Source organism: Ranitomeya imitator, chromosome 2 (genome assembly GCF_032444005.1).
Source record: "Ranitomeya imitator isolate aRanImi1 chromosome 2, aRanImi1.pri, whole genome shotgun sequence".
Lineage (NCBI taxonomy): Eukaryota > Metazoa > Chordata > Amphibia > Anura > Dendrobatidae > Ranitomeya > Ranitomeya imitator.
This window is the reverse complement of record NC_091283.1, coordinates 75,597,775-75,669,863: the sequence shown is the minus strand read 5'-3', so window position 1 is coordinate 75,669,863 and position 72,089 is coordinate 75,597,775.

The window sequence follows — 72,089 nt, the reverse complement described above, 5'->3', positions numbered from 1 at the left end:
TACCAACTTAGACTATTTAGTGCTGATGATGCATCACACACAAATCAGATTACAAAAATATTTACACACAGGTTGTAATGTAATAAAATAGGTAAAAAGACTAGGGGGTGAATACTGTCGCAATCCACTTTACATCAGGAAATTCTCCTATAGTTCTAACATAAACACAAAGTGGAAAAGACTTTAACATGCTGATTTCAAAGTTCTTAACAGAATCCATTATGGTATCTACAGTATATCTAACTGCATACAGTATTTTTTATCATTGACGACAAAGGTTACCAGAATAAAAAAAGCAAACTACATCACTATATATATTCGAACTGCTAGGTAGTACCCCACAATCTGCCAGAGCTGGCATTCAATCCAATGTATACATAAACACCAGCTACAACCTATTTTAATTGTTGGTTCTGTTGTTCTGTTACATTTATGCATGGCCATGCTGTATTGCACAATGTTGGCACGCTGATGTCACCTGATGGCACATTGATGGCACCCTGATAGCACACAGATGGCAGAATGCTAGCACACTGCTGACACCCTGATGGCACACTGATGGCACTCTGACGGCACACTTATGGCACGCTGATGACACCCTGATGGCACATTGATGGCCCACTGACGGCACACTGTTGGCGCACTGATGACACACTGATGGCACTAAGATGACACCCTGATGGCACACTAATGGCACCCTGATGGCACTCTGACGACACCCTGACGGCACATTGATGGCACACTGAGGGCACACTGATAACACACTAATCTAAAACACAGATGACATCGATACTGTTTTCTCCCGTACAAGTTTTATACAGACATGTGAAGGGGGCCTTAGTGATACAGATTGAAGAGCGGCAACTACTGAAAAATGTAGGATGCATTCAATTTCCACCCAAGCAATCACTGATCACAATAGGACATTACGGTGAGATTCTTAATCAACAGTCACCAATTTGCCAACCAGACTTCTGGAGAAAGTCATTTACAAGTTTAAGATTTGTTTGCAAACAGGTGCTACAGACTGAATAAACGTTGGCATGTCTGCATGTGCCGACATAGGAGGATGATCTCAAACTACTTCTGCCAAACAGCCGCAACAACAGGTTTTATTGCTGTCAGGAATCATTTTGGCACATGTGTGCGCTTTTCAGTACAAGCTATGAAATCTGAAACACCCCGCACCTGTCTGCACAGAGTATCCTTTCTCTTTTATTTGCTTTGGCTAACCTCTGTCCTTGCTCTTATTTAGGGTAAAGCACTGAGGGGATTTTACGTCACGCAGATGGGCGGCTGTTGACAGACGGCATCAGGAAATTCCTTCAGGAAGCACCATGAATCTCCACGCTACAATAATGCTTGTTAAAAAACAAAAACAACTGTAAATGCAATAGTGTCAGAGCATTAATGGGGTCAGCAGAGCATGCAATGTTCACGGCTATGACGGATAGTTATTAAGGCTTAGATAATGTATATCATGTATTTATTGGTATATTCAGGGGAAATTTACCATAAAAGGGTATAACCTCCCACATTAAGAAATGAGGATTGTTGTATAAGGATATAAGCACACGTCTTTTTCAGGAAGATTCGACCTGAAACCCACCCGAAAAAATGAACTTTAGGCAATACACTGCATCTTCTCCCTGGAAAACGCTGCGGGTGGAGTGTAAAATACCCTAAAGGAGTATTTCTCGGTACATGAAGAGATAAGGTCCTCAGGTAGCATGTGGAAGAAGGTGCTCTGGTCAGATGAGACAAAAGTAGATATTTTTGGGTTAAATGCAAAACACTGTGTGTGGCATAAAATTAAACACTGCACATCACCCTGAAAACACCATCCCCACTGTCAAATGTGGTGGTGGCAACATCATGCTATGGAGATGCTTGTCTTCAGCAAAAGCAGGGAAACTGGCCAGAGTTGATGGAAAGATGGATGATGCTAAATACAGGGCAATTCTAGAGGAAAACCTTCCAGCAGGACAATGACCTTAAACATACTGCCAGAGCTACAATGGATGTTTAGATCAAAGAATATTCAAGTGTGTGAATGGCCCAGTCACAGTTCTAACCTAAATCCAAGGGGAATCTGTGGCAAGACTTGAAAACTGCTGCTCACAGACGCCCCCATCCAATCTCACTGAGTTAGAGCTACAATAGTTTGCAAAGAAGAATGGGCAGATATTTCAGCATCTAGATGTGCAGTCTGCAGAACTGGTAGAGCCATAACCCAAAAGACATTATTATATATTATTATTATACATTTTTATAGCACCATTTATTCCATGGCGCTTTACATGTGAAAAGGGGACAAATATAGACAAATACAATAAACATGAGTAAAAAACAAGGCACTTACAGGTACAGAAGGAGGGCGGACCCTGCCCGCGAGGGCTCACAGTCTGTAGGGGATGGGTGAGGATAACCTAGGAGAGGGTAGAGCTGGTCGTGTGGCGGTTCAGTAGGTTGAGGATCACTGCAGGCTGTAGGCTTGTCAGAAGAGGTGAGTCTTCACGTTCTTTTTGAAGGTTTCAATGGTAGGCAAGAGTCTGGTGTGTTGGGGTAGAGAGTTCCAGAGTATGTGGGAAGCACGGAAGAAGTCTTGTTTTTGGTTGTGGGAAGAAGAGATAAGAGGGGATAGAGAAGGAGATCTTGTGAGGATCGAAGGTTGTGTGTAGGTAGGTACCGGGAGACCATGTTGCAGATGTATGGAGGAGACTGGTTATGGATGGCTTTGTATGTCATAGTAAGGGTTTTGAACTGTAGCCTCTGGACGATAGGAAGCCAGTGAAGGGCTTGGCATAGGGGAGAGGCTGGGGAATAGCGGGGAGACAGGTAGATTAGTCAGGCAGCAGAGTGTAGGATGGTTTGGAGTGGTTCCAGAGTGCTAGAAGGGAGGCCAGAGAGTAGGAGGTTGCAGTAGTCAAGGCGGGAGATGATAAGGGAGTGCACTAGTGTTTTTGTGGTTTCGTTGTCAAGGAATGCACGGATCCGGGAAATATTTTTGAGTTTGAGTTGGCAGGAGGAGGTAAGGGCTTGGATGTGTGGCTTGAAAGAGAGGGCAGAGTCGAGGATCACCCCGAGGCACCGAGCATGCGGGACTGGGGAAAATGAGCAGCCATTGACATTGATGGATAGGTCTGGTTGAGGGGTAGAGTGAGATGGGGGAAAGATGATGAATTCTGTTTTGTCCATGTTCAGTTTTAGAAAGACAGTGTGGGATTTTGGTGAGTAAGGAGGTGAGGTCAGGTCCGGATAGGTAGATCTGCGTGTCATCGGCGTAGAGATGATACTACAAACCGTGGGATTCTATGAGCTGTCCCAGGCTGAAGATGTAGATCAGTGTTTCCCAAACTCCAGTCCTCATGGACCCCACGGGTCATGTTTTCAGGATTTCTCTAGTATTGCGCAAGTAGTGAAAGTATCATCAAGGCATCAGGAATTGTCTCACCTGTGCAACACAATGGAAATCCTGAAAACATGACCCGTGGGGTCCGTGAGGACTGGAGTTTGGGAAGCACTGGTGTAGATGGAGAAGAGTAGGGTTCCCAGAACTGAGCCTTGAGGGACACCGACAGACAAGGGGCGAGGTGAGGAGGTGGTGTGGGAGAGGGAGACACCGAAAGTTCGGTCTGTTAGATATCACGAGATCCAGGATAGGGCCAAGTCTGTGATGCCAAGAGACGATAGAATGCAGCAGCAATTGCAAATGCACGTCACAATTTTCCGTTTTATATTTTTTTAAATATTTAGAAAACCATTAATCATTTCCTTTACACTTCAGAAATACTTGGTACTTTGTGTTGGTGTATCAAATAAAATCCCAGTACCTTACATTTAAGTTTGTGGGTGTAACGTGAAAAATGTTGAAAAGGGTGTGAATACTTTTTCAAGGTGCCATAACAGGTGTCATTGTCACAATATAATCAATATTTCATCTGCCAATCTTTTTAACTTTAATGATGATTAATGCTGCCGCCTTAGAATATTAGATTCCTAAACAATGCCACCTTACAATGCTAAATATTACTGTGTGATTTAAGTTTGCTGCTGGAGTTCTAGTGGATCGCCCCCAAGGGCAGCGGGGTACTCGGTACCGGGTCCTTCGGTTCACAGGGGGATGTCACGGTGGCTGACCCGGTCTGTGGCCCAGGGATGTCCGTATTAAATGGAAAGGTCTTTAAAGGGTTAAAGAGTTAATGTTTGTGATGCCACCTGTGGTATTCGGTCAGGGTGACCGACGCTGCTTTAAGGGGTCCACTGGGGTGATGTTATGGCAGCTAGATGGTATACCATCCCACAGGTGAAGTGTATCCCCAGGGCTATCCGGAGTGTAGATGATGGATGATGAGAGGCGCAGTGAAGAACAAGGACACAAGGTTGCAGTCCCTTTACCTTTACTGAAGGCTTCAGCATCCACAGTCCAGAGCACCAGAGCACAGGTCAGGCAGAGTCTGGCCGGTTTGGAGGCAAATACAGAGTCCCCTTGTCCAGGTAGAAATCGGTAGCCTTCCTCTAGGGCCGTGGTGTTGTAGTCCCTTACTGCTAAGCTTCTCATAAGGTCCTCACAGATGTTGTAGATGTTATGTCTCTCTCTCTCTGTCCCCCCGATGGATAGGACAAACCCATATGACCGGTGGCTTGAGGCATTTTACAGGGACTCTATCATGCCCCAGCCTCTAAGGGGTGCCACCTTGCCTCCTGGGTGAAGGGGTGGACAGGTAACGTGAAATTAGTTGTCCTGCCGGTCTCTGGAGCAAGGCATAAAGGATCGTTGCTCCCTCGGTGTTCTGGCTACTGGATCCTGCGCCTCAGGAGGCAGCCTGTCTAGAAGTCCTCTGATATCCACTCCTTTGCTACGACTTCTTCACCCTCCCTGCAATACAGTTCTCCTTCAGTGTCTCTTTGTAGAAGCTGCCGCACTCAGGGCAGGCACAGCTCCGTGTCCTTCTGTCTCGACCTCTGACAGGATCCCACCCCTGTCAGGGACCAACTACCTGAGCGAAGCTCAGCCAGCAACTAACTTCCTCCCCAGGCAACCAGTTTTACCTAAGTGTGAAGAGTGCCCTAATACATAGGAGCAGAGTTCCCCCTGGTGGCCTGGAGTGTGAAATGCGTTGCATGTTTGTGATACTTGGATTCAGTTGTCCTTCTTTGCCTCCAAACGTAACATCACTCCCCCTAGAGGAAAATAACATTACTGCAATGACCATGACCCTGGGGCGCTGCACTCCCCCCTTAGCCCAACCCCCTCCCCCCCTTCCCCGTTAAATCCAGTACTCCCAGACTGGGAAAAGAAAACAACAATACATTAGCAAAAAGACATACAAACTTTTAAATGCTGTAAAACAACTGTGTTTCCCTTTATGGGAGGCGAGGACTCTTGAACGTTGCATAACAATAACATATATGCATTGTAGGCCTACTTTTGGAAATAGAACACCTTAGCAACAATATATTAGCTAACTATGAAGTGCAGGTACCCTCTATGGGTATACTAACTCTTAAGTGCAAAGTTAAACATTTCTCTTTATTCAGGTGCAGAACAATCTATCAACCCCAACGGGCTCACTGCATTTTCTTTAATTTATTCAAAAGTGCATCATTAAACATCTTCTTTCATCTAACTCCACCTCAATTTTATTAGCATTCTCTAGGTTTCTGGCTACATACTATCAACTATGTAGACATCATTCTATCTATTATATTAACTCTGTACTATGTTAACTTTCTAGCAAAGTGCAACAGTTAAACATTGAACCCTTTATGGGTTCAGACAATTCAATGAGGTAGTGCAAATGATCAATCACATCAAGATTCAAGTCAGTTTGGCAACAAAAGTGACGTGAAGCGAGGGACCCGTTACGAACCTCCAACGTTGGGCTTGGGTGGGCTACATGTCGTGTATCCTGACCCGGAATTCTGCCACACCAATGGGTTTTTCTTCAGGTCTCTATAAAACAAAACACTTTCTAACAATATTAGAAACAGTCTCTGTTAGAGGCAGTCTCTGTAAAAGCCTCCGTTGTAAAACCAGTAGGAAGCACCTTTTAGAAGGTGCAAACTATATACAAGACAGTTTGTGAATCATTCACTGTCCATGATTCTGCAGTTTTTTAGAATAAGGCAACGGACAATGATTATCTTATGCAAAGACACAGGATCCCTTTAACATGTGGCCCCTTTAAGAAATAACCCTGGACGGTTTTAAAGCAGCAAAAGAGTTAAAGAACTATGTACAATCAGTGCTCCTGTTTGGTGGTTTATGTAGACGGTTTCCATGGTGGCACTTGGCACTGGATTCTTCCTGGTCTGGCAAGAGTTGGATCCAATATCACACCTGGTGCCAGGTAAATGCCAGGAGTTCGTCGATCATGGATGGTCAAGTCATGCGCCGCGACAGAAATAAGAACGAGGATGTGAACGTGAGAAAAGAGGACACAAGGTTGCAGTCTCTTTACCTCTACTGAAGACTTCAGCATCCACAGTCCAGAGCACCGGACCACAGGGAAGGCAGAGTCCGGCCGGTTTGAGACAAATACAGAGTCCCCTTGTCCACGTAGAAATCAGTAGCCTTCCTCTAGCGCCGTGGTGTTGTAGTCCCTTACTGCTAAGCTTCTCATAAGGTCCTCACAGATGTTATAGATGTTATGTCTCTCTCTCTCTCTCTGTCCCCCAGATGGATAGGACAAACCCGTATGACTGGTGACTTCAGTGGCGTATCTAGGGAGGGCAGCCGGGGCATGTGCCCCGGGCACAGCCGGCAGGGGGGTGCAGTCGGCGGTCCGCAGTGTCTCCCCCGGCGGCTGCATTCTGCCGCCCCCAGTCTGGGAGTCAGCTGTTCTCTGTGCCGACTGTCAAGCTGACAGCCGGCACAGAGAAGCTGCAGAGCGCCGGCTCCCAACGTGTGCAGAGGTACCTGGAGGGGAGCCCCTGCAGAGTGGCTGCGGCGGGCAGGGAGAAATCCCTGCAGCTCCGCTGCCCAGCGATCGGTCTTCCTGCTTCCTCTCACACAGACGTGCCGCTGGATGATGTCATCATTCAGCGGCCGGCTGTGTCAGAGGAAGGTGATGAGATGCTGCGGCAGAGCGCGAGGAGAGGTGAGAGGGGTGTGTGAATGTGTTTATGTGAATAAATTCTTAAAAGGAGAAAATGAAGGCACTCTCCAGTCTTCCACAAGATTCCTTTATTAACACCAACTCCAGATAAAATTCATGGCCGGGGGAGAGGGAGCCGAAGCTCGTGTGAGCAGAGGGGGACGACGGCCGTGGGCACAGCGCGAAACGGCCGTCGTCCCCCTCTGCTCACACTAGCTTCGGCTCCCTCTCCCCCGGCCATGAATTTTATCTGGAGTTGGTGTTAATAAAGGAATCTTTTGGAAGACTGGTGAGTGCCTTCATTTTCTCCTTTTAAGAATTTGTGGACTATAGACTGTCATTTCTGAAGAGCACTCGAAGTTCCATGCTATCTCGGTTTGTGGAGAGTGACATTGAGCAATATATTGTGTTACCACCTGAAGTTGGTCCAGTGTGGACCCGAGTTGTGGGGGCAGTGCCGCTCATTTCTTTTCTTTCTGGACCATGTTTATGTGAATGTGTGTGTATGTGAATGTGTGTGTGTATGTGAATGTGTGTGTAAATGTGTGTGTGTGAATGTGTGTATGTGAATGTGTGTATCTGTGTGTGAATGTGTGTATGTGAATGTGTGTATGTGTGAATGTGTGTGTGTATGTGAATGTGTGTGTGTATGTGAATGTGTGTGTATGTGAATGTGTGTATGTGTGTGAATGTGTGTGTGTGTGAATGTGTGTGTGTATGTGAATATGTGTGTGTGTGTGCGTGTGTGTGTGTGTGTATGTGAATGTGTGTATGTGTGTGTGTGGCTCAGTATTGGGTGTGTGTGTATCTCGCTGCAGGGGAATGTGCAGAGAAGTGAATGGTGTGTGTGTGTGGGGGGAGGAGAGGGCAATGATGGGGCTGACGGGTAGAGAGCAATGATGGGGATGGTGGAGGAGGAGAGGGCAATGATGTGGCTGACAGGGAGAGAGCAATGATGGGGATGGTGGAGGAGGAGAGGGTAATGATGGGGCTGACGGGGAGAGAGCAATGATGCGGATGGTGGAGGAGAGGGCAATGATGGGGCTGACGGGGAAAGAGCAATGATGGGGATGGTGGAGGAGAGGGCAATGATGGGGCTGATGGGGGGCATATGTCCTTGGGGGGGGGCGCCGAAATGAATTCTTGCCCCGGGTGCCAGAAACCCTAGATACACCTCTGGGTGGCTTGAGGCATTTTACAGGGACTCTATCATGCCCCAGCCTCTAAGGGGTGCCACCTTGCCTCCTGGGTGTAGAGGCAGACAGGTAACGTGAAATTAGTTGTCCTGCCTGTCTCTGGAGCAAGGCATAAAGGATCGTTGCTCCCTCGGTGTTCTGGCTACTGGATCCTGCGCCTCAGAAGGAGGCAGCCTGTCTAGGGCAGAACTCCTCTGATATCCACTCCTTTGCTACAACTTCTTCACCCTCTCTGCAATACAGTTCTCCTTCAGTGTCTCTTTCTAGAAGCTGCCGCACTCAGGGCAGGCACAGCTCCGTGTCCTTCTGTCTCGACCTCTGACAGGATCCCACCCCTGTCAGGGACCAACTACCTGAGCGAAGCTCAGCCAGCAACTAACTATCTTCCTCCCCAGGCAACCAGTTTTACCTAAGTGTGAGGAGTGCCCTAATAAATAGGAGCAGAGCTCCTTCTGGTGGCCTGGAGTACGAAATGTGTTGCATGTTTGTGATACCTGGATTCAGTTGTCCTTCTTTGCCTCCAAACGTAACATCACTCCCCCCTAGAGGAAAATGACATTACTGCAACGACCAGGACCCTGGGGCTCTGCACTAGCGCCTGAGTATTGGGCTAATATATAGGTGCCTTGGGCAATCGCTCAGTTTTCAACATGCTAAGGCCTCATTCAGATGTCAGTTTTTCATGTTCTATTTGTTTTTATCATGGATCGAGCATGTACCTATTATAATCTATGGGGCTACTCTCGTCTGTGTTTTTTGATGACTGCATGTTTGTCAAAAAAATCAGGAAGACAAGTCCAATTTTGATACGAATCATGATGATGGTAATTGGATCAAAAGTACTGATGAAACTTGGAATGTTTTTTTTCCGTGCCAGAAAAATAACTGATGTCTGAATGAGTCCTAATGTAAGAGTGTGGACAGTAATTCTCATGTTTCTGCCCCTGAAGGCAACAATTGCATAAAATGAATAGCGTCATGCACTTTTGTATATGTATTGTGATATATGAAGTGTGAACTATGTCATGCAGTTTTAGGAATGTAATGTTTTAGACAATGGTACTGCTGCGTAGGTACTGTAAAGGTAATGCCTAGTGTAAGGTACACTCCAGCGCCAGTATAGGGTAAGCATAGGATAACACAATTTATTGCTTAGGTTAAACATACATAGTGACTGTAGGTACATTCGGGCAAGATACAGTTAATGTGTGGGACTAGCCCAGATTGGGAGGGGGCTAGGGCAAGTAAAAATGGAACCACTTCCTGTTTTAGTAAGTGAGAGAGTTCATTAGCATCAGTAATAATGTCAAGTTCAAGGAGCAATAGGCTGACAACTAGAGAACTACATTCGTAGTTGTTTGGTGTTAGACCTTACAAGACTCCCTGTGGACATTCCTGCAACGTTCGGAGCCTACGGTTCTATACAGGTGCTATGGAGAGCACCTTAACTCCTTCCGTACAGAGAAAGATGTACATAGAACCACATGTGGGAGATGGAGTGGATCTCAACAATACTGCGGGCCGGATGGGAAATCCCTGGGGCTGAAGGAAGCAGTAAACGTAAGGGATAGTTCAGGTGGAACTAAAAGTGAAGTGGAAAGTCTACTGTATTAGTGATACAAGAATCGGAGTATGCTGTGCCCAATACTGTGTGATACAATCTCTTGTACTTGAACTGTCCAGCAAACTTTTGAATGTTGTTGTTGATCTATGTGCGGCTTTCCAGAATATGGAGAATTGAAGACAGCGGAGACCTGCAGCCGGCAAGGGAGTGTAACGCACCCTACATTAGACAGTACACTGAGACTAGGACACAATTTTCCTGTAGAGTGCCAGGGCATTATGGAGGAGCAGCTCGACCACGGCTACCGCCCTCCAGCACCTTACACTAAAACTAGCACTTATCTCAAAAATTGCTCATATATGAGAAGAAAATAATAAAGAAAGAACACTTTAAAAAAAAGAATGTCTGAGGGCTGCTTCATCCAGAACTCTGTCCCACAGACCAGAAATCAGATTTTGATATTTATAACTTGCTGGCAGGTTACTTGGCACGCGTTGGACCATCCTTGGGTTGGGAATTACGGAGCATCACAGCTGATGTCTTTTAGGAAAGCACAATGGCTGTAAGTGTTTCACTTATTTAATGCAGTTTCTCGGTCCATACCTTTGGCAAGGACCCACTGAGCTCATATAGTTATATCAGGAGAAGAAAAGGCTTTTCATCCATGCTAGAATAAGTTATTCATTCTTAGATTTAATAACCAGCGGAGAATCCCATGAGAGCAAGATACTTGTACCTAATAAACGGTCACCAAAAAAACTGCAGCTTGCTCCAATCCTAAAGTATAACTGATCTTCGGACTCCGACATGATTTCACAGTCAGCCGGTGTTTACAGCCCTTCTATTGTATCGTTTGCTAACAGTCCATTTAGGACTTTATTAAAAGTCCGGCTTCAATAATCACACTGACAACTTTATACATGCTGATCCGTAGACACCACCTGTGCAAACACGCCATAACTCAGTGCAGAAAGACCTGCCGAAACCATAAGACACAACATGTATCTGAGCAGTCAGCAGCGGCTTAGATTCTTTACATAGGGTTTTTAATCACACTGGGAAGATTGTCAAGTAAACAGGGCTGCCAATGAATTCATCTGCAACATAAGGGTTAGTAACAGCATCTTCTGACTTGTAGTTTGTGATTTGGATGAAGAGAAAAAAAAAGAAAATTTATTTTTTAAAATGCTGCTAGTTGGCATTTTGCATACACAGTGTATGCAGAATTATTAGACGAGTATTGACCATATCATCATTTTTATGCAGATTTCCCATCTCCAAGCTGTATAAACCCGACCACCACTGAACAAGAGACAGAAGTACAAGGTGTTCAGTGCTCAGAGACATGGCCAAGGTAAGGAAGGCCGATACCCGAGCACCACTGAACAAGAGACAGAAGAACAGGCTGCTAAGTGCTCAGAGACATGGCCAAGGTAAGGAAGGCCGATACCCGAGCACCACTGAACAAGAGACAGAAGAACAGGCTGCTAAGTGCTCAGAGACATGGCCAAGGTAAGGAAGGCCGAAACCCGACCACCACTGAACAAGAGACAGAAGTACAAGGTGTTCAGTGCTCAGAGACATGGCCAAGGTAAGGAAGGCCGAAACCCGACCACCACTGAACAAGAGACAGAAGTACAAGGTGTTCAGTGCTCAGAGACATGGCCAAGGTAAGGAAGGCCGATACCCGAGCACCACTGAACAAGAGACAGAAGAACAGGCTGCTAAGTGCTCAGAGACATGGCCAAGGTAAGGAAGGCCGAAACCCAACCACCACTGAACAAGAGACAGAAGTACAAGGTGTTCAGTGCTCAGAGACATGGCCAAGGTAAGGAAGGCCGATACCCGAGCACCACTGAACAAGAGACAGAAGAACAGGCTGCTAAGTGCTCAGAGACATGGCCAAGGTAAGGAAGGCCGATACCCGAGCACCACTGAACAAGAGACAGAAGAACAGGCTGCTAAGTGCTCAGAGACATGGCCAAGGTAAGGAAGGCCGAAACCCGACCACCACTGAACAAGAGACAGAAGTACAAGGTGTTCAGTGCTCAGAGACATGGCCAAGGTAAGGAAGGCCGAAACCCGACCACCACTGAACAAGAGACAGAAGTACAAGGTGTTCAGTGCTCAGAGACATGGCCAAGGTAAGGAAGGCCGATACCCGAGCACCACTGAACAAGAGACAGAAGAACAGGCTGCTAAGTGCTCAGAGACATGGCCAAGGTAAGGAAGGCCGATACCCGAGCACCACTGAACAAGAGACAGAAGAACAGGCTGCTAAGTGCTCAGAGACATGGCCAAGGTAAGGAAGGCCGAAACCCGACCACCACTGAACAAGAGACAGAAGTACAAGGTGTTCAGTGCTCAGAGACATGGCCAAGGTAAGGAAGGCCGAAACCCGACCACCACTGAACAAGAGACAGAAGTACAAGGTGTTCAGTGCTCAGAGACATGGCCAAGGTAAGGAAGGCCGAAACCCGATAACCATTGAACAAGTAGAATGTGAAACGTCAAGACTGGGCCAGGAAATATCTAAATTTGAACAGATTTTCAAATTTTGTATTGACTGATGAGGTGAGAGTGACTCTTAACGAACAAGATGGAAGGGCCCGTAGCTGGATCAGTAACAATCACAGACCTCCAGTTCCACTCAGACGCCAGCAAGGTGGGATAGGGTGCTGGTATTAAAAGAGGTAGTAGGACCTTTTTTAAGGCTGAAGATGGACTCAAAATTAACTTCCAAACCTACTGCCAGTTTTTATAACACACTTTCTTCAAGCTATCGGTACAGGAATTTGTCTGAATCTTTAAAAAAAATGATTTTAATGCAAAACAATGCTCCATCGCAGCATCAAGGTCTTTAAAGATTAAAGATAATGACAAGTCCCCTTCCTCTCGGGATCTAATGCCTATTGAAAACTGTTGGTTCTTCTGACATGGGAGATTTACCATAAAGGAAAGCAGTTACCTCAATGATCAGTGTCTGGGAGGCTGTGGTTGGGCCTGCCCAAAAATGTGATAGTTTATTGGTTATTATGACTGTTCTTCAATAGACGGAAGACTATATTGGTAGCTGAAATATTTTTTTTAAATATCAGAAATGATTATTTTGTACATTTTAGCCCCAAATCATTAATGCTTTCACTCTAGAATTCTGGCTTAAACGCTTTAAAAAGTCACAAAATTTAGGCAAAATTCAGAGAAACGCTTACATTTTGCAACTTCTGGTGTCTTACCGCCAGTTTCTCAAAGCTCCACCGATAATAGGCAAAACTGGGGCTGGATAGAGGCGTGGTGACTTCCGCTTGTCAAATTCATGTTTGCTACTTGATGAATCAGGTCCTTTGAGTTATTTGGTTATTATTCTCACTTTAACAGATGAAAATAATGTTTGAGATGTCAAAATTTACATTTTTAATTTTGTTCTTCACAATAATATTTGCATAATAATTCTGCAAACATAGATATTCTACTAGGGCTGTATTCACACAGCATTTTCTCCGATGATGAGTGGGTCTATAGGGGTGTACGTCCAAACCTCCTGCAAAACGGGATTCTGGTGTAAGCGAATATGAAGCCATTGACTATAAAGATGCAGATGGAGTCACCGTCTGCTCTGTCATGCATCATTTTCACCGTATACATCTATTGGAGGCAAACACAAAGATGTCTTGCTGTCCGCCTCCATTAGTCACATATAGTCAAAAATTATGAACGACAGAGCACGCGGTGACTTCATCCGCATCATTATGGTCAATGGCCCTGTTGGCACTTTCACCAGAATGCCGTTTTGAGGGGGGATCAGATGTAAACCCCTACAGACTTACTGAACATAGGAGAAAACACTTTGTGAACCCAGTCTAAGAAACACAAAACCTAACTTTTACTTTGTTAAATATTCAAGCTAATTAAAAAAATCTGTTAAAATTGTTACAGAAAATGAAATATTTCTTCCAGAAAATTATTGCAGTAAGGCTGGTTTCACATTTACGTTTTTTGTTGTTGCGTTTTTGCGGTAAAAAACGCAAAAAAACGCATGCGGTTTTCCCCCCTATATTTATCATTAAAAACGCATGCTTTTTTTGCATGCGTTTTGATGCGTTTTTGCAACGCATGCGTTTTTTCTCTGCATGCGTTGTGTTGCAGAAATGCAACATGTAGTAATTTTTGCAGCGTTTTTTTTTGCCACAAAAAAACGCATGCGTTTTTTCGCGGCAAAAAAACCTATTGATGTCTATGCGTTTTTAAAAAAAAAAAAACAGAAAACACACTGATATGCCACCCCCCACCATAAAGGTGATAAAGGGATCCTAACCCTAACCCTAACCCTAAAGGGATCCTAACCCTAACCCTAACCCTAAAGGGATCCTAACCCTATCCCTAACCCTACCCCTAACCCTACCCCTAACCCTAAAGGGATCCTAACCCTAACCCTAAAGGGATCCTAACCCTAACCCTACCCCTAACCCTAACGGGATCCTAACCCTATCCCTAACCCTATCCCTAACCCTACCCCTAACCCTACCCCTAACCCTAAAGGGATCCTAACCCTAACCCTAATCCTACCCCTAACCCTAACTCCAAAGGGATCCTAACCCTAACCCTAATCCCTTTAGGGTTAGGGTTAGGATCCCTTTAGGGTTAGGGTTAGGGTTATGATCCCTACCCCTACCCCTAACCCTAATCCCTTTAGGGTTAGGGTTAGGGTTAGGATCCCTTTAGGCTTAGGGTTAGGGGTAGGGTTAGGGTTAGGAACCCTTTAGGGTTAGGGTTATGATCCCTACCCCTAACCCTACCCCTAACCCTAACCCTAACTATTTCTGTTTATAGTGGGTTTTTCACTTTATTTTGATGATTGGCAGCTGTCACACATTTCTCAGCATGCGTTTAAAAAACGCAAACGCATGAAAAAAACATGTAAACGCGTCAAAACGCCGTGTTTTTTTCACCACATGCAAAAACGCTTTTGTCAAAAAAACGCAGCGTTTGCACGCGTTTACATGCGTTTTTTCACCATGCATTTTTTTAAAAAACGCATGCGTTTTGAAACGCAAGTGTGAAACCAGCCTAAGGCACGTTTTGTTATACACAGGTTTATTTCCTTTGTGTGTATTAGAACAACATAAATAAACAGAGAAAGAAATGCAAATTGGACACAAAACCCCCAAAATGGTCCAGGCAAAATCGTTAGTGCGCTCAACTGAATATTTAGTTGCACACTCTTTGAAATAAATAACTGCAATCAATCACTTCCTATAACCACCAACAAGCTTCTTACACCTCTAAAATTAAATTTTGGACCACTCTTCTTTTGCAAACTGCTCCTGGTCTCTCATATTTGAAGGGTGCCTTCTCCCAACAGAAATGTTAAGATCTCTCCACAGTTATTCAATATGATTGTCACACTCACATCCTGACTGATGGGCGTGAGCCAAGGGGTTTGTGGCCCCACTGTGCCACAAACCAGACTACCCTGGAAGGGGCGTGACTATGACAGCTGCCTTAGTCTTCACTGGAGCCTCTGATGGTGAGGTCAGACTTGTGCGGCAGGCAGCTGCCAGGTGCTACTCCAGGGTGGTGTCTGGCTGTGGCTGCTGATCCCAGTTGGAGAACAGGAACACTAGGACAGGTGCGGGCATCAGACTGGCAGATGAGCACGGCTGAAACTCAGATGAGTAGGCTGGCACAGCTGAGACACAGGGCTGGCAGGCATGGCTGAGACACAGGTCAGGCAGGCTCGGCTGAGACCCAGGGCAAGCAGGCTCGGCTGAGACACAGGGCAGGCAGGCACGGATGAGACACAAGGCAGGCAGTCACGCCTGAGACACAGAGCAGGCAGGTATGGCTGAGACACAGGGCAGGCAGGAATGGCTGAGACACAGGGCAGGCAGGCACGGCTGAGACACAGGGCAGGTTGGTGTGGTGTATGAAGGAACAGGTAGGGACCTGTTCACACAGGAGGTGCAGGTACAAATACAAGCAGGAAGGAAAGAAGTATGAAGGAACAGGTTGGGTCCTGTTCACACAGGAGATGCAGGTACGGAAACAAGCAGTAAGGAAAGAAGTATGAAGGAACAGGTTGGGACCTGTTCACACAGGAGGTGCAGGTACAGATACCAGCATGAAGGAATGAAGTGTGAAGGAACAGGTTGGGACCTGTTCACACAGGAAGAGAATCGGCATGACTGCAGATAGAAGCGGTAGAGCAGCAAGAGATAGTGCAGCAACAGAAGCGCAAGGAACCGCAAGGAATGCAGAGAGGAGCTGCAGAAAGAGATTTCTGCAGAGGCTAAGCAGAGCGGAACTACAAGGAATGCAGAGAGGAGCTGCAGAAAGAGATTTCTGAAGTAGCAGGAGCAAAGCAGAGCTGTACAGTGCAGAACCGCAGGAGTGCGGAGCAGAGAAAAGCTGCAAGAGAGCAGAGCACAGGCAAAGTCACAAGGGTACAGAGCAAGCAGAGCTGCAAGAGTGCAGAGCATAAGCAAACAGAGGACACAAGGAAAGCCACAGACATAGAGACAGAGATAGGACAAAGTTCAGACAAGGTAATGTAACAAGACAAGGCACAAGAACAAAGAGACAGGGACCAGGATATTCTGCCTCCTGGAGGGCGGACAGACCAAAACATGGCAAAGCAAGGACACAGACATTGAGACCAGGATATACAACCTCCGGGAGGGCGCAATCAAACAAGATCAAGGCAAGGCTAAGAGTAGAGCCTCCAGAGAAGGAGGAACACAAAGCAAGGCCTGGCAGCTCAGAAGCAAAACACTAACTGAGTTAACACATTGCACAGGCCCAATCCACAGGGTGAAGCAGCCCTGAATACTGGAGGCCTCTTGGTAATTGGTCAGGAACACATTAGACAGGTGCACCCTGATTCCATAAGAACCAGAGAGTTCAGGCGCCGCACCCCTATGCAAACAGCCAGGAAGCATGCGGAGAGCAGGCAGAAAGCAAGAGACACAGAGCATGGAGCTGGCAGCAGACAGAGACCACAACATGACCTGGAGCAGTGGGTAAGATGGTGTGTGAGGGATAGGAGGCCATGCAATGATGCCGGCAGAGTTGTTGCAATGATTTAGATCTGGACTCATTTCATCAATTTTTCTCTGCTGTCCACGTCCAGGGAGATTAGCTACAGTGTCATGAGTTGTAAACGCCTTGATTATGTTGTGCTCCGTGGACTAAGGAACATCAAGATCTCTGGAGATGGACTTGTAACCTTGAGATTGTTGATATTTTCAACAATTTTGGTTGTGAAGTCCTCAGACAGTTCTCTTCTCCTCTTTCTGTTCTCCATGCTTAGTTTAGCATACACAGATACACCAAGATTGAGTTAACTTCTCCCCTTTTGATCTGGTTTCAGGTGTGATTTTCATATTACCCACACCTGTTACTTGCCACAGGTGAGTTTGAATGAGCATCACATGCTTGAAACAAAGTTATTTACCCACATTTTTGGAAAGGGGTGTCAACAATTTTGTTAGGCCTATTTTGGGGTTTTTGTGTGGAACTATGTGCAATTTGCCATTTTTTTTTGTGTTGTACCAATGCACACAAAGGAAATAAAGAGGTCCATCAGGAAATCCTCAGCCTAATCCTCCTGTAACATTAACATTTGTAAATACTGAGCCTCCACCAGAAGCTTCATGACATAGGTTTCAATGGCTGAGCAGCAGCATACAAGCCTTAAATCTCCAAACACAATGGCAAGTGCTGGATGGAGAGGTGTAAAGACACCAGCACTAGACTTTGGAGAAGCCTGTTCAGTGGTGTGATGGATCACACATTTCTATCTGATAGATAAATCTAGGTTTGGTGACTGACAGGAAAATGTTACATTGTCAGCAGTTTGGTGGAGGAGGGATAATACTATGGGAGCTGTTTTTCAGGGAATCCTTGGTTCCAGTGAAGGAAAATTTTAATGCTTCAGACTACCAAAGCATTTTGTAGAATTGTGCTTCAAATTTTGTGTAAACAGTTTGGAGAAGGTCCAATTCTGTGCCACTATAACGGTGCCTCACTCAACAAAACCAGGTCAACAAGTAAACCGGTTGGTCCTAACCCGTTTCATCATCTAAGGATTACAAGCCAGATCTTATTGTCCAACATCAGTGTCTGACCTCCCAGATGAATGGCCAAAACCTCCCACAGACACCGCCAAATACTTTTATCCATATTGTAAATTTCTTTTAACGCCCAGCTTGAGTTGACTGGTTATTGTGTAATTTCTGCACACATTTTACACTACTTTCATGGAATAAACCATTACTGTGCATAAATATCACACTTGTCCTATACATTTCTGCTTGTGTTTCTTCAGATCGGCTGCTTTGACAAGGTATTCTTAGTGTGTAATGATTGACCAGCTACATGTTAAAACGGCCAAAGATAACAGCTTTGTCAAGGCTTGAAAAGACATGTTAAGCAAGCCTGGTCTCTTCCTGTAGAGTTAGTCATCTGAGGCTAGCCATATTGATTAAAAGTGAACAATTCAGCCGACTGATGTGGTTAGGAGAAGAGAAAAAAAGACGTGCTGTCACTTGCCAAGAGAAACAGACTCCTCTATTTTCGTACTGAGATATTTCTGATTAAGGAGGTCAACCTGATGCAGCATTTCAATATTATGACAGTAGCGTGGGTGAAGACCATTAGCTGCCTATGCTTTCTTGGAAGATTACAGTAAAGCTTAGAGCTACAGGCAGTTATTGTTTGTCAGTGGTGCTAAGTGTGCCCAGCAGAGATCTAATCTCTGCGGAAGCTTCTGATGGATGCTCACCCAATAGCCCATGGAGAACGTAGCTTTCCATTCATGGTACCTCCACCTTCTCCCACCTCTTTCTGTACTTCCGATAGTATCAGTCTATCAATATATATGTCTGAGGTCCTAGACCAAATTACAGTTTTACTCTACATCTACACATGTTAAAGGGAACCTGTCAGGCGACTCATCCTGCCCAAACCGCAGGCATCATGAATCAGAGCCTGGCTGCAAGATTTCAGCTAGGTATACTATTTTCTCAATCGCTTCGGCATTTCAGAGAAAACATACTTTACAGATTTACCCTTGGCCGGCTATTCCCAGCGCTGTTGCAGCTGATTGACAGGTTTCTCCATTGGATGTAGATAGGGAGAGACCTGTCTGTGGAAATACGGAGGTCATTGGGTGATCTCGTCCACTGGCCCGGCTGTCTTTAGCAAGACTGCATAGACCAGAGCTCATACCACTGAACGCTCGCTCTCTCTCCCCATGGGCAGAAAACTACTCAGACAACACAGGGTGAGGGTAAAACAGTGTGGCAATACTTTACTGAACCACAACACAAAATAGCAAACAGAACAATCCCAGCACAGTACCCAAGATGGTGCAAATTACAGAGTATCACCCTTCTGCTGACTCGCCGGGATAATGGCAGATGTTACGTCAGATCTTCCAGGGTCACTACCTCTCCTGTGGCACACACACAGAGGAGGTAAAGACAAGCGTAGGAAGATGACAGTCCATTGAGTCCCCACAAGGTACAAGGCCAGTTGATCCGAGAATCACATCCTGAACTCTCTAAATGTCTCCATGGAACCAGGTGACCAGCGGGTCCCAATCCCTGCTTTCTCCAAACGTATCCATGGTTCAGCGATGGTCAAATGTGGCAGCTCTATATTTCTTCAGTTGGACTGATGATGCCATGACTTCTGTAATGTATAGACTCTGAACAAAGGCAGATCTTCCTTTTTATAGGTCACAACTTCTCATTCAGTCATTCCATCACAGTCTTGGAGGAATTAGGTAGGAGGCCATCTCTCACTGCAGGAGTGTACAAACAACATGCATAGATTGTCCTTCATATTGCAGAGCACCAATGGGTCATCAACATATTAACAAACATTCAAACATTGTGCCTTTGTTTCCCAAAGATTGTAGAACAATACTAGGACTGCAATACAAGGACACATACAATAGCTAATCAGCAGTCAGTCAAGAAATGGCAGCCAGTAAATTAATTACAATAAGGGCCAATAGTCATTCTCACATGAACTCTAGCTCATGTCCCTGGGCCTACTGAAATCATATATCTGGGTAACTCAGATTAAATGCAATGTCGCCACACTGTCGATCACCTGAAGCAGTGCTGGGAAGAGCTGGTCAGGGGCGGCTCCGGACTAGTCACGTCTTTGACTACAGTTCCTGACCGAATCTTTAAATATTTTGTCCAAAATCTCAAAATGTTTCAGAAAATAATATACCTGGCTACAATCATGCAGCCATAGTGCAATTCATGCTGCCTGCAGTTTGTGCAGCATGAATCGCCTGACAGGTTGTCTTTAAGGTGGTTGAAAATGTGTTTGTCCCACAGCAATTCCTCCCCACACACTCCCTATATGAAGGCACGCTCAGCTTGGCTTAAGGTACCGTTACACTAAACGACTTACCAACGATCACGACCAGCGATACGACCTGGCCGTGATCGTTGGTAAGTCATTGTGTGGTCGCTGGGGAGCTGTCACACAGACAGCTCTCTCCAGCGACCAACGATCCGGGGAACGACTTCGGCATCATTGAAACTGTCTTCAACGATGCCGAAGTCCCCGGGTAACCAGGGTAAACATCGGGTTACTAAGTGCAGGGCCGCGCTTAGTAACCCGATATTTACCCTGATTACCATTGTAAAAGTAAAAAACAAAACACTACATACTCACATTCCGGTGTCTGTCACGTCCCCCGCCGTCAGCTTCCCGCACTGACTGTGTCAGCGCCGGCCGTTAAGCAGAGCACAGCGGTGACGTCACCACTGTGCTCTGCTTTACGGCCGGCGGCGCTGACAGTCAGTGCAGGGAAGCTGACGGCGGGGGACGTGACAGACATCGGAATGTGAGTATGTAGTGTTTTGTTTTTAACTTTTGCAATGGTAACCAGGGTAAATATCGGGTTACTAAGCGCGGCCCTGCGCTTAGTAACCCGATATTTACCCTGGTTACAAGTGAACACATCGCTGGATCGGCGTCACACACGCCGATCTAGCGATGACAGCGGGTGATCAGTGACCAGAAAAAGGTCCTGATCATTCCCCAACGACCAACGATCTCCCAGCAGGGGCCTGATCGTTGGTCGCTGTCACACACAACGAGATCGTTAGCGGGATCGTTGCTACGTCACAAAAAGCGTGACGTTGCAACGATATCGTTAACGATATCGTTATGTGTGAGGGTACCTTTAGAGTTCATATGTTCAGAATAAGAAGAGGGGGGCTTGAGGCTTGACCGACACTAGTCTACTGTGTATGACCACCATAAACTTATACACCACCATTTTTTTTACCTCCATTGTAATTGAATTTAAAATCACTTGCTAAAAATGTGTTAGCCAGGCAGTCCTGCTGTGGTTGCAGTATGTAAGGTAGCAAAATTCATTCAAGGTTGGAAGCACAGTGTCAGTGAATGAGGCGCCTGTCAGCTTTCGGGATCCCAGATGTGCCACTCATAGAGAAGGTATCAAATCTCTTTTCTCTATGAAAAGAGCTTCACATTCTTTAGAGATTTCTCAAATATATTACAAAGCAAACAGAGGAATCAGGGATTCCTGCTTTCATGTATCTAAACAGTAAATGATCAGAAGAAGCAGCACTGATGACATTATGCAGAAGTGCTGAGCAGTGTAGCTGTGATTCCAGGTGAACTGGAGTGAAATAACTACTTACAAGAAAACAGCAGCACAACTAGGTGTCTCTCAGTCACTCTGCTTCCTCGCTAGTGTCTCTCCACATAAACTTCAGATGGCTACTGTAATCTAATCCATTAGTGAGGTGGCAGGTCATCTTGAGAAGAAGTGGCTCTTAAAGGGAACCTGTCACCTGAATTTGGCGGGACTGGTTTTGGGTCATATGGGCGGAGTTTTTGGGTGTTTGATTCACCCTTTCCTTACCCGCTGGCTGCATGCTGGCTGCAATATTGGATTGAAGTTCATTCTCTATCCTCCATAGTACACGTCTGCACAAGGCAATCTTGCCTTGCACAGGTGTGTACTATGGAGGACAGAGAATGAACTTCAATCCAATATTGCAGCCAGCATGCAGCCAGCGGGTAAGGAAAGGGTGAATCAAACACCCGAAAACTCCGCCCATATGACCCAAAACCAGTCCCGCCAAATTCAGGTGACAGAGTCCCTTTAAGTGGAGATAGAAGCTTGTTTCTCATGATACGATATGCTACAAATGTTCTTATATTAGCTTGTACGATTGTTGACATATTTTATATATGATTGATGTACTACATCAACCTGTAGCATTTTTTCAACTTTTATCCCAAAATGGCCATCCCACACTCACAAAATTCAAAGTTGCAGAATTTACAATTCCTTCTCATCAGCATTACTCCACTTACAAGATAGTAATTACAGTGATAGAGAAGAATGCCACAGGCAGTGGATTTCTGTTCTGGGTGATCACGGGGTGCCAATCAGTTTGCCTTTGCCAGACTATTCAGAAAGAGAGGAACGCCAAGCCATGACTCCGCGCACAATCAGCGTATGTTATGGGACTGCCGTTCCTGGGTTGTGTGGTCGCGTCCATTGCCACTTGATTGTACAGTGCGGCAGTATTTGTTGGAGCTTTACGAGTAATAAATAAGACTCATTCTTGTTCTCATTGAACAAGTGTATAATTCAGACATAGAAAGCCCTTTCTGCCTCTATTCATATTAGGTCAGGCGCATATACAACAAGTCACTGTTGCGGTCCCATGTGGCCAGTCTAGACTAACTCCTAGAGTTTGCAAGCGCATTGCTAAAAAAAGAAAAAAGAAAAAAAAAAAGACGCGTACAAGTTGGAACAGTTGTTTTCTAGATTTGATGCATGAAGATATTCTCCTTATTATGAGCAGTTTTCACAAAGCAGTATTATACTGGGAGGGTCTCTGCTCTCAGACACATTGCAGCCTATTCAGCCTAATGGGATATTTATTGTGATATGGTAATGCTTTGTACATAAGGGTGTAAGTCGCCCCGAAGCGCTGCAATGGATCACACGCTGCTTGTTACTGAAAATACACCATAGGGATTCCTGTTATGGAAATTATCCCTCTGTGGACAGCCGTGCTTCAAACCACAATTTCAGATGATTTGTGTTCAAGTACAAAGGTTTTAATGTCATTCAAAGACGCTTTGCTATTTAAGGTGTGTATTAAGTTAAGTCTACAGTAACAGTGGTTATAAGCTAGGGGCTTGTTCACACACAGCATTCTTGCTGCTTTGTTTTCCGTGCTGAAAAAATGCAGCATTATACAGTAACAGCAAAACAAATTATATTTCTAAAATCTCAATCACAAGAGACATTTTTTCTTGCTCTTTTTTGAGCTGAGATGCATTTTTTTTTCTTACCCATTCAATTCAGTAAATAAAAAATGTAACAAAGTGCATTAAAAAACACATAAAAAATGCACCTAACATCAAACTCCGGCCCGCCATGTGATTCTATGCTGCCAGTGAGGTCAGGACACATTTCAACTCTGCTCTGACCTGCTCTCCTCCGCCATGGCTTAGCACAGGGGCAGAGCCGACACAGGACGCTGATACCGTCTTTGAATCTGAGCAGATGCAGCGAGCGGTAGAAAGAAGGGGCGGCACCAGCACAAGGAGCAGGTACCATCTTTGTCAGAGTGAACAGTGCATGCCATGAAAGCAGTTAGCCTGAATAAACGGTGAATGCAGTGATCAAAGTCAGCCAGCACAAACAATAGATGCAGTTACTAAACAAACAGTGCACGCCGAGAACACGGTCAGCCGGCACTAAAGGTGAACGCAGTGATCGCAGTCACCCTGTGCAAACAGTGAACGCAGTCAATCCGGACAAATGATGAACGCAGTGATCACAGTCAGCCAGCTCAAGCCATTAGCATAGTTATCACAGTCAGCCAGCACAAACAGTGAATGCCGTTACTGCAGTCAGCACAAACGTTGAATGCAGTGATCGCAGTAAGCCAGCACAAAAAATAAACGCAGTCAGCCAGCAGAAAAAGTGAATATAGTCAGCCAGTGCAAACTGTGAACACAGTCATCCAGAACAAAAAGTGAGTGCAGTTATCCAGCACAAAAGTTGAATGCAGTCATACAGCACAAAAACGGAATGCAGTTATCCAGCACAAAAGGTGAACGCAGTCAGCCAGCAGAAAAAGTGAATATAGTCAGCCAGCACAAACAGTGAAAACAGTCATCCAGCACAAAAAGTGAATGCAGTTATCCAGCACAAAAGGTAAACGTAGTCATGCGGCACAAAAAGTGATTATAGTCAGCCAGTGCAAACAGTGAACACAGTCATCCAGCACAAAAAGTGAATGCAGTTATCCAGCACAAAAGGTGAATGCAGTGATCACAGTCAGCCAGCACAAAACTGAATGCAGTTATCCAGCACAAAAGGTGAATGCAGTCATCCAGCACAAAAAAAGGAACGCAGTCATCCAGCACAAAAACTAAATGCAGTTATCCAGCACAAAAAGGTAAACGTAGTCATGTGGCACAAAAAGTAAATATAGTCAGCCAGTGCAAACAGTGAACACAGTCATCCAGCACAAAAAGCGAATGCAGTTATCCAGCACAAAAGGTGAACGCAGTCATCCAGCACAAAAAGTGAACGCAGTGATCACAGTCAGCCAGCACAAAAACTGAATGCAGTTATCCAGCACAAAAGGTGAACGCAGTCATCCAGCACAAAAGGTGAACACAGTGATCCCAGTCAGCCAGCACAAAAAGGAACGGAGTCATCCAGCACAAAAAGTAAATGCAGTTATCCAGCACAAAAGGTAAACGTAGTCATGCGGCACAAAAAGTGAATATAGTCAGCCAGTGCAAACTGTGAACACAGTCATCCAGCAGAAAAAGTGAATGCAGTTATCCAGCACAAAAGTTGAATGCAGTCATCCAGCACAAAAACGGAATGCAGTTATCCAGCACAAAAGGTGAACACAGTCAGCCAGCAGAAAAAGTGAATAAAGTCAGCCAGTGCAAACAGTGGACACAGTCATCCAGCACAAAAGTGAATGCAGTTATCCAGCACAAAAGGTGAACGCAGTCATCCAGCACAAAAAGTGAACGCAGTGATCACAGTCAGCCAGCACAAAACTGAATGCAGTTATCCAGCACAAAAGGTGAACGCAGTCATCCAGCACAAAAAAAGGAACGCAGTCATCCAGCACAAAAAGTAAATGCAGTTATCCAGCACAAAAAGGTAAACGTAGTCATGCGGCACAAAAAGTAAACATAGTCAGCCAGTGCAAACAGTGAACACAGTCATCCAGCACAAAAAGCGAATGCAGTTATCCAGCACAAAAGGTGAACGCAGTCATCCAGCACAAAAAGTCAACGCAGTGATCACAGTCAGCCAGCACAAAACTGAATGCAGTTATCCAGCACAAAAGGTGAACGCAGTCATCCAGCACAAAAGGTGAACACAGTGATCCCAGTCAGCCAGCACAAAAAAGGAACGCAGTCATCCAGCACAAAAAGTAAATGCAGTTATCCAGCACAAAAGGTAAACTTAGTCATGCGGCACAAAAAGTGAATATAGTCAGCCAGTGCAAACTGTGAACACAGTCATCCAGCAGAAAAAGTGAATACAGTTATCCAGCACAAAAGTTGAATGCAGTCATCCAGCACAAAAACTGAATGCAGTTATCCAGCACAAAAGGTGAACAAAGTCAGCCAGCAGAAAAAGTGAATAGAGTCAGCCAATGCAAACAGTGAACACAGTCATCCAGCACAAAAAGCGAATGCAGTTATCCAGCACAAAAGGTGAACGCAGTCATCCAGCACAAAAAGTGAGCGCAGTGATCACAGTCAGCCAGCACAAAACTGAATGCAGTTATCCAGCACAAAAGGTGAACGCAGTCATCCAGCACAAAAAAAGGAGCGCAGTCATCCAGCACAAAAAGTAAATGCAGTTATCCAGCACAAAAAGGTAAACGCAGTCATGCGGCACAAAAAGTAAACATAGTCAGCCAGTGCAAACAGTGAACACAGTCATTCAGCACAAAAAGCGAATGCAGTTATCCAGCACAAAAGGTGAACGCAGTCATCCAGCACAAAAAGTGAACGCAGTGATCACAGTCAGCCAGCACAAAAACTGAATGCAGTTATCCAGCACAAAAGGTGAACGCAGTCATCCAGCACAAAAGGTGAACACAGTGATCCCAGTCAGCCAGCACAAAAAAGGAACGCAGTCATCCAGCACAAAAAGTAAATGCAGTTATCCAGCACAAAAGGTAAACGTAGTCATGCAGCACAAAAAGTGAACGCAGTGATCACAGTCAGCCAGCACAAAAACTGAATGCAGTTATCCAGCACAAAAGGTGAACGCAGTCATCCAGCACAAAAAAGGAATGCAGTCATCCAGCACAAAAAGTAAATGCAGTTATCCAGCACAAAAGGTAAACGTAGTCATGCGGCACAAAAAGTGAATATAGTCAGCCAGTGCAAACAGTGAACACAGTCATCCAGCACAAAAAGTGAATGCAGTTATCCAGCACAAAAGGTGAACGCAGTGAACGCAGTCAACCAGCACAAAACGTGAACGTAGTCATGCAGCACAAAAAGTGAATGCAGTTATTCAGCACAAAAGGTGAACACAGTCAGCCAGCAGAAAAGGTGAGTGCAGTGATCAAAGTCAACCCGCACATACAGTGAAAACAGTCATCCAGCACAAAAAGTGAATGCAGTTATACAGCACAAAAGGTAAACGTAGTCATGCAGCACAAAAAGTGAATACAGTTATCCAGCGCAAAAGGTGAACGCAGTCATCCAGCACAAAAGGTGAACGCAGTGAACGCAGTCAACCAGCACAAAAAGTGAATGCAGTCAGCCAGCCACACAGCTGCAGCGCTATAAGATAACTATGCCTATGTTTATTATTTTTAACCCCTTAGCGACCGCCGATACGCCTTTTAACGGCGGCCGCTAAGGGTACTTAAACCACAGCGCCGTTAATTAACGGCGCTGTGGAAAAAGTCAATAGCGCCCCCCTGAGGCCGATTTTCTCCGGGGTCTCGGCTGCCGGGGGTAGCCGAGACCCCAGAGAACATGATTCGGGGGGTTTTAACCCACCCCGCATTTGCGATCGCCGGTAATTAACCGTTTACCGGCGATCGCAAAAAAAAAAAAAAAAAAACGCGATCTCTTTTTAATTTCTCTGTCCTCCGATGTGGTCGCACATCGGAGGACAGAGAAAAGGGGTCCCAGGTGGCCCCCCCAATACTCACCTAGCTCCCCCGATGCTCCTCGTGTCTCCCGGTGGGCGCCGCCATCTTCAAAATGGCGGGCGCATGCGCAGTGCGCCCGCCGGCCGGCATCGGGAGAATCTTTGGGGTCTCGGCTGCCGGGGGTAGCCGAGACCCCAAAGAGCATGATCGGGGTCGGTATTACCGACCCCTGTTTTGCGATCGCCGGTAATTAACTGTTTACCGGCGACCGCAAAAAAAAAAAAAAAGTAAAGTGTAATTCTCTGTCCTCTGATGTGATCGCACATCAGAGGACAGAGAAATAGGGGGATTCGGGGACCCTAGCATACTCACCTAGGTCCCTGGATCCTCTTGCTGCTCCTCCTGGCCGCCGGCAGAAGAAAATGGCGGGCGCATGCCCAGTGCTAAAATTAGGGTTAGGGGTAGGGTTAGGGTTAGGGTTAGGGGTAGGGTTAGGGGTAGGGTTAGGGTTAGGGGTAGGGGTAGGGTTAGGGTTAGGGGTAGGGTTAGGGGTAGGGTTAGGGGTAGGGGTAGGGTTGGGGGTAGGGTTGGGGGTAGGGTTAGGGTTAGGGGTAGGGTTAGGGGTAGGGTTAGGGGTAGGGGTAGGGTTGAGGGTAGGGTTAGGGTTAGGGGTAGAGGTAGGGTTAGGGGTAGGGTTAGGGCTAGGGTTAGGGCTAGGGTTGGGGCTAAATTTAGGGTTAGGGTTGGGACTAAATTTAGGGTTAGGGTTGGGGCTAAATTTAGGGTTAGGCTTCTTTCACACTTACGTCGGTACGGGGCCGTCGCAATGCGTCGGCCCGACATACTGACGCACGTTGTGAAAATTGTGCACAACGTGGGCAGCAGCTGTAGTTTTTCAACGTATCCGCTGCCCAATCTATGTCCTGGGGAGGAGGGGGCGGAGTTACGGCGCGGTCAGAAATGGCGGATGCGACGTACAAAAAAAGTTTCATTGAACGTTTTTTTGTGCCGACGCTCCGCCAAAACACAACTGATCCAGTGCACGACGGACGCGACGTGTGGCCATCCGTCACGATCCGTCGGCAATACAAGTCTATGGGCAAAAAACGCATCCTGCGGGCACATTTGCAGGATCCGTTTCTTGTCCAAAACGACGGATTGCGACGGATGCCAAACGACGCAAGTGTGAAAGTAGCCTTAGGGCTAGGGTTAGGGTTGGGGCTAAAGTTAGGGCTAGGGTTGGGGCTAAAGTTAGGGTTAGAGCTGGGATTAGGGTTAGGGTTTGGATTAGGGTTGGTATTAGGGTTAGGGTTGGCATTAGGGTTACGCTTGGGATTAGGGTTAGGTTTGGGATTAGGGTTAAGGTTAGGGTTGTGATTAGGGGTGTATTGGGATTAGGGTTAGGTTTGAGGTTAGGGTTGAGATTAGAATTAGGGGTGTGTTGGATTTAGGGTTTTGATTAGGGTTATGGTTAGGGTTGACATTAGGGTTGTTTTGGGGTAAGGGTTGTGATTATGGTTAGGGTTAGTGATTAGGATTATGGATCAGGTTGGGATTAGGGTTAGGGGTGTGTTGGGGTTAGGGTTGGAGCTAGAATTGGGGGGTTTCCACTGTTTAGGTACATCAGGGGGTCTCCAAACACGACAGCCAATTTTGCGCTCAAAAAGTCAAATGGTGCTCCCTCCCTTCTGAGCTCTGCCGTGCGCCCAAACAGTGGGTTACCCCCACATATGGGGCATCAGCGTACTCGGGATAAATTGGACAACAACTTCTGGGGTCCAATTTCTCTTGTTACCCTTGTGAAAATAAAAACTTGGGGGGGCTACAATATCTTTTTTGTGAAAAAAAAAATATTTTTTATTTTCACGACCCTGCATTCTAAACTTCTGTGAAGTACTTGGGCATTCAAAGTTCTCACCACACATCTAGATAAGTTCCTTGGGGGGTCTAGTTTCCAAAATGGGGTCACTTGTGGAAAGTTTCTACTGGTTAGGTACATCAGGGGCTCTGCAATCGCAACATAATGCCCACAGACCATTCTATCAAAGTCTGCATTCCAAAAAGGCGCTCCTTCCCTTCCGAGCTCTGCCGTGCGCCCAAACAGTGGTTTACCCCCATATATGGCGCATCAGCGTACTCAGGATAAATTGGACAACAACTATTGCAGTCCAATTTCTCCTGTTACCCTTGTGAAAATAAAAACTTGGGGGCTACAATATCTTTTTTGTGGAAAAAAAAAAATTTTTTATTTTCACGACTCTGCATTCTAAACTTCTGTGAAGCACTTGGGCATTCAAAGTTCTCACCACACATCTACATAAGTTCCTTGGGGGGTCTAGTTTCCAAAATGGGGTCACTTGTGGAGGGTTTCTACTGGTTAGGTACATCAGGGGCTCTGCAAACGCAACATAATACCCGCAGACCATTCTATCAAAGTCTGCATTCCAAAACGGCGCTCCTTCCTTCCGAGCTCTGCCGTGCGCCCAAACAGTGGTTTACCCCCACATATGGGGTACCAGCATACTCAGGACAAATTGGACAACAACTTTTGGGGTCCAATTTCTCTTGTTACCCTTGTGAAAATAAAAACTTGGGGGCTAAAAAATCTTTTTTGTGGAAAAAAAAATATTTTTTATTTTCACGGCTCTGCATTATAAACTTCTGTGAAGCACTTGGGCATTCAAGGTTCTCACCACACATCTAGATAAGTTCCATGGGGGGTCTAGTTTCCAAAATGGGGTCACTTGTGGGGGTTTTTCACTGTTTAGGCACATCAGAGGCTCTCCAAACGCGACATGGCGTCCAATCTCAATTCCAGCCAATTCTACATTGAAAAAGTAAAACGGCGCTCCTTCACTTCCAAGCTCTGCGGTGCGCCCAAACAGTGGTTTACCCTCACATATGGGGTATCGACGTATTCAGGAGAAATCGCACAACAACTTTTGTGGTCTAATTTCTCCTGTTACCCTTGTGAAAATAAGAATTTGTGGGCGAAAATATCATTTTTGTGTAAACAAAAGCGATTTTTTATTTTCACGGCTCTACGTTATAACTTTCTGTGAAGCACTTGGGGGTTCAAAGTGCTCACCACACATCTAGATAAGTTCCTTAAGGGGTCTAGTTTCCAAAATGGTGTCACTTGTGGGGAGTTTCCACTGTTTAGGCACATCAGGGGCTCTCTAAACGTGACATGGCGTCCGATCTCAATTCCAGCCAATTCTACATTGAAAAAGTTAAACGGCACTCCTTCTCTTCCAAGCTCTGCGGTGCGCCCTAACAGTGGTTTACCCCCACATATGGGGTATTGGCGTATTCAGGAGAAATTGCATAACAAAATTTATGGTTACATTTCTGTTTTTACACTTGTGAAAATAAAAAAAATGGTTCTGAATTAAGATGTTTGCAAAAAAAAGTTAAATGTTCATTTTTTCCTTCCACATTGTTTCAGTTCCTGTGAAGCACGTAAAGGGTTAATAAACTTCTTGAATGTGGTTTTGAGAACCTTGAGGGGTGTAGTTTTTAGAATGGTGTCACACTTCATTATTTTCTATCATATAGACCCCTCAAAATGACTTCAAATGTGATGTGGTCCCTAAAAAAAAATGGTGTTGTAAAAATGAGAAATTGCTGGTCAACTTTTAACCCTTATAACTCCCTAACAAAAAAAAAATTTGTTTCCAAAATTGTGCTGATGTAAAGTAGACATGTGGGAAATGTTATTTATTAACTATTTTTCGTGACATATCTCTCTGATTCAAGGGCATAAAAATACAAAGTTTGAAAATTGCAAAATTTTAAAAATTTTCGCCATATTTCCGTTTTTTTCATAAATAATCGCAAGTAATATCGAAGAAATGTTACCACTAACATGAAGTACAATATGTCACAAAAAAACAATCTCAGAATCAGCGGGATCCGTTGAAGCGTTCCAGAGTTATAACCTCATAAAGTGACAGTGGTCAGAATTGCAAAAATTGGCCTGGTCATTAAGTACCAAATTGGCTCTGTCACTAAGGGGTTAAATCATCAATACCTAAAAAATATATACAGATTGGTATCAGAGAATTCCTTCAAGTCTTCTCTTTATATTTATGGATGTTTCTCTGATGATGCGCTTTTTTAGCTACCTGATCACTGTAGCCAATCATAGACTTCTGCGGCCCTGTGTAGACCCAAGGGAGCAGGCATCATTTCCAAAGTCGACACCGCTATATTCCGGGAGGGCGGAAGTGCTGGAAAGTGGAGTGCATCTGTTTATCAATGTAAAACCATCAATGTCTGAAAAAAATGTATTTCGGTGTCTTTTAAGGAAACTATCCTTGGTACCCTTTCCTTCAAGTGAAACCTTAAAGTGAATCACCAGCCTCCCACATAGACTTATTTGCCTACTGTTTCATGATAATCATCTTTTTCTCACTTGTGGTTTCTCACGTGCAGTTTTATTCTCCATGCACTGACTTTCTGTCCCACCACTGATTAACATCTTTCTGCCTATGCACAGTGTAGACAGAGCGGCTGATCATCATTTTGTGCAATGTGGTTAATAATGTTTTGTACAGTTTATCTTTTTAGTGACTACAGACTCTGACTTTCTTGTGTGGACTCTAATTTACCAGTGCAGGAAACCATGTCATTTCTTGGCACATTTCTGCAGATTTGAGAGAAGACAGCTCCGATGCACGGGGGTAAGATGATCTACAGGAACCGGAAGTGGTTGGAGGACCTCTTTGACAATAGCAGATTGATGTTTTACTGAAACTGATATTACATATTAGATGAGAGTTTCTTGAACGAGAAAATGTAAAAAGAGAATTCTGCATCCAGTAGGACCTGTCATAAAATCCCTCCACGTCACCAATCCTGTAATATGGTGTACTTGTCACAACATATGATTGGAGATAATTAATAGTTTAGGATATACACTTTAAGTGGATCTGTCAACATATTTTAAAATGTAATCCGCATATACACAGAAGTTGCCCAAAATAACTTTTTTTTTTATTAAGTATAACCGAGTTTGTTATTTTCTACAGCAGCAACCCGTGGCAAAAATGTACATGTGCTTTTAACTGCTCTATTTTTTTTTCTTTTTTGGATAGTCAAATAATTTCTGCCTCTTTTTTTTCGTTATATATGGGGCTTCATTTTTATGTCATTTTCATATTCCTTTTTTGTGCTGATATTGGGAAACATAGAAAGAAAAATATGAAATATGGGTCAATGTTTTAGATTTTAAATTGTATTCTCCTTTCCGTAGAAATGATTCTGCATATACATATATACATGATAGATATAGATAGTGTTTGCGGCGGCTTTGGCAAACTTATTTTCATTTTGTATATAAAGTAGCTGAGAATAAAGTATAGAGCGTATAGAGTAGCTGGAGAATGGACAGGTCTGTTCTTTTAGCGCTTCAAGTCTTTCAAAGAAAAGAAACCCAAAACGATGGAACACAGCAAGTCGTTTCGACATCGCTGCGCATATGTTCATTCTATTTTACTAATTTTTTAAGTGCTTTTTTCAGGCGGCTTTCTAAGCGGACCCACCTGGAAAATATGCTGTTTGCACATAGTCTTATCATGGAGTTTCAGAACAATTTTCACCTATTCTGAAATGACTGCCTGTGCGTGAGACGATCTCCTGGATAGGTAAATATTGTATTTTTCATTGTTCTGAGTTGCATATTAATTTATGAGCAGTAGAGGAGATTTGCATTGTCTGGGTGTGCAACATTTAGAACATTGATGTTATCTCTTTTGGTGCCTATAAGAATATCTTGTGCACCGGCAGTTTTACCGCGCAGCCTGTGGATGTGATACCTGTTACCTGTTGCTCCGGTGTTCGTCGTTGTGCCGCCCCGTTGTATTACGAGGCCAGGTGCGTGTTTACCACGGTGTATTATTGAAGCGTCCGGACAATAGGTGTAAGGGTGGAGTAACCCTGCTCTATGCCAGGAATAAAAGGTGCAATATAAATAGCATTTTCCCTTCACAAATCTTTAAGCGATATTAGAAAAAAATGCATTGTACAGCTATAAAAAAAAAATATTTGGTTTGGAAAAGTATCTAAAGTTACTGCTCTCCACAAATGTTATCATGATGTCGATTGGTATATTATCACACAGGATACATTTCCACTGTAACACTACTAGCAAACCCTGTGTAATGTGACCCTATGGTCATACTCACTTCCTTCTGTGCCTACATTTTGCTAACATCTATTTGTTAACTCAACAAGAAGTATAAATCAGGTGGAATGGAACATGGCTCCCGGATCAGACAACACTGAGCTTGTTTGTAGTCTGGATCCATGAAGAAACAGGAGATTTGCATACAAGTTAGTAATGCATGCTGCGATCTTCACTAGTTCATTATTACTGCATTTATATCTTATGTACTGTAGTAATTAAATAAGAAGCATAAGGTTATTGGAATCCTTTGTCCAATAGTCAATATAGTCATAGTTCAGCCACTCATTGGTCTACTTTTATTCCTATCATTTATTTTCTGCTGTATTTTTGCACAGAAAATTTGTGGCTTTTAAAAGGGTTGTCCCGCGAACAAAGTACATTTTAAAGGGCACCTGTCATTTAAAAAAACACTATTAATATGGGGTTACTCTGGAGGTTAATAGCATTCTGAAGACATGTGGCCGCTGCACTGAATGCCCGGTTGCCAGGAGTAAATGAACTTTATTCTTTCTGTCAACCTTGGACTTTCAGTCATAGAGACGTGGCCGGTGCGGCTTCAGTCATCGCTCAGTACATAGTGAGCAGCAGTTGTAACTCTGCCCTAGCACTGACTGACAGCCAGCTCAGCCGTTCATCATTGCAGAAGCGGCTGTCAGTCAGTGCTGGGGTGTGGTTACAGCCGCCACTCACTATGTACTGAGCGGGCACTGAAGCCGAGCCAACTACGCCTCTATGACTGAAATCCCAAGGCTGCTGAGAGTAATAAAGTTAATTTCCTCCCAGCAGTGGGACAGCTGCAAAGTGCTATTAATCTGCAGATTAACCACCGATGGGATAGTACGTCTAACGCGATCAGCTGTGCTCACGGGGGGAACGCGGCCGATCGCAGCCGGGTGTCAGCTGACTACCGCAGCTGACATCCGGCACTATGTGCCAGGAGCGTTCACGGACTGCTCCTGGCACATTAACCCCTGGAACACTGCAATCAAAGATGATTGCAGCATTCCAGCGGCATAGGGAAGCATCTTGCAGGGAGTGCTTCCCCGGGACCCTCGGAGCAACGCGATGTGATTGCGTTGCTCTGAGGGTCTCCTACTTCCTCCTCCCTGCAGGCCTGGATCCAAAATGGCCACGGGGGGCATTCCAGGTCCTGCAGGGAGGTGGCTTTCAAGCACCTGCTCAGAGCAGGCGCCGGGAAGCCTCCCTGCAGTGCCTGTCAGATCGCTGATCTGACACAGTGCATTGTAAAGTGTCAGATCAGCGATCTCTAGTATTGAAAGATAGGAGACAAAAAAAGCGCAAATAGGGTCTTATCCCCAGGATTGTTCTTAATCAATTGTGAGAGAACTGCTCACCTGGTAGTACACAGGTCAGATCAAGATCAGGCAAGATCAGCGATCTGTCACTATACTGTAATCTCCCCCCTGGGGCAATGTAAAAAAGTTTAAAAAAATAATATTTACATGTGTAAAAAAAAAATCCTAAATAAAGAAGAAAATATATATATTGTTCCAATAAATACATTTCTTTATCTAAATAATAAAAAACAATAAAAGTACGCATATTTAGTATCGCCGCCTCTGTAACGACTAGTGTTGAGCCACCTCCCTAGTGTTCGAGTTCGGTTTGGTTCGTCGAACTGGGACGTGTTCGACGAATGTTTGAACCCCAATGAAACCAATGGCAGGCAAACACAAACACATACAGACACATACAAAACACATAGAAAACACCTAAAAAGGTGTCCAAAAGCTGACAAACTGCTCAGAAGACACAACGAACACATGGAAAAGTCACAACTACATATAGTCATGCGAAATGAAAAGAGGTGGAGGAGTAAAAGGAGGAGGAGACACAGATATAGGCATGTCATGCCCTTCTAAAATCAAGAAAGGCTGGAGTAAAAATCTAAAATCACTCTACCAACACCCAGACGTCTTGACATAAAAAATAAAAAAAGAAATATCTTTAGGTAGAATGGCGGCGGGTCCATTCAGAACACTTTCCTTAGAAGACGTAGTGGTACCCCCGTTGGGAGTTGTGCCAATACATTCCGAATAATCCACCATTTGTCATATCCAAGGGGCAGGTCAGTAAACGACAACATCGATGCGGAACCAAGTACAGTACTATGTACTGTACCTCCTTTGACGAGGCAATCAGGTGGGTCAAAAAGTTGGTAAGGGGCACCCTAATGGCCAAAACAGACATTGAGGGGGCGTTCCGGTTACTACCTGTGCCTCCGAATAGTGTCCTCCCATTGGGCTGCTTCTGTGAAGGAGCATATTACATAGATCGCTGTTTGCCCATGGGGTGCTCCATATCCTGCTCACTATTTGAGGCGTTTAGTTGCTTCCTCGAATGTGTCGTCATCGACGTTTGTAAGGCGGCACAAATTATCCATTACCTCGACGACTTCATATGCCTGGGCCCAAAAGATTTGCCACAGTGTGAAAGCACGCGGTAGTCCACCTGTGAGGAGAGAGCTGGAGGGAGAATGGACACCCCAGAGTTGAGGGGTTAGATTGAGAAAGAAAGAAGGCGGTGTAGCTTGCTTCATGGGTGGGGTACTCTGCTGAGAAGCAGAAATTGCAACTAGGCCCAAAAGGATTTCCTGGGCCAGATGCCGTTAAAAAATAGTACTTAGGTAAACAGGTGGTGTAGTTTGCTTCACTGGTGAAGTACACAGCTGAGTAGCACCAAATTCTACTAGTCCCAAAAGGATTTCCTGGGCTAGATGCCGTTACAAAATAGTACTAAGGTAAACAGGCGGTGTAGCTTGCTTCATGGGTGGGGTACGCTGCTGAGTAGCACAAAATTCTACTAGGCCCAATAGGATTTCCTGGGCTAGATTGTTATGACCTGGTGGTCAGGACAATAATGGACCTGGTGGTTAAGAGCACACGGAATGACCTGATAGTTACTGATAATATAGGACGAGCTCTGAGACGTGGGAACTCTGCTGACCGCAATCCCTAATCCTATCACACACACTAGAAATAGCCGTGGATTGCTCCTAACGCTCCCTATGCAACTCGGCACAGCCTAAGGAACTAGCTAGCCCTGAAGATAGAAAAATAAAGCCTACCTTGCCTCAGAGAAATTCCCCAAAGGAAAAGGCATCCCCTCACATATAATGACTGTGAGTAAAGATGAAAATACAAACACAGAGATGAAATAGATTTATCAAAGTGAGGCCCGACTTACTGAACAGACCGAGGATAGGAAAGGTAGCTTTGCGGTCAGCACAACAACCTACAAAAAGACCACACAGAGGGCGCAAAAAGACCCTCCGCACCGACTCACGGTGCGGAGGCGCTCCCTCTGCGTCCCAGAGCTTCCAGCAAGCAAGACAACAAACAAAATAGCAAGCTGGACAGAAAAATAGCAAACCAGAGAAAAACAAGCAGGCACTTAGCTTCTGCTGGGAAGACAGGTCACAAGAACGATCCAGGAGTGAACAAGACCAATACTGGAACATTGACAGGTGGCATGGAGCAAAGATCTAAGTGGAGTTAAATAGAGCAGCCAGCTAACGAATTAACCTCGTCACCTGTGGAAGGAAACTCAGAAACACCCACAGCCACCAGAGGAATTCCATGGATAGAACCAGCCGAAGTACCATTCATGATCACAGGAGGGAGCCCGACAACAGAATTCACAACAGTACCCCCCCCTTGAGGAGCGGTCACCGAACCCTCACCAGAGCCCCCAGGCCGACCAGGATGAGCCAAATGAAAGGCACGAACCAGATCGGCAGCATGAACATCAGAGGCAAAAACCCAGGAATTATCTTCCTGACCATAACCCTTCCACTTGACCAGGTACTGGAGTTTCCGTCTCGAAATACGAGAATCCAAAATCTTCTCCACCACACACTCCAACTCCCCCTCAACCAACACTGGGGCAGGAGGATCAACGGATGGGACCACAGGCGCCACGTATCTCCGCAATAACGACCTATGGAACACATTATGGATGGCAAAAGAAGCAGGAAGGGCCAAACGAAATGACACAGGATTGATAACCTCAGAAATCTTATACGGACCAATGAAACGAGGCTTAAACTTAGGAGAGGAAACCTTCATAGGAACATAACGAGACGACAACCAAACCAAATCCCCAACACGAAGTCGGGGACCCACACAGCGCCGGCGGTTAGCGAAACGTTGAGCCTTCTCCTGGGACAATGTCAAATTGTCCACCACATGAGTCCAAATCTGCTGCAACCTATCCACCACAGTATCTACACCAGGACAGTCCGAAGACTCAACCTGCCCTGAAGAGAAACGCGGATGGAAACCAGAATTGCAGAAAAACGGCGAAACCAAAATAGCCGAGCTGGCCCGATTATTAAGGGCGAACTCAGCCAACGGCAAAAAGGACACCCAATCATCCTGATCAGCAGAAACAAAGCATCTCAGATATGTTTCCAAAGTCTGATTAGTTCGTTCGGTTTGGCCATTTGTCTGAGGATGGAAAGCCGAGGAAAAAGACAAATCAATGCCCATTATAGCACAAAAAGATCACCAAAACCTCGAAACAAACTGGGAACCTCTGTCAGAAACGATGTTCTCCGGGATACCATGTAAACGAACCACATGCTGGAAAAATAATGGCACCAAATCAGAGGAGGAAGGCAATTTAGACAAAGGTACCAAATGGACCATCTTAGAAAAGCGATCACAAACCACCCAAATGACCGACATCTTTTGAGAGACGGGGAGATCCGAAATAAAATCCATAGAAATATGCATCCAGGGCCTCTTCGGGACCGGCAAGGGCAAAAGCAACCCACTGGCACGAGAACAGCAGGGCTTAGCCTGAGCACAAGTCCCACAGGACTGCACAAAAGAACGCACATCCCGTGACAAAGACGGCCACCAAAAGGATCTAGCCACCAAATCTCTGGTACCAAAGATTCCAGGATGCCCAGCCAACACTGAACAATGAATCTCAGAGAAAACTCTACTAGTCCATCTATCAGGGACAAACAGTTTCTCCGCTGGGCAACGGTCAGGTCTATCAGCCTGAAATTTTTGCAGCACCCGCCGCAAATCAGGGGAGATGGCAGACAAAATTACCCCCTCTTTGAGAATACCCGCCGGCTCAGGAACACCCGGAGAGTCAGGCACAAAACTCCTTGACAGGGCATCAGCCTTCACATTCTTAGAGCCCGGAAGGTACGAAACCACAAAATCAAAATGGGAGAAAAATAACGACCATCGAGCCTGTCTCGGATTCAACCGTTTGGCAGACTCAAGATAAGTCAAATTCTTGTGATCTGTCAAGACCACCAGCGATGCTTGGCTCCTTCAAGCCAATGACGCCACTCCTCGAATGCCCACTTCATGGCCAACAACTCTCGATTACCAACATCATAATTGCGCTCAGCAGGCGAAAACTTTCTAGAAAAGAAAGCACATGGCTTCATCACCGAGCCATCAGAACTTCTTTGCGACAAAACAGGCCCAGCTCCAATCTCAGAAGCATCAACCTCAACCTGAAACGGGAGTGAAACATCTGGCTGGCACAACACAGGGGCAGAAGAAAAACGACGCTTCAACTCCTGAAAAGCCTCTACAGCTGCAGAAGACCAATTGACCACATCAGCACCCTTCTTGGTCAAATCAGTCAACGGTTTAGCAACCCTAGAAAAATTAGCAATGAAGCGCCGATAAAAATTAGCAAAGCCCAGGAACTTTTGCAGGCTCTTCACAGATGTCGGCTGAGTCCAATCGTAAATGGCCTGGACTTTAACAGGGTCCATCTCGATAGCAGAAGGGGAAAAAATGAACCCCAAAAATGAAACCTTCTGAACTCCAAAGAGACACTTTGACCCCTTCACAAACAAGGAATTCGCACGAAGGACCTGGAACAACATTCTGACCTGCTTCACATGAGACTCCCAATCATCCGAAAAGACCAAAATATCATCCAAATACACAATCAGGAATTTATCCAGGTACTCTCGGAAGATGTCATGCATAAAGGACTGAAATACTGATGGAGCATTGGAAAGCCCGAATGGCATAACCAGGTACTCAAAATGGCCCTCGGGCGTATTAAATGCTGTTTTCCATTCATCGCCTTGTTTAATACGCACAAGATTATACGCCCCTCCAAGATCTATCTTGGTGAACCAACTAGCCCCTTTAATACGAGCAAACAAATCAGACAGCAACGGCAAAGGATACTGAAATTATTGAGAAGGTGGTAATCAATACAAGGTCTCAAAGAACCACCCTTCTTGGCCACAAAAAAGAACCCTGCTCCTAACGGTGATGACGACGGGCGAATATGGCCTTTCTCCAAGGATTCCTTTATATAACTCCGCATAGCGGCGTGTTCTGGCACAGATAAATTGAACAATCGGCCCTTAGGAAACTTACTACCAGGAAACAAATTAATTGCACAATCGCAATCCCTATGAGGAGGTAGGGCACTGGCTTTGGGCTCATCAAATACATCCCGATAATCCGACAAAAACTCTGGAACTTCAGAAGGAGTGGAAGACGAAATAGACAAAAATGGAACATCACCACGTACCCCCTGGCAACCCCAGCTGGACACAGACATAGATTTCCAGTCCAATACTGGATTATGGACCTGTAGCCATGGCAACCCCAAAACGACCACATCATGCAGATTATGCAACACCAGAAAGCGGATATCCTCCTGATGTGCAGGAGCCATGCACATGGTCAATTGGGTCCAGTACTGAGGCTTATTCTTGGCCAAAGGTGTAGCATCAATTCCTGTCAATGGAATAGGATACTGCAAGGGCTCCAAGAAAAAACCACAGCGCCTAGCATACTCCAAGTCCATCAAATTCAGGGCAGCGCCTGAATCCACAAATGCCATAACAGAATAGGATGACAAAGAGCAAATCAGAGTAACGGGCAATAGAAATTTAGACTGTACCGTACCAATGGTGGCAGACCTAGCGAACTGCTTAGTGCGCTTAGGACAATCGGAGATAGCATGAGTGGAATCACCACAGTAAAAACATAGCCCATTCCGACGTCTGTGTTCTTGCCGTTCAGCTCTGGTCAAAGTCCTATCACATTGCATAGGCTCAGGCCCATGCTCAGATAGTACCGCCAAATGGTGCACAGCTTTACGCTCACGCAAGCGTCGATCGATCTGAATGGCCAAAGACATAGACTCATTCAGACCAGCAGGCATGGGAAATCCCACCATGACATCCTTAAGGGCTTCAGAGAGACCCTTTCTGAATATTGCTGCCAGGGCACATTCATTCCACTGAGTGAGCACAGACCACTTTCTAAACTTCTGACAATATATCTCCGCTTCATCCTGACCCTGACACAGAGCCAGCAAGATTTTTTCTGCCTGATCCACTGAATTAGGTTCGTCATAAAGCAATCCAAGCGCCAGGAAAAACGCATCAACATCACGCAATGCCGGATCCCCTGGCGCAAGGGAAAATGCCCAGTCTTGAGGGTCACCACGTAACAAAGAAATAATGATCTTTACTTGTTGAACAGGGTCACCTGAGGAGCGAGGTTTCAAGGCAAGAAACAATTTACAATTATTTTTGAAATTCAAGAACTTAGATCTATCACCAAAAAACAAATCAGGAATTGGAATCCTAGGCTCTGACATCGGATTCTGAACCACAAAATCTTGAATGTTTTGTACCTGTGTTCTGAACCACCCAGATGTAAAGGGGAAAAGAGAGACAAAACACACTGCAAAGAAAAAAAAATGGTCTCAGAACTTCTCTTATCCCTCTATTGAGATGCATTAGTACTTTGGGCCACCTGTACTGTTATGACCTGGTGGTCAGGACAATAATGGACCTGGTGGTTAAGAGCACACGGAATGACCCGATAGTTACTGATAATATAGGACGAGCTCTGAGACGTGGGAACTCTGCTGACCGCAATCCCTAATCCTATCACACACACTAGAAATAGCCGTGGATTGCTCCTAACGCTCCCTATGCAACTCGGCACAGCCTAAGGAACTAGCTAGCCCTGAAGATAGAAAAATAAAGCCTACCTTGCCTCAGAGAAATTCCCCAAAGGAAAATGCAGCCCCCCACATATAATGACTGTGAGTAAAGATGAAAATACAAACACAGAGATCAAATAGATTTAGCAAAGTGAGGCCCGACTTACTGAACAGACCGAGGATAGGAAAGGTAGCTTTGCGGTTAGCACAAAAACCTACAAAAAGACCACGCAGAGGGCGCAAAAAGACCCTCCGCACCGACTCACGGTGCGGAGGCGCTCCCTCTGCGTCCCAGAGCTTCCAGCAAGCAAGACAACAAACAAAATAGCAAGCTGGACAGAAAAATAGCAAACCAGAGAAAAACAAGCAGGCACTTAGCTTCTGCTGGGAAGACAGGTCACAAGAACAATCCAGGAGTGAACAAGACCAATACTGGAACATTGACAGGTGGCATGGAGCAAAGATCTAAGTGGAGTTAAATAGAGCAGCCAGCTAACGAATTAACCTCGTCACCTGTGGAAGGAAACTCAGAAACACCCACAGCCACCAGAGGAATTCCATGGATAGAACCAGCCGAAGTACCATTCATGACCACAGGAGGGAGCCCGACAACAGAATTCACAACACTAGATGCTGTTACAAAATAGTAGTTAGGTAAACAGGCGGTGTAGCTTGCTTCATAGGTGGGGTACGCTGCTGAGTAGCACTAAATTCTACTAGGCCCAAAAGGATTTCCTGAGCTAGATGCCGTTACAAAATAGTATTTAGGTAAACAGGCGGTGTAGCTTGCTACATGTGTGGGGTACGCTGCTGAGTAGCACTAAATTCTACTAGGCCTAAAAGGATTTCCTGGGCTAGATGCCGTTACAAAATAGTACTTAGGTAAACAGGCGGTGTAGCTTGCTTCATGGCAGGGGTACTCTGCTGAGAAGCAGAAATTGCTACTAGGCCCAAAAGGATTTCCTGGACCAGATGCCGTTAAAAAATAGTACTTAGGTAAACAGGTGGTGTAGCTTGCTTCATGGGTGGGGTACGCTGCTGAGTAGCACTAAATTCTACTAGGCCCAAAAGGATTTACTGGGCTAGATGCCGTTACAAAACAGTACTTAGGTAAACAGGCGGTGTAGCTTGCTTCATGGGTGGGGTATGCTGCTGAGTAGCACTAAATTCTACTAGGCCCAAAAGGATTTCCTGGGCTAGATGCCATTACAAAATAGTAGTTAGGTAAACAGGCGGTGTAACTTGCTTCACGGGTGAAGTACGCTGCTGAGTAGCACCAAATTCTACTAGGCCCAAAAGGATTTCCTGGGCTAGATGCCATTACAAAATAGTACTTAGGTAAGCAGGCGGTGTAGCTTGCTTCATGGGTGGGGTACGCTGCTGATTAGCACTAAATTCTACTAGGCCCAGAAAGATTTCCTGGGCTAGATGCCGTTACAAAATAGTAGTTAGGTAAACAGGCGGTGTACCTTGCTTCATGGGTGGGGTACGCTGCTGAGTAGCACTAAATTCTACTAGGCCCAAAAGGAATTCCTGAGCTAGATGCCGTTACAAAATAGTATTTAGGTAAACAGGTGGTGTAGCTTGCTACATGCGTGGGGTACGCTGCTGAGTAGCACTAAATTCTACTAGGCCTAAAAGGATTTCCTGGGCTAGATGCCGTTACAAAATAGTACTTAGGTAAACAGGCAGTGTAGCTTGCTTCACTGGTGAAGCACGCTGCTGAGTAGCACCAAATTCTACCAGTCCCAAAAGGATTTCCTGGGCTAGATGCCGTTGCAAAATAGTACTTAGGTATACAGGCGGTGTAGCGTGCTTCATGGGTGGGGTATGCTGCTGAGTAGCACTAAATTCTACTAGGCCCAAAAAGATTTACTGGGCTAGATGCCGTTCCAAAACAGTACTTAGGTAAACAGGCAGTGTAGCTTGCTTCATGGCTGGGGTACGCTGCTGAGTAGCACTAAATTCTACTAGGCCCAAAAGGATTTCCTGGGCTAGATGCCATTACAAAATAGTAGTTAGGTAAACAGGCGGTTTAACTTGCTTCACGGGTAAAGTACGCTGCTGAGTAGCACCAAATTCTACTAGGCCCAAAAGGATTTCCTGGGCTAGATGCCGTTACAAAATAGTACTTAGGTAAACAGGCGGTGTAGCTTGCTTCATGGGTGGGGTACGCTGCTGAGTAGCACTAAATTCTACTAGGCCCAAAAGGATTTCCTGGGATAGATGTCGTTACAAAATATTACTTAGGTAAACAGGCGGTGTAGCTTGCTTCATGGGTGGGGTACACTGCTGAGTAGCACTAAATTCTACTAGGCCCAAAAGGATTTCCTGGGCTAGATGCCGTTACAAAATAGTACTTAGGTAAACAGGTGGTGTAGCTTGCTTCATGGGTGGGGTACGCTGCTGAGTAGCACCAAATTATACTAGGCCCAAAAGGATTTCCTGGGCTAGATGCCGTTACAAAATAGTACTTAGGTAAACAAGCGGTGTAGTTTGCTTCATGGGTGGGGTACGCTGCTGAGTAGCACTAAATTCTACTAGGCCCAAAAGGATTTCCTGGGCCAGATGCCATTAAAAATAGTACTTAGGTAAACAGGCGGTGGGTGGCTGGGCTACTCTGCTGACTAGCAGACACTGAAGCTTTGGAGCAGACCTCTGAATCCCAGGCCATAGTATGAGGAGACAACTCTGCAGATGACCCCACCCACCTGGAACTGACGATGGCAACGTCATGTAGAACTCAGCAAGGGGACTAAATAAAGTGTCTCCATTTTTTCCAAAAATTCGCCACAGACACCACTTAAGTGGCATCAAATTCGTCAGAGTTTTTTAAAACGGTTGGTGAGGTGATTTTCAAAAATCATCAAGCTTTTAGTCTCCCCAAGATGACACAGGGGTAGAAAAGTCCTTGCGGATCCAGGATTTGTTCATCTTGATGAACGTTAGTCTGTCTACATTGCCACTGGACAGCCGCGTGCGCTTATCTGTCAGCACACCACCAGCAGCGCTGAACCCACATTCAGAGATAACGCTGGCAGCGGGGCACGACAAGATCTCCAAGGCGTGAGTGGGGAGCTCAGGCCATTTTTCAAGGTTGGAAGCCCGAAATGAGCAAGGGTCCAGTTCCACAGTCATGGCATCGATGTTAACTTGGAGATACTCTTGTACCATCCTCTCTAGGCGTTGGCTGTGCGTTAGACTTCTTGTCTCCTGTGGCTTTGCAAAGGATGGTCTGAAAAAATCTTGAAACGATTGGAAAAAATTGCTGTTACCACCAGATACTATGTTACTGTTACAGTTTGAGTGATGACTCGATAGTCCCACGGTTGGCAAGTTAGAACTCAGAGATTCACTACGTGCACCACTGGTGTTTTGTGGAAAAGCAAATGTTAGATTCTGTAACAGTCTCTGCTGATACTCCTGCATGCGTGAATCCCTTTCTATGGCAGGAATTATTTCGCCAAATTTACTTTTGTACTGGGGATCAAAGAGTGTGGCAACCCAGTAGTCGGCATTACTTCGGATTCTGACAATCCGAGGGTTATGTTGCAGGTAGTGCAGCAAGAAGGCACTCATGTGTCTTGCGCATCCAGGAGGACCAAGTCCTTGTTGTCTTGGTGGTGGCGAGGTGAGAATAAGGCTTCCTTCGTCTGCCCTCTCCCCCCAACCTCGCACAACAGAAATTTGATCATTTCATCTGATGAGTCTTCCATGCCCAGCACCAGTTCTTCCTCCACTTCTTCCTCGCCTCCTGCACCTTCCTCAACAGTTTGGCTGCTACCATGCGCCCTCGGTAATCCCTCTCCCCAGCCTCCAATGCCAGCCACCTTGGTACTGCAAACCTTCTTCACCTTGGAGATATTATCCCTTCCGCATACGACTCCTCCTGTTCCTCCTCCTCCTCTTGTTCCACCACCTGACTCCGAACATTGTTTAAGGTGTGCTCCAGCATGTAAATCACCGGAATGGTCATGCTGATAATGGCATCATCAGCACTAAACATCTTCGTTGCTATTTCAAAACTGTGCAGAAGGGTGCATAGGTCCCTGATCTGAGACCACTCCTGCAGCGTGATTTGCCCCACCTCTTGATCTCGTTGGCCCAGGCTATACGTCATTGTCGTGAATTCTGTTGTCAAGCTCCCTCCTGTGGTCATGAATGGTACTTCGGCTGGTTCTGTCCATGGGCTTCCTCTGGTGGTTGTGAGTGGGGCTGCGGCTTCTGAGTTTCCTTCCACAGGTGACGAGGTTAATTCGTTAGCTGGCTGCTCTATTTAACTCCACTTAGATCTTTGCTCCATGCCACCTGTCAATGTTCCAGTATTGGTCTAGTTCACTCCTGGATCGTTCTGGTGACCTGTCTTCCCAGCAGAAGCTAAGTTCCTGCTTGTTTTCTCTGTTTACTATTTTTCTGTCCAGCTTGCTATTTTGATTTTTGTCTTGCTTGCTGGAAGCTCTGGGATGCAGAGGGAGCGCCTCCGCACCGTGAGTCGGTGCGGAGGGTCTTTTGCACCCTCTGCGTGGTCTTTTTGTAGTTTTTTGTGCTGACCGCATAGTTACCTTTCCTATCCTCAGTCTGTTCATTAAGTCGGGCCTCACTTTGCTAAATCTATTTCATCTCTGTGTTTGTAATTTTCATCTTTACTCACAGTCATTATATGTGGGGGGCTGCCTTTTCCTTTGGGGAATTTCTCTGAGGCAAGGTAGGCTTTATTTTTCTATCTTCAGGGCTAGCTAGTTCCTTAGGCTGTGATGAGTTGCATAGGGAGCGTTAGGAGCAATCCACGGCTATTTCTAGTGTGTGTGATAGGATTAGGGATTGCGGTCAGCAGAGTTCCCACGTCTCAGAGCTCGTCCTAAATTATTAGTATTTATCAGGTCATTCCGTGTGCTCTTATCCACCAGGTTCATTATTGTCCTAACCACCAGGTCATAACAGTCATAACGTATTGCACCAGGGCTCGTCGTTGACGCCACAGTCGCTACAAAATGTGCAGAGTTTAATTCCACCGTGTGGGCACATCGCATTTCAGCCGGTGAACTGGCAGGCCCAACGATTTCTGTAGAGATGTAAGTCGTTGAGCTGCGGGATGCGAACAGCGGAAGTGAGCACACAGCAACCGTGCCCTCTGCAGAAGCCCATCTAATCCGGGATAGTGGGATAAAAATTGCTGGATAACCAGCTTCAAAACATGAGCCATACAAGGCATGTGTGTGACATTGCCCTGGCGAAGGGCCGCACCCAGGTTTGCAGCATTGTCGCACACAGCCTTCCCTGGCTGCATGTTGAGTGGAGACAACCATTAATCGAACTCGTTCTCCAGAGCTGACCACAACTCCTCAGCTGTGTGACTCACATTTCCCAGACATTTCAATGTAAACACTGCCTGATGCCGTTGAGCCCTGGTGACAGCATAGTGAGGAGGTGTGCAGAATTCCTTCTGCGCAGTTACAACGCGGGTGGCATTACCAGACAGGCTTTGCGTGCAGGTGGAGGACCGAGAGGAGGTTGAGGAGGCAGAAGCAGTGGAGGAACTTCTAGATACAGAGGATCGACGAGCAACTCGTGGGGACGGCAAGACTTGGACAGCAGCCCCTTCTCCTGATGTCACCGTAGTTACCCAGTGCCCAGTCACCGATATGTAGTGCCCCTGTCCATGTCTACTCGTCCAAGTGTCTGTGGTGAAATGCACCCTGTCACACACAGAGTTTGTCAAGGAAGCGGTGATGTTGTGTGTGACATGCTGGTGTAGCGCAGGCACAGCTTTCTTTGAGAAGTAGTGGCAACAGGGCATCTGGTACTGGGGCACTGCGACGGACATAAGGTCTCAAAAATCCTCTGTGTCCACCAGGCGGAAAGGCAGCATTTCTGTAGCCAACAGCTTGCAGATGGAGAAATACAACCTCTTAGCTTTGCCATGGCTAGGAGGAAATGGTCTTTTACTTGTCCACATCTGAGGGACTGAGGGCTGGCTGCCGTGCTTAGACGGAGTTGAGTAGGGTGTCCCCGGCAAACTGCTGGTCTGTGAGGAAGGTGCAGGTGGAGATGTTATGTTGCCTTGATCAAAATGTGGTGTGGATGTCGGAGAGCGCTCAACAACAGCAGGTGTTTCCACTTGCAAATGTCCTGATGACCTGCCAATCACACTGGCTGTTGCAGGTAAAAAGGTGTAAGGTCTGCGTCCAAAACCATGTGCGACTGCTGTCCCCACAGTCACAGAGGATGAAGAGGACGCGGATGCACTTGATGGGGCAGACGGTGGTTGACCCAGCCCACTAGGCCGCATTGTAGCACAGTGAGCTTCCCACTGCAACTTATGCCTCATATCCATGTGACGGTTCATGCATGAAGTACTCAAGCTAGTAATTTTTTGTCCTCTACTGAGAGTTTGTTGACAAATCTTACAGACAACATGAGTTGGGTCATCCTTTGCAATGTCAAAAAATGCCCAGGCTATGCAAGGCTTAGAGACCGTGCGACCTGAAGAGCCACCACGACTTCTGGTCTGAGGCACAGTTGGGGTTGAGGATGCAGTTGTTGACGTGCTTCCAGTACTCCGTGTCTGTCCAGGAAGGCACAACGTAACCTCGTCATCAGACTCGTCACTAGCATCCTCCTCCACCTCCTCTGCTGACGTCATGGACTGGCAGACTGGGGGTTGACAGTAAGTGGGGTCTACAACCTCGTCATCATCATCCTGTGTGTTCTCACACCCGCCGTCCTCAGAGCCAACCTCTTTCTGCCCTGACCGAAAAGTCAAGTTTTCGTTCCAATCAGGTATCTCAGTCTCATCATCATCTTCCTCATTGTCTCCACCAACAGGAGATACAGTTGGGAATGAGGGTCTACATTATGCTCAGAACCTTCTTCATCTGGGTCTGGATCCGACTCACAAAGATTCTGGGCATCAGTGCAGATCATTTCCTCGTCTGGATTCACAGAAGCTCTGGAGCAGACCTCTGATTCCCAGGCTATAGTATGCATAAACAGCTCTACAGACTCAACCATGTGTGTTACCCCATGCTCAGACGGGCGGCTGGAGACTTGGGAGCTGTGAGGAAGCAAGTGCGATTGGGATGACAACTCTGAGGACTGGAGTAGTTGTGATGTTGAAGTTGACATGGAGGAGAGCCCACTTGAACGAGCACTTGATATCCGTTCAAGCACCTGCTGTTTTTGTGCCTCATCTGGATTTTTGGCGATGCTTGTAGCAATGGTCGTAAGAAAGGGATCATATCAGATTGTCCACGAAAAGAAGTAGACATCTTACTTTGGCTGGAAGATGGTCTTTCTTCTGCAGATGTTACTGTTGCTTTACCACCTACCCCACCACGGACACAACCTTTTTTCCCTTTCCAACACGCCTATTCCCCTTTCCACCAGCAGCAGGCCTTTTGCCACTCATTTTAGTGCTTAACTAATTGGCAACTCTGTATCTGTAGTGGCCAAACTGTGGTACTAGGCCCAAAACTATTAACTGGGTTAGATGCAGTAAAAATTTAGATACACAGTCGGTGTAGTTAGTTTCACAGGCGGGCTACTCTGTTGATGTGCAGACAATGCTCCTAGGCCCAAAACTATTAACTGGATTAGATGCAGTAAAAATAGAGATACACAGGCGGGCTACTCTGCTGACATGTAGACACTGCTCCTAGGCCCAGAACTATTAACTGGATTAGATGCAGTAAAAATAGAGATACACAGACGGTGTAGTTAGTTTCACAGGGGGGCTACTCTGCTGACGTGGAGACACAGCTCCTAGGCCCAAAACTATTAACTGGATTAGATGCAGTAAAAATTGAGATACACAGGCGGTGTAGTTAGTTTAACAGGTGGGCTACTCTGCTGACGTGCAGACACTGCTCCTAGGCCCAAAAATATTAACTGGATTAGATGCAGTAAAAATTGAGATACACAGGCGGTATAGTTAGTTTCACAGGCGGGCTACTCTGCTGACGTGCAGACACTGCTCTTAGGCCCAAAACTATTAACTGGATTAGATGCAGTAAAAATTGAGATACACAGGCAGTATAGTTAGTTTCACAGGCGGGCTGTTATGATCTGGTGGCCTAGGAGCAGCATGTGACATACTCTGGAGAAGGTGGTACCTGTACTGACCGCAGACCCTGAACTTAGCACCGCAACTAGAAGTAGCCGTGGGATGTACCTAACACTCCCTAGACACCTCAACACAGCCTAAGGACTAACTTCCCCTAAAGATAGAAACGGGAAAACTATCTTGCCTCAGAGAAAATCCCCAAAGGATAGACAGCCCCCCACAAATATTGACTGTGAGAGGGGAGGGAAATGACATACGCAGACTGAAATCAGGATGTAGCAAAGGAGGCCTTACTAGCTAAAAAGAAAGAATAGGACAGAGAACTATGCGGTCAGTATTAAAACACTAGAAAATATCCACCACAGAAAATACAAACTCCACATCTGACTAAAGACATGGAGGGTATATCTGCATCTCCAGAGATACAGCTTGGCTGCAAAAAATCCTTACACAGACAAATCTGGACAAGACAAAACATGAAAATGCACAGAACTATAAGGCCCACAGCATGTGGACAGCAAAAACAAAGCCAGAACTTATCTTTGTTGAAAAGAACAGCAAAACAGGAGAGACCAGTCAGGGATGTGAATCCTCCAAAAACAATGGACAACTGGCACTGACTAAAGGATCAAGCAAGACTAAATAGCCCAGTCCAAATTGCAATAAGTGGACACACCTGATAAATGCTGCAATCCAAAGACAGCAGCACTACCACTCATAACCATCGGAGGGAGCCCAAGAGCAGAATTCACAACAGTACCCCCCCCCCCCCGTGAGGAGGGGTCACCGAACCCTCACCAGAGCCCCCAGGCCGATCAGGACGAGCCAAATGAAAGGCACGAACCAAATCGTCAGCATGAACATCGGAGGCAACAACCCAAGAATTATCCTCCTGGCCATAACCCTTCCATTTGACAAGATACTGAAGCTTCCGCCTCGAAAAACGAGAATCCAAAATCTTCTCAACCACATACTCCAACTCCCCATCAATCAACACCGGAGCCGGAGGATCAACAGAGGGAACAACGGGCACCACATACTTCCGCAACAAAGATCTATGGAAAACATTATGGATGGAAAAAGAGGCTGGAAGGGCCAAACGAAAAGACACTGGATTGATAATCTCAGAAATCCTATAAGGACCAATAAACCGAGGCTTGAACTTAGGGGAAGAAACCTTCATAGGAACATGACGGGAAGACAACCAGACCAAATCCCCAACCCGAAGCCGGGAACCAACACACCGACGACGGTTAGCAAAACGCTGAGCCTCCTCCTGCGACAACACCAAATTGTCCACCACATGAGCCCAAATTTGCTGCAGCCTGTCAACCACAGAATCCACACCAGGACAATCAGAAGGCTCAACCTGCCCTGAAGAAAAACGAGGATGAAAACAAAAATTACAAAAAAAAGGCGAAACCAAGATAGCAGAACTAGCCCGATTATTAAGGGCAAACTCGGCCAATGACAAGAAAGCCACCCAATCATCCTGATCAGCAGACACAAAGCATCTCAAATAAGTTTCCAAATTCTGATTAGTTCGCTCGGTTTGGCAATTTGTCTGAGGATGAAATGCGGAAGAAAAAGACAAATCAATGCCCAGCCTTGCACAAAAGGCCCGCCAAAACCTAGAAACAAACTGGGAACCTCTATCAGACACAATATTCTCCGGAATGCCATGCAAACGAACCACATGCTGAAAAAACAACGGAACCAAATCAGAAGAGGAAGGCAATTTAGGCAAAGGTACCAAATGAACCATCTTAGAAAACCGATCACAAACCACCCAGATAACCGACATCCTCTGGGAAACCGGAAGATCTGAAATAAAATCCATAGAAATATGCGTCCAAGGCCTCTCAGGGACCGACAAAGGCAGAAGCAACCCACTAGCACGGGAACAACAAGGCTTGACCCGCGCACAAGTCCCACAGGACTGCACAAAAGAACGCACATCCCGCGACAAAGAAGGCCACCAAAAGGACCTACCAACCAAATCTCTGGTACCAAAAATCCCAGGATGGCCAGCCAACAATGAACCTCAGAAATCACTTTACTAGTCCATCTATCAGGAACAAGCAGTTTCCCCACTGGACAGCGGTCAGGTTTATCAGCCTGAAATTCCTGAAGAACCCGTCGTAAATCAGGGGAGATGGCAGAAAGAATCACCCCTTCCTTCAGAATGCCGACCGGCTCAAGGACCCCAGGAGAATCAGGCAAAAAACTCCTAGAGAGGGCATCAGCCTTAACATTCTTAGTAACAGGAATGTACGAGACCTCAAAGTCAAAACGGGAGAAAAACAGGGACCATCGAGCCTGTCTAGGGTTCAGTCGTTTGGCAGACTCGAGGTAAATCAGATTTTTATGATCGTTCAGGACCACAATACGGTGCTTGGCCCCCTCAAGCCAATGTCGCCACTCCTCAAATGCCCACTTTATAGCCAACAACTCCCGATTGCCGATATCATAATTGCGTTCCGCAGGCGAAAACTTCCGAGAAAAGAAGGCACACGGTTTCATCAAGGAACCATCAGAATTCCTCTGAGACAAAACGGCCCCTGCCCCAATCTCAGACGCGTCAACCTCAACCTGAAATGGAAGAGAAACATCCGGCTGACGCAACACAGGGGCAGAAGTAAATCGGCGTTTAAGCTCCTGAAAGGCAGAAACAGCCGCGGAGGACCAATTCGTCACATCAGCGCCTTTCTTCGTTAAATCGGTCAGAGGTTTAACCACACTGGAGAAGTTGGCAATGAAACGACGATAAAAATTAGCAAAGCCCAAGAATTTCTGAAGGCTCTTCACAGATGTGGGCTGAATCCAATCATGAATGGCCTGAACCTTAACCGGATCCATTTCTATAGATGAAGGAGAAAAAATGAAGCCCAAAAAAGAAACCTTCTGCACTCCAAAGAGGCACTTAGACCCCTTCACAAATAAAGCATTCTCACGGAGGATCTGAAATACCATCCTGACCTGTTTCACATGAGACTCACAATCATCGGAAAAAATCAAAATATCATCCAAATATAAAATCATGAATTTATCAAGATAACTCCAAAAGATATCATGCATGAAGGACTGGAACACAGATGGGGCATTAGAGAGTCCCAATGGCATCACAAGGTATTCAAAATGGCCTTCGGGCGTATTAAATGCAGTTTTCCATTCGTCACCCTGCTTAATACGAACAAGATTATATGCCCCTCGAAGGTCAATCTTAGTAAACCAACTAGCCCCCTTAATCCTAGCAAACAAATCAGTAAGCAAAGGCAAAGGATATTGAAATTTGACCGTGATCTTATTCAAGAGGCGATAATCAATACAGGGTCTCAAGGAGCCATCCTTCTTGGCAACAAAAAAAAACCTGCTCCCAATGGTGAAGAAGATGGCCGAATATGCCCCTTCTCCAAAGACTCCTTAATATAGCTCCACATGGCGGCATGTTCTGGCACAGACAGGTTGAAAAGTCGGCCCTTAGGGAATTTACAACCTGGAATCAAGTCAATAGCACAATCACAGTCCCTATGCGGTGGAAGGGAACTGGATTTGGGCTCATCGAATACATGCTGGAAATCTGACAAAAACTCAGGAATTCCAGAAGAGGGGGAAGAGGAAATTGACATCAAAGGAACGTGACCATGAACCCCCTGACAACCCCAACTAGTCACAGACATAGATTTCCAATCTAACACCGGATTATGTACCAGTAACCATGGAAAACCTAGCACAATAGCATCATGCAAATTATGCAACACCAGAAAACGACAATCTTCCTGATGGGCTGGCACCATGCACATGGTCAGCTGTGTCCAGAACTGAGGTTTATTTTTAGCCAACGGTGTAGCATCAATGCCCCTTAAAGGAATATGGTTCTGCAAAGGCTGCAAGGGGAAACCACAACGTCTGGCAAATTCTAAGTCCATTAAGTTCAGAGCGGCGCCTGAATCCACAAATGCCATGACAGAAAATGACGATAATGAGCAGATCAAGGTCACAGATAACAGAAATTTAGGTTGTACAGTACTGATGATAACAGAACTAGTGATTCTCTTTGTACGCTTAGGGCAATCAGAAATAACCTGAGCAGAATCACCGCAGTAAAAACACAACCTATTCTGACGCCTGAATCTTTGTCGTTCAGCTCTAGACAAAATCCTATCACACTGCATAGGCTCAGGGCTCCGCTCGGAGGACAACGCCACAGTGTGCACAACTCTGCGCTGGCGCAAGCGCCGATCAATCTGAATGGCCAGAGACATAGAATCACTCAGACCAGCAGGCGTGGGGAACCCCACCATAACATCTTTAACGGATTCAGAAAGACCCTTTCTGAAAATTGCCGCCAAGGCATCCTCATTCCATTTAGTCAATACAGACCATTTTCTAAATTTCTGGCAATACGATTCTGCCGCTTCTTGACCCTGACACAGGGCCAACAAGGTCTTCTCTGCATGATACACTGAATTAGATTCATCATACAATAACCCTAGCACCTGAAAAAAGGTGTCTACATTAAGCAAAGCAGGATTCTCAGATTCCAGGGAAAATGTCCAATCCTGAGGATCACCATGCAGCAGGGAAATAACAATTTTAACCTGCTGAATGGGATCACGAGAAGAACGGGGTTTCAGAGCAAAAACAGTTTACAGTTATTTTTAAAGCTAAAAAATTGGACCTGTCCCCAAAAAACAAATCAGGAGTTGGAATTCTAGGCTCTAAAACCGGAGTCTGAATGATATAATTGGAAATACCCTGTACTCTAGCAGCAAGTTGGTCCACACGAGAAACCGATTCCTGAACCTCCATGCCAGCGCCTAACTCCTGAGCCACCCAGAGGAAAAGAGGGAAGGAAAGACACAACAGACTACAGAAAAAAAAATGGCTCAGCACTTTCCTTCCCTTCTTCTGAGATGCGTTTAACTTATTGTTGGCCAGTTGTACTGTTATGATCTGGTGGCCTAGGAGCAGCATGTGACGTACTCTGGAGAAGGTGATACCTGTACTGACCGCAGACCCTGAACTTAGCACCGCAACTAGAAGTAGCCGTGGGATGTACCTAACACTCCCTAGACACCTCGACACAACCTAAGGACTAACTTCCCCTAAAGATAGAAACGGTAAAACTATCTTGCCTCAGAGAAAATCCCCAAAGGATAGACAGCCCCCCACAAATATTGACTGTGACAGGAGAGGGAAATGACATACGCAAACTGAAATCAGGATTTAGCAAAGGAGGCCTTACTAGCTAAAAAGAAAGAATAGGACAGAGAACTATGCGGTCAGTATTAAAACACTAGAAAATATCCACCACAGAAAATACAAACTCCACATCTGACTAAAGACATGGAGGGTAAATCTACATCTCCAGTGATACAGCTTGGCTGCAAAAAATCCTTACACAGACAAAGCTGGACAAGACAAAACATGAAAATGCACAGAACTATAAGGCCCACAGCATGTGGACAGCAAAAACAAAGCCAGAACTTATCTTTGTTGAAAAGAACAGCAAAACAGGAGAGACCAGTCAGGGATGTGAATCCTCCAAAAACAATGGACAACTGGCACTGACTAAAGGATCAAGCAAGACTAAATAGCCCAGTCCAAATTGCAATAAGTGGACACACCTGATAAATGCTGCGATCCAAAGACAGCAGCACTACAACTCATAACCACAGGAGGGAGCCGAAGAGCAGAATTCACAACAGCGGGCTACTCTGCTGATGTGCAGACACTGCTCCTAGGCCCAAAACTATTAACTGGATTAGATGCAGTAAAAATTGAGATACACAGTGTCACGCCGTTAACGGTGATAAAGGGGCAGGATGGCGTACTGGGACCCGCACCTGTCCCTGCCACTATAATGGGGCCCTGACTTTCCCTTATCTCAGGGGTACCTATAATGGTTAGGAGGCCTGAGCCGCCAGCGTATCCCTGTCTCCTGTGCAGGCCCTATCAGTGGCCCCCTCTCCCCCCCAATGGAGGTGGACTGCACCAGTGTATAAATACGACAATTAAGCAGGGTATGCAGACAAGGTAGCTAAAATCTCAATCTCATTAAATGCTCACACAACCACAGATGAAACACAGAGAAGGGAAGAGAAGGAAAAAACAAGGAAGGAAAACAGGTTTAACATACAACCAAAACAGCAGACAACAATCTCTGTAGATAAACCTCCAAGCTCCAAACACCACTGCTCCTTCCCACTTCAAGCCAGGCAGCAGAACTGATCACTGACAACAGTTGTAGTTAAAGCTGAGTCTATATAGGAGCGGAGATTACAAAAACCAAATCAGCTGAGAGACCAAGCTCTCAGTAACTTCAGTAACCAGGTTTAACTCCTGTCCTGCTGGCACAAGACAGCCAGGTCAGAATTCAGGAGAAGAGCTTCTGTTCATCGTGTGTGAACGAGGCCCAGAACACTGCGGTTCTCTGGAACCTCTATGTCGCGGTAGCCCCGTGACACACAGGCGGTATAGTTAGTTTCACAAGCGGGCTACTCTGCTGACGTGTAGACACTGCTCCTAGGCCCAAAACTATTAACTGGGTTAGATGCAGTAAAAATTGAGATACACAGGCGGTGTAGCTAGCTTCACAGGCGGGCTACTCAGATGACTATCAGACAATGCTACTAGCCCAAAAGGATTGGCTGAGCTAGATTATACCAAATGCTGTGACAAACACTTGCACAGCACTGGCACAGACCTGCCTGGCAAACAGTGCTATGAACTGCTGTAGCCTACCCTGAAAAGGGCTGATATTACAACTAGTCCCAACTCCGCCCGACTCCCTAAACCTGTCTCTCTGAAAATTCGCTCCAAAAAATACTCTTAGACTGTATAGCGCCCACAGCAGCAGCTGTGCCGTCTAACATTAAGCTGCAGCAGTGAGGAAATGGTGTCGACGGGGCAAATGGCTGGTTCTTATAGGGCAAGGACATGTGACATACACAGCCAGTGACACATGCCCTTGCTTGTGTGCATCACATGCACATTGCTGTGTGTGTGCACTGCTGATAGGCTGAGAGACTGCCCCGCCCCACTGTAAATGCGGGAAAGAAACAAAAAATGGAGATCGGCATTATTTCAGCACAGATCTATCCCCCGCCGACTATACACTGAAACAGTCTATTAACAATGATAAACAGTTTTAATGTGCAAATCAAGTGAGGCTTTTGGTGAACGAACAGTTATCGAACAGAAACTCGAACAGCCGAATTTTAAGCAAATTGTTCGAGTTCGTCGAACGACTCAAACACGCCCAAAACAGCTCGAATTTGAAATTGGCGAACAGTTCGACTTGAACACCGCTCATCTCTAGTAACGATCCGACCTATAAAACTGTCTCACTAGTTAACCCCTTCAGTGAACAACGTAAAAAAAAAATGAGGCAAAAAACGACGCTTTATTATCATTCTGCCGAACAAAAAGTGGAATAACACGCGATCAAAAAGACGGATATAAATAACCATGGTACCACTGAAAACGTCATCTTATCCTGCAAAAAACGAGCCACCATACAGCGTCATCAATGAAAAAATTAAAAAGTTATAGTCCTCAGAATAAAGCGATGCAAAAATAATTATTTTTTATATAAAATAGTTTTTATCGTATAGAAGCGCCAAAACATAAACAAATGATATAAATGAGGTATCGCTGTAATAGCTCTGACCTGAAGAATAAAACTGCTTTATCAATTTTACCAAACGCGGAATGGTATAAGCGCCCCCCCAAAAAAAGAAATTCATGAATAGCTGTTTTTTGTTCATTCTACCTCACAAAAATCGAAATAAAAAGCGATAAAAAATGTCTCGTGCCCGAACATGGTACCAATAAAAACATCAACTCATCCCGCAAAAAAAAATAGACCTCACATGACTCTGTGGACCAAAATATGGAAAAACTATGTTTTGCAATAAAAAGCGTCTTTTAGTGTGTGACGGCTGCCAATCATAAAAATCCAGTAAAAAACCCACTATAAAAGTAAATTAAACCTCCCTTCATCACCCCCTTAGTTAGGGAAAAATACAATTTTAAAAAATTTATTTATTTCCATTTTCCTATTAGGGTTAGGGTTGGGGCTAAAGTTAGGGTTAGGGTTGGCACTAAAGTTAGGGTTAGGGCTAAAGTTAGGGTTGGGGTTAGGGTTGGGGCTAAAGTTAGGGTTAGGTTTGGGGCTAAAGTTAGGGTTTGGATTACATTTACGGTTGGGATTAGGGTTAGGGATGTGGTTAAGGTTATGGTTGGGATTAGGGTTAGGGGTGTGTTTGGGTTAGGGTTTCAGTTAGAATTGGGGGGTTTCCACTGTTTAGGCACATCAGGGGCTCTCCAAACGCGACATGGCGTCCGATCTCAATTCCAGCCAATTCTGCATTGAAAAAGCAAAACAGTGCTCCTTCCCTTCCGCATCATCAGCGAAAAAATTAAAAAGTTATAGTCCTCAGAATAAAATGATGAAAAAATAATTATTTTTTCTATAAAATAGTTTTTATTGTATAAAAGCGCCAAAACATAAAAAAATTATATTAATGAGGTATCGCTGTAATCGTACTGACCCGAAGAAACTGCTTTATCCATTTTACCAAACGCAGAACGGTATAAACGCCCCTCTCCTCAAAAAGAAATTCATGAGTAGCTGTTTTTTGGTCATTCTGCCTCACAAAAATCGGAATAAAAGGTGATAAAAAAATGTCACGTGCCCGAAAATGTTACCAAAACAGACGTCAACTCGTCCCGCAAAAAAACAAGACCTCCTATGACTCAAAATATGGAAAAATTATAGCTCTCAAAATGTGGTAACGCAAAAAAATATTTTTTGCAATAAAAAGTGTCTTTTAGTGTGTGACGGCTGCCAGTCATAAAAATCCGCTAAAAAACCCGATATAAAAGTAAATCAAACCCGCCTTCATCACCCCATTAGTTAGGGAAAAATAAAAAAATGTATTTATTTCCAATTTTCCCATTAGGGTTAGGGCTAGGGTTAGGACTAGGGCTAGGGCTAGGGTTAGGGTTAGGGCAAGGGTTAGGGCTAGGGTTAGGGCTAGGGTTAGGGCTAGGGTTAGGGTTGCGGCTAGGATTATGGTTTGGATTACATTTACGGTTGGGATTAGGGTTAGGAGTGTGTCAGGGTTAGGGGTGTGTCAGGGTTAGGGGTGTGGTTAGGGTTATGGTTGTGATTAGTGTTAGGGGTGTGTTGGGGTTAAGGGTGTGGTTGGGATTAGGGTTAGGGATGTGTTTGGATTAGGGTTTCAGTTAGAATTGGGAGTTTCCACTGTTTAGGCACATCAGGGCTCTCCAAACGCAACATGGCATCCGATCTCAATTCCAGCCAACTCTGCGTTGAAAAAGTAAAACAGTGCTCCTTCCCTCCCGAGCTCTCCCGTGCGCCCAAACAGGGGTTTACCCCAACATATGGGGTATCAGCGTACTCAGGACAAATTGGACAACAACGTTTGGGGTCCAATTTCTCCTGATACCCTTGGGAAAATACAAAACCTGGTCTAAAAAATAATTTTTGTGGACAAAAAAAAAGATTGTTTATTTTCATGGTTCTGTGTTATAAACTGTAGTGAAACACTTGGGGGTTCAAAGTTCTCAAAACACATCTAGATAAGTTCCTCGGGGGGTCTAGTTTCCAATATGGAGTCACTTGTGGGGGGTTTCTATTGTTTAGGTACACCTGCAGACCAATCCATCTAAGTTTGCATTCCAAACGGTGCTCCTTCCCTTCCGAGCTGTACCATGTGCCCAAACGGTGGTTCCCCCCCAAATATGGGGTATCAGCGTACTCGGGACAAATTGGACAACAACTTTTGGGGTCCAATTTCTCCTGTTACTCTTGGGAAAATACAAAACTGGGGGCTAAAAAATAATTTTTATGGAAAAAAAATAATTTTTATTTTCACGGCTGTGCGTTATAAGCTGTAGTGAAACTCTTGGAGGTTCAACGTTTTCACAACACATCTAAATAAGTTCCTTAGGGGGTCTTCTTTCCAAAATGGTGTCACTTGTGGGGGGTTTCAATGTTTATGCACATTAGGGGCTCTCCAAACGGGACATGGTGTCCTATCTCAATTCCTGTCAATTTTGCATTGAAAAGTCAAACGGCGCTTCTTCCCTTCCGAGCTCTGCCATGCGTCCCAACAGTAGTTTACCCCCACATATGGGGTATCAGCGTACTCAGGACAAATTTTACAACAACTTTTGGAGTCCAATTTCTTCTGTTACCCTTGGGAAAATAAAAAATTGGGGGCAAAAAGATTATTTTTGTGAAAAAATATGATTTTTTATTTTTACTGCTCTACATTATAAACTTCTGTGAAGCACTTGGTGGGTCAAAGTGCTCACCACACATCTAGGTAAGTTTCTTAGGTGGTCTACTTTCCAAAATGGTGTCACTTGTGGGGGGTTTCAATGTTTAGGCACATCAGGGGCTCTCCAAAAGTGACATGGCGTCCCATCTCAATTCCATTCAATTTTGCATTGAAAAGTCAAATGGCGCTCCTTCCTTCCGAACTCTGCCATGCGCCAAAACAGTGGCTTACCCCCACATATGGGGCATGAGCGTACTCAGTACAAATTTTACAACAACTTTTGGGATCCAATTTCTTTTTGTGAAAAAAAAGTTAAATGTTCATTTTTTTTTAAACATTCCAAAAATTCCTGTGAAACACCTGAAGGGTTAATAAACTTCTTGAATATGGTTTTGAGCACCTTGAGGGGTGCAGTTTTTAGAATGGTGTCACACTTGGGTATTTTCTATCATATAGACCCCTCAAAGTGACTTCAAATGTGATGTGGTCCCTAAAAAAAATGGTGTTGTTAAAATGAGAAATTGCTGATCAACTTTTAACCCTTATAACTCCCTAACAAAAAAAAAATTTGGTTCCAAAATTTTGCTGATGTAAAGTAGACATGTGGGAAATGTTACTTATTAAGTATTTTGTGTGACATATCTCTGTGATTTAAGGGCATAAAAATTCAAAGTTGGAAAATTGCAAAATTTTCGCCAAATTTCCGTTTTTTTCACAAATAAACGCAGGTAATATCAAATAAATGTTACTGCTATCATGAAGTACAATATGTCACGAGAAAACAATGTCAGAATCATCAGGATCCGTTGAAGCGTTCCAGAGTTATAACCTCATAAAAAGACAGTGGTCAGAATTGTAATAATTGGCCCGGTCATTAACATGCAAACCACCCTTGGGGATAAAGGGGTTAACTGTCCAAGCAAAGTCGAAGTTAGTTCATGAAAACTAATTCGTACTGCACACTTAACCCCTTCATGACCTTTGACGTAAGGTAACGTCATGGTTGGGAAGGGGTTCATGACCTATGACACAACTGTACGGCATGGCGTTTGTGCCTGCACAGGAGCAGTGCCTGTCAGATTGCTACCGGGAGCTTGGGGTAAGTAGCTGTCACTGCTAGGAGCAGTACCCTCACCGCCCTGGGCCATTTAACTCCTTAAATGCCACGATCGATATCAATACCAACATTTATGTGGCTGGGGGAGGGGGCTCCCTCTTCCTTCCGATCGGCGTCCCTGCGATGACATTATGAGGGCCCGATCCTTGCCATGGCAACTTGATGTCATCACGATGACCTCCGAGTCTGCCAACTACGGCCAGCAGCATGTTCTAAGAGGCTTTTGTCAGTGCAGCACTAAGGTTATGTGTACACATTTTTTCGCGGTAAAAACGCTATAAAAACTCATTAAATACACATACATTATGCATCCTATCATTTAGAATGCATTCTGCATGTTTTGTGCACATGGTGCGTTTTTTTCCGCGATAAAAAAAGCAGCATGTTAATTAATTTTGCCGATTGTCTGCGTTTTTCCCGCTATTCTATGCATTTGCGAAAAAACGCACAAAAAAACGCACCAACAATGCGTCAAAAACGCATCAAAAACGCAAAAAAAAACGCATGCGGATTTCTGGCAGAAATGTCCGGTTTTTGTCAGGAAAATTTCTGCAAGAAATCCTGACGTGTGCACATACCCTGACAGGTATCATGCATTGCAATGCATTATACGGCTGCCGTCACACTAGCAGTATTTGGTCAGTATTTTACATCAGTATTTGTAAGCCAAAACCAGGAGTGGAACAATTAGAGGAAAAGTATAATAGAAACATCTGCACCACTTCTGTATTTATCACCCACTCCTGGTTTTGGCTTACAAATACTGATGTAGAATACTGACCAAATACTGCTAGTGTGACGGCAGCCTACCAGGGATTACAGTAATGAAAGTTTAAGTCCCATAGAGGTATTAGGTAAGAAAGTTAAAAACAAAGTTTTAAAAAATTGTAAAAATATTTAAAAAAAATTCTTACAGTGGGGAAAATAAGTATTTGATACACTGCTGATTTTGCAAGTGGAATAAAATGCGATCAAAAAGGCAAATGTAAGTAAAAATTGTATCACTGAAAAATCATCTTGTCCTGCAAAAAAACAAGCCGCCATACATCTCCGTCAGCGGAGAAATAATAAAGTTATAGCTCTCAGAATATAACAATACAAAAAAACAATTATTTTTTCTAAAAAAAAATATTTTATTGTATTGGGGCCAAAGCAATATGTTTGTTGAAAAAATAGAAATTATCCATTTACTCAGCCCAGTGTTATAGAATTCTGTGAATCAACTGAGGCCTAAAAATGCTCACTAGATACCTATATGAGGTGTAGTTTCCAAAATGGGGTCTCTTGTGGGGATTTCTGCTGTTTTGGCATGTCAGGTGCTCTCCAAATGTAACATGCCATCTGCAATCTATTCCTTCCCTTCTGAGACCTGCCATGTGCCCAAACAGTAGTTTTCCACCCCATATGGGGTATCAGCATACTCAGGAGAAATTGCACAACAAATTGTATGGTTCATTTTTTCCTGCTACCCTTTTTGTGACTTAAGTAACACTTTTGTGGGAAAAATTAGATTTTTTATTTTCATGGCTCAACGCCATAAAAGTCTGTGAAGCATCTGTGGGTCAAGGTGCTCAGCACACCTATAAATTAATTCCTTGAGGGGTGTAGTTTCCAAAACGGGGTCACCTGTGGGGGATTTCCACTGATTGGGCACCTCAGGTACTCTCCAAACATGACATGGGGTCCGCAATCCATTCCAGACACTTTTGAACTCCAAAAGTCAAATTGTGCTCCTTTCCTTCCAAGCCCTGTCGTAAGCCCAAACAGCAGTTGTTTTCCACCATATATAAAGTACCAGAGTACTCAGGTGAAATGGCTCAACAAATTTTAGGGTTCATTTTTTCTTGTTACCCTTCTGAAAATAAAAGATTGGGGCTAATGCAACATTTCTGTGGGAAAATTTTATTTTTTTATTTTCATTGCTCAACGTTATAAAATTCTGTGATGCACTTGCGGGTTCTAGGTGCTTACCACACATCTAAATATATTATTTGAGGGGTGTAGTTTCCAAAATGTGATCACTTGTGAGGAGTTTCCACTGTTTAGGAATATAAAAGGATGTGTATATGCCAGTACCACACATCGGGTGCTGGCATGCTCAGGAGAAATTGCATGGTCCATTTTTTCCTGTTACACTTGTAAAAATGCACAATTTTGGGTTAAAGCAACACTTTTGTGGGAAAAAGTTAAATTTTCATTTTTTTCCCTTCCAAATTGCTTTAATTCTTGTGAAACAGGTGAAGGATTAATACACTTCTTGGATGTGGTTTTGAGCACATTGAGGGGTGCAGTTTTTTTAAATGGTGTCACTTTTGGGTATTTTCTGTCACATAGGCCCCTCAGAGTCACTTCAAATAGGATGTGGTCCCTAAAAAAATTGGTTTTGTAATTTTTTGGGGAAAATTAGCTGATCAACTTTTAACCCTTCTAACTTCCTAAGAAAAACAAATTATGTTTAAAAAATGATGCTGATGTAAAGTAGAAGAAGAAACGGACACGGCACTCATACGATCACAAAAACGGTGGTGCTCATGTAGGGTATCCAACCTGTAGTACAAATTGTAGAAAAAACTTGGCACTCAGAGAGAAAAGTGACAACAACAAAATGTTCCATTTATTGCATCCAGAATTAGCGTTAAACGTTTTCGGTCCACATCCGGACCTTCATCAGAAATGATATGAGAAGACTGAGTTTTATGTCTTGTTATGGATCTCCTGTTTTCTACAAAAGTCCAGGGAGAAATCCAAGTAGCCTGGATGCCTGGTGGAGCTAGCGTGAGGCAGCACGTGGGAGCAGGCGAACGTGGTCGCAAAGCGTGAGCGCTGCGTGCCCAGCAGACTCTTCCGGCTTATACACCCTTTATGACTACGTTTGCCTGTTCCCACGCGCTGCCTCGGGCTAGCTCCTCCAGGCATCCAGGCCACTTGGATTTCTCCCTGGACTTTTTGTAGAAAACAGGAGATCCATAACAAGACATAAAACTCAGTCTTCTCATACCAGTTCTGATGAATGTCCGGATGTGGATCGAAAACGTTTAACGCTAATTCTGGATGCAATAAATGGAACATTTTCTTTTTGTCACTTTTCTCTCTGAGTGCCAAGTTTTTTCTACAAGCTGATGTAAAGTAGACATGTGGGAAATGTTATTTATTATGTATTTTGCGTCACATAACTGGCTGGCTTAAGGGCATAAAAATCCAAATTTTGAAAAATGGCAAAAATTTTCTGCAAAATTACAATATTTTAACAAATAAACACCAAAGATATTGGTCTAAATTTACCACTAACACAAAGTACAATGTGTCATGAATAAACAGCCTTAGAATCAGTGGGATCCATTTGATCCGTTGAAGTGTTCCAGAGTAATTACCACATAAATTGACAATGGTCAGAATTGTAAAATTTGGCCTAGTCAGGAAGGTGAAAACAGGCTTTGGGCATGAAGGGGCTAAAGACACCACTGAACTTTTTTTTTCTGTATGAGGAGCCTAAAATATGTATGTAAAAGCATTCAACAGTGCTGCTTGAAATTTGCTCCAAAAACAAGAGGGAAAACATGTCTAAAAAATGCAGAAAAAAAATGCAATAATCAGAGCAGATTATTCTAGCTCATTTTAGTATGGATACCTGCAGAACAAATGAAGATAAAATGAAGATAAAAAGAACATGAAAGAGTATTTTCGCCACGTGTGAACACAACCCTATGGTATTTACAACCGTTTCTGAGTCCTGTTAGGCAGTGGACATTTGGACATTTGCTGCATTACATTTAGGTATCTTTAGAAGGAATGGAACATTTGTAGTCTAATAATTGTCTGCTTCCAGGACATAATATGTCATTATGACTCATTGCATATACTCAGACTATTGTTTAGCACCTTTTTGCATGATTTATGTCTTATGTTTTTATATGACATGCCAGTTGAAGAAGACTGGTTTCACTGGCTCTTCCAGTTTCTGGTCTAGATTCTCATTCCGCATGCTGAGCTTAAAAACATGTTTTGTTTTGTTTTTTTTGGGGTGGAAGCATCTGATGTGGTTAGAATTGCTCTGCACCGCTTGGCAACATTTTACAATGTCAGTAGAAAAAAAAAAACAACACAAGTCCTATCTGTAGATCTTGTTAGCGGCTTTAACAGCTGTGAGTATAACCCCCATGTTCGCACTTGTTCTTTTCTCATACCAGCTGAACACCAGACATCAGCCTTCTTGTATATGTCAGTTCACAGCAGGAGGAATATAAAAATGTGTCGGGGACAAGTGAATTGTGTGGTTATAGGAGAGCCAAGATCTTATTAACATAATGAGTGCATTAAATCTGGCATTTTGTGCGCCAGTCTTAATGAGAGGTGTGCAGAAATAATATGCACCAAATTAATTAACAGGCGCATGCCCCTTAATGAAATTGGCCCACTTTTCGGTGCCGTGCACCTCTTTGCTCTTTGCCAGAAGTGTTACTCCAGTCAGTGACTAGAGTAGTATTTCTGACATAAGAAAAGGTGCCACTTTCCATGAATTTGACAGGCTGGTGTAAGTTGGACCTATCCTTCCCCGAATCTTATCGAACGTCATCCATTTTGGCAGAGGTAACTCTCGTGAAGATGACAAAAGTCTCAATATTTTGGCTCAGCTTTTGCATTGTGCAAAAATGTTGTGATTATTTATAGTCTTTTAAGCCAGTTTTCTGGTGTAAATACTTAGATGTGTCAGTCCATAAATCTAGAAAATATTACCATAAACCCATTCCGGCAAAATTTATTTTTATGCTTTCATTTTTCCTCTTCTTCAGAGAGGCATAACTCTCGTATTTTTCATCTTAGCTGTATAAGGGCTTGATTACTTTATACAGTATTTTAGCTCCTATCGTTGATTTGAACCTGCAAATAAAACTCTCATTCTATATAATTACATTTTCTAATGAAGCTCAACCATTGGCTTGGCTTCAAAGAAAGGCTGAGATGCAAGCTATGGGAACCTTCAGCAGGACTCCAGCTGCCCTAATCACACATTTGCATCCCATGATCTCATTGTGGGATGCCTATGGAAGCCAGTGCATGCTCATCAGCAATCATGCCATTTAAATGGTTGATTGACAGCAGCATTTAAATGGTTAAACAGCACGCAATCGGAGCATGATCATGTCTCTGCTCTTACAGCCAGATGCTGGCTGTGTAACACAGACGGTAGTTGCTGAGTATGATGCGGGCTCAACTACTGAGCCTGCTCCATTACTGGTAGACCCGATGTAGGATGTACTCAAGAAGGGATTAAAAAGTACACTTTGTCTCACAAAAACTTAAGCTCTTATTACTGAAAAATTAAACCTCTATGGATCTTTGAACATAGTAATGCACACACAAAAAATGCTATGTTCTCAAGTCATAGAATAGTTGTATTGTTAAGGAGTTAAATGCCAAAACATCAAGAGACAAAGGGAAGGGGATAGAACATGTTTTGTCAGAAATGTAACACATACATGTTCTTCACGGAACCACAAAAGTCACATTCTGTGAATTTCCAGCATATTGCAATGGTGATGTCATAGTTGTTCCTCTTTCTATGTTGCGTTTCTTTATCAACTGGAATTGAAAAAACAACGATGCCAGAGGTTGCACACCGACCAATCTGATCAGTGTCAGACAGGGATGACAAGGGCCCACCAGTAACAATGAATGTGGTACCCACTAATCAGCTACATATAGATAATACATTACCCTTAATCACAAATGTACCCATGCTTCATTATTATAATAAACTGGGTAATTTGTGAAATGAATGATGACATGCTACTTCTCTCGGTATATACTGAATCATGTATTGTGCCAGCTACTGTTCATATAGTGTAATGGGGGCACCTACTGTCGCACAGAGACCCACCATGGATCCACCCGTTAGGCCAGTCTGAGCCTGCATCTGATATTCACAACCTGTCCTGAAGATACCTGATAACCCCTTTAAGTAGAAGAAAACATCAAGAAGAATTTTTCCAATTGTTTATAATGCATTTGGCCAGAGCGTTAGCTACCTACTCTATCTAAGACATTGTTTCTCATTTGTGGCGTCACAAATCTAATATATAAAGCTGAATGTGTGTGTGTATGTGTGTATGTATGTATGTATGTCCGGGATTGGCATCTGCACCGTCGCAGCTACATCCACAAAATTTTGCACAGTCACACGTCTGGACCCCGAGAGCGTCATAGGCTATGTTGTGAGGCGAAATTTTAACCCCGCGCGTTCCAATTCACTAAACAATTTTGCCCCTATCTACATAATGGGGAAAAAGTGAAAGGAAAAGTGTTGGAGGCGTCGCAGCTACAGCAACAAAATTTTGCACAGTCACACATCTGGACCCCGAGAGCGTCATAGGCTATGTTGTGAGGTGAAATTTAAACCCCGCACTTTCCAATTCACCAAACAATTTTGCCCCTATCTACATAATGGGGAAAAATATAGATCTCAAGGCAGGGTATACATCACAAATAGATCAAAAGAATAAAGCAAAATATCCAACTGTATGCACTATGTAATTGTGCCTGATCTGTATCCCATATGGACAAGAATTGTGGACAATTCGGAGATATATATACAAGAAGAAAAGAAGAAACAAACCGAACTCAAGCCCAAATCAATTAATAAATATTTATTTAAGGGGTAGAGTACACCATGTGGTAGGGGGGAAGAAACCAAAAGAAAAGCACTAAAACCAGGAGACGAAAATATTTAGACAAAAAATGTATGCAAATGGCTGCACGAAAAAGGACATGACCAAAAAAAGGGAATAAATAATTAGATATTGCTACATGTATATAAATAAATAAATAAATAAATAAATAAATATACATATATATACACGCGGTACAAAAAATATATATATTATTATTATTATTATTATTATACATTTTTATAGCGCCATTTATTCCATGGCGCTTTACATGTGAATACGGGGCAAATATAGACAAATACATTAAACATGAGCAGATAACAAGGCACACGAGTACATAAGGAGGGAGGACCCTGCCCGCGAGGGCTCACAGTCTGCAGGGGGTGGGTGAGGATACACTAGGAGAGGGTAGGGCAGGTTGCGCGGCTGTTCAGTAGGTTGAGGATCACTGCAGGCTGTAGGCTTGTCGGAAGAGGTGGGTCTTCAGGTTTTTTTTGAAGGTTTCTATGTTAGGCGAGAGTCTGATGTGTTGGGGTAGAGAGTTCCAGAGTATGGGGGAAGCACGGGAGAAGTCTTGGATGCGGTTATGGGAAGAAGAGATGAGAGGGGAGTAGAGAAGGAGGTCTTGGGAGGATCGGAGGTCGCGTGTAGGTAGGTACCGGGAGACCATGTCACAGATGTATGGAGGAGACAGGTTGTGGATGGCTTTGTATGTCAGTGTGAGGGTTTTGAACTGGAGTCTCTGGGCGATAGGAAGCCAGTGAAGGGCTTGACACAGGGGAGAGGCTGGGGAATAGCGGGGGGACAGGTGGATTAGTCGGGCAGCAGAGTGTAGGATGGATTGGAGTGGTGCCAGAGTGCTAGAGGGGAGTCCAGAGAGTAGGAGGTTGCAGTAGTCGAGGCGGGAGATGATAAGGGCATGCACTAGCATTTTTGCAGTGTTGCGGTCAAGGAAAGCACGGATCCGGGAAATATTTTTGAGTTTGAGACGACAGGAGGAGGCAAGGGCTTGGATATGTGGCTTGAAAGAGAGGGCAGAGTCGAGGATCACCCCGAGGCACCGGGCGTGTGGGACTGGGGATAGTGAGCAGCCATTGACATTGATGGATAGGTCTGGTGGAGGGGTAGAGTGAGATGGGGGAAAGATGATGAATTCTGTTTTGTCCATGTTCAGTTGTAGAAAGCGAGCAGAAAAGAAGGCTGAAATGGCAGACAGACAGTGCGGGATTTTGGTAAGCAAGGAGGAGAGGTCAGGTCCGGAGAGGTAGATCTGCGTGTCGTCAGCGTAGAGATGGTACTGCATACCGTGGGATTCTATGAGCTGTCCCAGGCCGAAAGTGTAGATGGAGAAGAGTAGGGGTCCTAGAACAGAGCCTTGAGGAACACCGACTGACAAGGGGCGAAGTGAGGAGGTGGTGTGGGGGAGGGAGACACTGAATGTTCGGTCTGTGAGATATGACGAGATCCAGGAAAGGGCCAAGTCTGTGATGCCAAGGGATGAGAGGATTTGTAGCAAAAGGGAGTGGTCTACAGTGTCAAAGGCAGAAGACAAGTCCAGGAGAAGGAGGACAGAGTAGTGTCGCTTGCTCCTGGCAGTTAGTAGGTCATTGGTGACTTTAGTTAGGGCAGTTTCAGTTGAGTGATGGGAACGGAAGCCTGATTGTAACCGATCAAAGAGGGAGCAGGAGGAGAAGTGGGAGGACAGTTCAAGATGGACATGTTGCTCCAGCAATTTGGAGGCATAAGGGAGAAGAGATATTGGGCGATAGCTAGACACAGAGGATGGGTCGAGGGAGGGCTTTTTGAGGATGGGTGTGATCTTGGCATGCTTGAAGGATGAGGGAAAGACACCTGTTGTGAGTGAGAGGTTGAAGAGGTGTGTTAGGGTTGGGATGAAGACCGTGGAAAGGTTAGGGATGAGGTGGGATGGGAGCGGGTCAAGCGTGCAGGTGGTGAGGTGTGATCTTGACAGGAGGGTGGAGAGCTGATCTTCTGTCATGGTGGAGAAGCTGGTTTTGGAGGAGCAGGGTTGAGCATCTAAGAGGGGCAGTGGGCGCTGTGGGCCAAAGCTTTCTCTGATCGTATCGATCTTCTGTTTAAAGAAAGAGGCGAAGTCATCAGCAGAAATGAGGGGGGAGGGAGGAGGTGCGGGGGGACGGAGTAGAGAATTGAAAGTGTTGAAAAGCTGTTTAGGGTTGTGGGACAGGGAGGATATGAGGGATGAGAAGTAAGTTTGTTTTGCGGCAGTGAGCGCAGACTTGAAGCTGGCGAGGGACTGCTTGTATGCAGTGAAGTGGTCGGCAGAGTGGGATCGCTTCCATCTCCGCTCAGCAATCCTGGAAGCCCGTCTCAATTCTTTGGTCAGGCTGGTCAGCCAGGGCTGCCTGTTAATTGTACGAGTTTTACTATGCATGAGTGGGGTGGCCGAATCGAGTGTTGTTGTTATTGTGGTGTTATAAAAAGTGGCAGCAGCATCTGTGTCATGAAGGGAGGCTATGTCTGTGAGAGGGAGAAGGGACTCAGAGAGTGATTGTAAGTTGAGATGTTTGAGATTTCTGTGAGGGTGAGTGAGTTTGTGGAGTGGGGGTTGCACACTAGGAGAGGAGAGGGACGAGAATGTCAGTAGGTTGTGGTCAGACAGGGGGAGGGGTGTGTTAGTGAGGTTAGTAAGGGAGCAGAGGCGGGTGAAGATGAGGTCCAGCGTGTGGCCATCTTTGTGAGTGGCCTCAGAGGACCATTGAGTGAGGCCAAAGGAGGCAGTCAGTGATAAAAGTTTAGAGGTAGCTGAGGTGAAAGTGTCAATGGGGACATTGAAATCACCCATGATGATAGTGGGGATGTCAACAGAGAGGAAATTAAGTAGCCAGGTGGTGAAGTGGTCGAGAAAGGTGGAGATGGCTAGTTCTGGGGGGCGGTAGATGACAGCCAGCTGGAGGTTGGAGGGGGAATAGATGCGGACAGAGTGCACCTCAAACGAGGGAAGAGTAGCGGAGGGTGGTAGCAGGATTGGAGTAAAGGAGCAGGTGTCGGACAGGAGCAAGCCAACTCCTCCACCGCGTTTGTTGCTGGGGCGAGGGGTGTGAGAGAGGTGGAATCCGCCATAGGAGAGCGCAGCTGGAGAGGCCGAGTCAGAGGGGGTGAGCCAGGTTTCACATATATATGTGAAAATGGCCTCATGAGTAAAAGTGCATGTGCAAAAAATAGTATATACTATATTGAGAAAACTAGGAGACCAATTGTAAGATAAAGTGCATATAGTACTTGCGTGTTAAAACATGGGCATGTATGTAAAAAGTGTAATACAAAAAAGGTGCAGGTGAGCAGCCACTAAGGGAAAAGAGATGACCAGATCTAGGTAGATGCGCTGAGGTATTGGTAAATATATAAATAACTCCAGAAAATATTCCAATGATATGGTAATAGTATAATGACCAGAGCCGCAAATACCTGAGTGAGTAAGGGGTCGTCTCCTGGATGTGCCTGTCCCCGACGCGCGTTTCGGCGTCAGCCTTCGTCAGGGGAAAAAGTGAAAGGAAAAGTGTTGGAGGCAAATTGACAGCTGCCAGATGTGAACAATGGGGACTTAAAGTGTGAGAGCGATGGCGCCAAAGAGTATATACCGTACAGTTGCTAAGGTGGGGCCCCGACATGGGATACTCACCACACACGGGGATATGAACACACACACAAAAGGCGAATCAAACTACCACGTGCTTGAACACATATACCACCCTCAGCACACATTTCACCACACATACACCAACCTCGCCACATAAAAGTCGAAACACAAAAGTCGCCGCTCAAAACTCGCCACGTGCAAAACTCGCCACATGCAAAACTAGGCTCACGCAAAACTCGCCACACATGCAAAACTCACCTCATGGAAAACTCGCCACACGCAAAACTTGCACACGCGGAAAAATTGCCACATGCACAAAAGTTGCAACACATGCAAAAGTTGCACATACTCAAATTGCACCACACATAAAACTCGCCACGCGCAAAACTCGCCATGTGCAAAACTTGCTGCACACAACTTGCTACACTAACCTGTCATATGCAACTCGACACACAAAAAGTTGCTATACGCATGTCGCCACACAAAACTCATCTCACAAAAGTCGCTACATGCATGTCGCCACATGCAACTCAACACACACAACTTGACACATGAAACTCGCCCTAAAACACACACAAGTCTGGTATTATCCTTCAAAAATAAAAATCTGATTAATAAGCAGAAAAACTACAAGAGCAACAAATGTACCATATAGGAAATACGGCAGCTGTCAGTCACATGACCTGTCTATTATGTGTATGTGTGAGCTAATATATACTGCCAGTGGGAGGGCTTCCTGTTGGCTGGGGATTTATCAGACTGCCAATTTAGCTTACAAATACTGAGGTAAAAATACTGACCAAATAATGTGTGAATGCGGTCTAATACAGGAGGAGATGACACACAGATATATACTATATACAGGAGATTACGCACAGGTATAGTATATACTATATACAGGAGAGATGACACACAGGTATATACTATATACAGGAGGAGATGACACACAGGTATATACTATATACAGGAGGAGATGACACACAGGTATATACTATATCCAGGAGTAGATGACACACAGGTATATACTATATACAGGAGCAGATGACACACAGGTATATACTATATACAGGAGGAGATGACATACAGGTATATACTATATA